General features: G+C 44.6%; 1 long non-coding RNA gene across 6 annotated transcripts; it reads right to left on the bottom strand.

Annotated features, from left to right (window-relative positions):
* Window positions 1–14,467: 14,467 nt before the first annotated feature.
* On the bottom strand, window positions 14,468–59,806 carry LOC310838207. Of its 6 annotated transcripts, none has more exons than XR_014560801.1 (5): window positions 57,880–58,134; window positions 56,171–56,243; window positions 53,537–53,709; window positions 48,909–49,112; window positions 14,468–14,635 (listed from the first exon to the last, which is right to left on the bottom strand). It is a non-coding gene; the product is annotated as an uncharacterized lncRNA (long non-coding RNA). The 6 variants fall into 6 exon arrangements; XR_014560802.1 differs by lacking the exon at window positions 14,468–14,635 and adding an exon at window positions 44,526–44,718; XR_014560803.1 differs by lacking the exon at window positions 14,468–14,635 and adding an exon at window positions 47,989–48,052.
* Between the last annotated feature and the right edge of the window lie 12,283 nt (window positions 59,807–72,089).

Below are 72,089 nucleotides of genomic sequence, written 5' to 3'. Positions count from 1 at the left end.
CAGCAAGTTATAGATTCTTGAAAGTACCTTAGTCTTAGGTTCTAACAGTTCTGTTTCCAACTTCGATTTCTCCACCTGGAACCCTAACTTTTTGTCGTTTTTAAAGACTTCTTTAATCTGAGCATAATGTAACCAGTCTCGCACTTTATCCTTCATTTTCTCCAAACTCTGCAATTTCCAATTGTCACCATCTTTTTCTAATATTTCCCAATATTTTGGCCATTTGGCCTCCATATTGGGTCTTTTTCGGGCCTTAGCTTCCAGAGGTGAAAGCCACCTCGGAGTTTTGTTTTCCAATAAGTCTTTGTATTTTGTCCAGACATTAAATACTGCTTTCCTGACAATATGGTTCTTAAAGGCCTTATTGATCTTAACCTTGTCATACCATAAGTATGCATGCCAACCAAAAGCATTGTTAAAGCCTTCCAGGTCCAGTACGTCAGTGTCTTCCAAAAGTAGCCAGTCTTTTAGCCAGCAGAAAGCTGCGGCTTCATAGTACAGTTTTAAGTCTGGCAGGGCGAAGCCCCCTCTTTCTTTCGCATCAGTTAATATCTTAAACTTAATTCTGGGCTTTTTGCCCTGCCAGACAAATTTAGAGATATCTCTCTGCCACTTCCGGAAGCACTCCGTTTTGTCCACAATCTGTAATGTTTGAAACAAAAACAACATCTTTGGCAATACATTCATCTTAATAGCAGCAATTCGGCCTAACAAAGAAAGCTTCAGTTTTGTCCAACTGTCCAAGTCTCTCTTAATTTCAGACCCACATTTTTCATAGTTATCCTTAAATAGACTCAGGTTTTTTGCTGTTATATTTACCCCTAGGTACTTTACTTTTTTAACCACAGTTAGTTCTGTTTCTCTCTGAAACCGTTCTGACTCTGTATCTGTCAAGTTTTTTCCCAACACCTTAGTTTTCTGTTTGTTTAGTTTAAATCCCGCCACCCGACCAAAGTCTTGAATCAGTTGTAATACTCTTTTTGTACTAGATTCTGGCTTCTGCAATATCAAAACTAGGTCATCTGCAAAGGCTTTAAGTTTGTATTGTTTCGCTCCGACCTGAATCCCTTCCACCAACCGGTCCCCTCTAATCATATGCTCTTAACTACCGGTCATTCTTAAACCATTAATATTCCCTTCAATCTCTTAAGCTCCTGCTTTAGAGGAAAGGAAAGATCTGCTGGGCAAGGTGTCATTCAGCAGCATATTATAACAGACATAGGGGAAATAAATAACTTGCACTATGGGAGATAGCCAATTTCAATGAATGAAATGACACATTTAGTGGAGAGCCAACGGAAGCTTTCCTTCTCCTCTGGGGTCCCATCAAGACTTTCTCCCCTTAATTTCAGCAGGTGATATGCAGGTAACTGAGAATGAAGGAGAACGTTGTGCGATGTTCTCAACGGGGCCTGAGCACAAAGAGATGAATGAGAATGTTATGCAGAGAACTCAGGTGGAAGACAGACACTATCAATGTAGCCGATGTGGAAAAAGCTTCAAAAACAAGTCAAACTTTTATGCACACCAAAGAGTTCACACAGGAGAGGCCCCCTATTTGTGTATGTGGTGTGGGAAAATCTTTAAGACCAGCTCATCCCTTATGAGGCATGAAAGAAGTCACACGGGAGAGAAGCCCTATAAATGTGAGGAATGTGGAAGAAGCTTCAGTCATAGATCAAACCTTGCCACGCACCAAGTAACCCACACTAAAGAGAAGCCTTATAAATGCTCAGAATGCGGGCAGAGCTTCAGTCACAAGTGCAACTTGAAAGTACACCAGAGAACTCACAAACGGGACAGGCCACACAAATGCTCAGAATGTGGCAAGTGTTACATTACCCGATCCAACCTTACAGTTCATCAAAGAATCCACACCGAAGAGAGGCCTTATCAATGCTCAGAATGCGGGCAGAGCTTCAGTCACAAGTGCAACTTCAACGTACACCAGAGAACCCACACAGGGGAGAGGCCATACAAATGCTCAGAATGTGGCAAGAGTTACATTACCCGATCCAACCTTAGGAAGCATGAAAGAATCCACACAAAAGAGAAGCCTTAAGAATGCTCAAAATGTGGTCAGAGCTTCGATCATAGCACACATCTCAACACACACCAGAGAACCCATGAAGTGGAGAAAACATACAAACACTCAAAATGCGACAAGGACTTTACTTCTCCATTTGATCTCATTAAACATAACAGGATGCACATTGAAGAAGGACCTCACAAATGCTCAGAATGCGGAGAGAGCTTCAGGTGCAGCACCTCCCTTATGGAACACCAGAGAATTCATAGAGGAGAGGAGCCAGATTTTGGCCTCAGCCATGCTTCTGAACCAAGTCTTGTTGAACAAAATGTAACCCGCCCTGAAAAGAAATATTTTGTATGTTCCATTTGTTCCAGAACATTTGGGTGCAGCGGAACCTTTGGGTTACATCAACTGAAGCATAAATAGGAGACATCACAGAGCTGCTCAGGCTGCAGCAAAACCCTTTTTTAAATATTCAATTAATCAGCACAAGACAATTCCCACGAAATAGCCCACAAGTGTGGGGACAGCTTTTATGATAGCGCACTCATTTCACGTCAGTTTAATCGGCACAAGACAGCAATGGAGAGGCAGAGAAATGTTGCAAATGCTTCTGTTTCTCCATTCTTCTACTTCAGTGTATTACTCCAATAAGCATTACTTCTTTTTATATGCATGTTTTACTTGGCACTTGCTTCTATAAGTATTTTAATGTGTTTGCTGGATTCACGAATAAATATTGTAGTTTTATACCCCTTTTATTTCTTTCTTTATTACTCTTGCCCCCTGTCGAGGTTGCAGTTTTAAACATACTGCTGTGATTATGAAATAATTTGTTTAATAAACAGCTTTCCTCATTGCTCATGGTTGTGGAACCTCTGGCTTGTAATGCAATCTGTCTTCCCCAAGCCATTCCTTCTTTTCTTTTTTTAAAAAAAGTTCATATGTGGAAAATATATAAAAATTAAATTTAAATGTTAAAAAACAACAGGTAAAGGTAAAGGGACCCCTGACCATTAGGTCCAGTCGTGGCCGACTCTGGGGATGTGGCACTCATCTTGCTTTATTGGCCAAGGGAGCAGGCGTACAGCTTCTGGTTCATGTGGCCAGCATGACTAAGCCGCTTCTGGCGAACCAGAGCAGCACACAGAAACGCCTTCCCACCGGAGCGGTACCTATTTATCTACTTGAACTTTGACGTGCTTTTGAACTGCTAGGTTGGCAGGAGCAGGGACCGAACAACGGGAGCTCACCCCGTTGCGGGGATTCAAACCACCAACCTTCTGATCAGCAAGTCCTAGGCTCTGTGGTTTAACCCACAGCGCCACCCGTGTCCCTTTAAAAAAACAAACAAACCAGGAAGTCTATAAATCAAAATGCAGGAGGGGAAAGACGGAATCTTTGACTCTCAGCTGCCTGGTTGTTGGTCTTGGCTCAGTTTTCCTCCTTGTGAACTTCATTTCCCAGCAGTCTTTGCAAAACTTTCTGAAATTACCAGCAGCTGGCCCTATTTACCTGAGCATGTGCACAGCTGGGGGAGAATAAGTCTGGGATGCAGCAGGCGAGTCATAATGCAGCACCACCTGTGTAAAGCTCAAGAGAAAATGTCATGGGATCCTGTAGGAGAAGCTTATCGTAGATTTCCCATTTCTGCTCTGCTTCGGGAGCTGACATCCTAGTTTTTAGTATTTCAGCCCTGCAGTGGTGTTTTGGGGCTGAATTGTAGACCTACCTTCCTGGGTGAGCTAAAGGAATTCTTTCATTTCTCCAGAGAAAAAGAGAAGCTGAACAAGTGAGTTGCCTGATGGTGGGGATGCAAATTGGTGAGGAAAGGGTTGTTGCAGCAGGCAACAGACTTTAGTTCATACGCACTATACTGAAAGGAAAAAGCCACAAAGGGGGTGAATGTATCCGGGAATGTGAGATCAGTAGTGAGAAGGGGTTTTCCAATTGAGTTTGAGTTTCCTTTTCTTCTTGCTCGATCATTTTCAGAAAAGGAGCTTTGGCACTCAATGTTACCATCACTAGATGTGCCCTTGAAGCAGGAATATTCCTAATTTTTTTAGGCTGCCCTTTGGGGGGAGCTGGAGCTCGAAGTCCCTGCCAGGAAATAGGGCCATCCTTTGGAGTAGTTGTGCTTTGCTGGTGTAAAAAATGACCACATTCATGCCATCCTTTAAAAGGTACCTCTTTAAACAGTCCTGGCTTCCTCCAAAGAATACTGGGAGCTGTTCCCTGATAAAAGTACAGGAGACTTCTGCAATTCCTTTCACAGAACGTCAGGTAATTCTTTATCTCTTTGACATCTGATGGGAGGGTGTTCCACAGGGCGGACGCCACTACCGAGAAGGCCCTCTGTCTGGTTCCCTGTAGCCTCACTTCTCGCAATGGGGGAACCGCCAGAAGGCCCTCAGCGCTGGATCTCAGTGTCCGGGCTGAACGATGGGTGTGGAGACGCTCCTTCAGATATACAGGACCGAGGCCGTTTAGGGCTTTAAAGGTCAGCACCAACACTTTGAATCGTGCTCGGAAACGTACTGGGAGCCAATGCAGATCTCTCAGATCTCTCAGTGTTATGTGGTCCCGGCGGCCACTCCCAGTCACCAGTCTAGCTGCCGCATTCTGGATTAATTGCAGTTTTAGGCTGCCCTTTGGGGGGAGCTGGAGCTCAAAGTCCCTGCCAAGAAGTAGGGCCATGCTTTGGAGTAGGTGTGCTTTGCTGGTGTAAAAAATGACCACATTCATGCCATCCTTTAAAAGGTACCTCTTTAAACAGTCCTGGCTTCCTCCAAAGAATACTGGGAGCTGTTCCCTGATAAAAGTACAGGAGACTTCCGCAATTCCTTTCACAGAACTGCAGTTTCCAGCGTGGTTTAACAATCAGTCCCACTTTCCAGGGAACTCTGTGCATTGTAGTGTTGTAAACCAAAAATGCCCTTTTCCCTTATCCAAGAGCCCATATAGAGTCCTTACATAGGTTCCTTATTGGTAGGAGAAAATAACAGGCCAACCAGATAATATTGAGAAGCAAAACAGCTAGTAAGCTTGATCTTTATTAATCTGTTGCAACAGGGTGCTCCCCTTACCCGCAGGAGAGAGGAGGGACCCAGAAAAATGGCGTGCATAACCTTATAAAAACTTTTGAAATTGCTACCTTGTAGATCAAGACCACCCCCAGAAACATCATACATACATCACAGAAGGGGTGATGTAAGACAACCCCTCAGATACATCACACCTACATCACAGAAAAGAAGGTCTGAAACAGAAATTTGAATATTGTTTTTCTCCTGTTGTTGTTTATCTCCTGTCTGGCAGGTTACTTGATTGGATTGCCTGGAAAGCCTGGCTAGTCTTTTGTAATGATAAATTCTTAGTTCCTGGGCCAGGTCACAGGCTCACACCCATGTCATATCTTAAATGTGTCCTTAAGGCAGGATTTGTGAGGAAAGAGACAATGGGGAAGTTTCCCACTTTGACCTTGCAGAGAAAACATTTGGTCAGTTTAGGAATCAAAATGGTTCCAGGTTGGCCTTCCTGTATGTGCTTCGCTGGTACACTTATGAACATTACCATATATCTAAGACCATAAAATTCCTATCACAGTAGCTGTGTGAGGAGAATAGTAGGAGTCTCTTCACAACCCTCCGCACTTTTACCAAACTACAGCTCCCCGAGTTCTTTGGGGAAAACCAGGACTGTTTAAAGTGGTATTGTACTGTTTTAAGATGGATGGTGGGAATGTGGCCAAACAGGAACCATTCTTTGCAAGCTAACGTGATCCAAGACTCGCCCGCACTACTTCTCCTATGTCTTCCACTTGTCTCATGCTTAAATGCTTGGGTCAGAGGAGTTTTTTGTTTCACTTTTCTTGGGGAAACCCATTAAGGTAAAGGTAAAGGGACCCCTGACCATTAGGTCCAGTCGTGACCGACTCTGGGGTTGCGACACTCATCTCACTTTATTGGCCAAGGGAGCCGCTTCTGGCGAACCAGAGCATCACACGGAAATGCCGTTTACCTTCCCTCCAGAGCGGTACCTATTTATCTACTTGCACTTTGACGTGCTTTCGAATTGCTGGGTTGGCAGGAGCAGGGACCGAGCAACAGGAGCTCACCCCCTCACAGAGATTCAAACCGCCGACCTTCTGATCAGCAAGTCCTAGGCTCTGTGGTTTAACCCACAGTGCCACCCGTGTCTCTTATTTACCACTGCATCAGAATGAATGGGGTTTGTTGCGATTCACTGTTAAACAGCCAGGTTTACCCAGGAAAAACAGGAGGGTAAATGAAAACCCTTCCACGCTGATGCCCAGAAAAGAAAGGTCCATCAGAAGTGTGTAAGAGCCCTTATTTGGAGCTGAAGTTTTGATGGACTAGAGAAGCCCCTTCATCATTTACAGGGACGGCAGGGATATGCAGACAGAGGGTGTATTGAAGCTTTGGTCCTCTGGATGTTACTGAATTACAACTCCCATCAGCCCCAGTGGGTGTTGTAGTCCAGCACCATCCAGGGGGCCCCAAACTTCCACCGCACCCAGCGTTTATTTCATTCGTTCATTTTAATAACTTATATACCACTTGTTGTTTATTCGTTTAGTCATGTCCGCCTCTTCGTGACCCCCTGGACCAGAGCACGCCAGGCACTCCTGTCTTCCACTGCCTCCCGCAGTTTAGTCAAACTCATGCTGGTAGCTTCGAGAACACTGTCCAACCATCTCGTCCTCTATCGCCCCTTCTCCTGTGCCCTCCATCTTTCCCAACATCAGGGTTTTTTCCAGGGAGTCTTCTCTTCTCATGAGGTGGCCAAAGTATTGGAGCCTCAGCTTCATGATCTGTCCTTCCAGTGAGCACACAGGGCTGATTTCCTTCAGAATGGATAGGTTGGATCTTCTTGCAGTCCATGGGACTCTCAAGAGTCTCCTCCAGCAACATAATTCAAAAGCATCCATTCTTCGGCAATCAGCCTTCTTTATGGTCCAGCTCTCACTTCCATACATCACTACTGGGAAAACTGTAGCTTTAACTATACGGGCCTATCTTGGCCAGGTGATGTCTCTGCTTTTTAAGATGCTGTCTAGGTTTATCATTACTTTTGTCCCAAAAAGCAGGCGTCTTTTAATTTTGTGGCTGCTGTCACCATCTGCAGTGATCATGGAGCCCAAGAAAGTGAAATCTCTCACTGCCTCCATTTCTTCCCCATCTCTTTGCCAGGAGGTGATGGGCCCAGTGGCCATGATGTTAGTTTTTTTGATGTTGAGCTTCAAACCATATTTTGCGCTCTCCTCTTTCACCCTCATTAAAAGGTTCTTTAATTCCTCCTCACTTTCTGCCATCAAGGTTGTGTCATCTGCATATCTGAGGTCGTTGATATTTCTTCCGGCAATCTTAATTCCGTCTAGGGATTCATCCAGCCCAGCCTTTCACATTATGAATTCTGCATATAAGTTAAATAAGCAAGAAGACAATATACAGCCTACTCATACTCCTTTCCCAATTTTGAACCAATCAGTTGTTCCATATCCAGTTCTAACTTTAGCTTCTTGTCCCAAATAGAGATTTCTCAGGAGACAGATGAGGTGATCAGGCACTCCCATTTCTTTAAGAACTTGCCAAAGTTTGCTGTGGTCGACACAGTCAAAGGCATTTTCATAGTCAACGAAGGAGAAGTAGATGTCTTTCTGGAACTCTCTAGCTTTCTCCGTAATCCAGCGCACTGCCTTGCCGTGGCAAAGGAGCTTAAATAACTCAGAGAAGCTATGAGCTATGCCATGCAGGGCCATGGTCTGATAGACAAGTCACAGTGGAGAGTTTTGACCAAACGTGATCCAGGAACTGGCAAGCCACTCCAGTATCCCTGCCAAGAAAACTCCATGGACAAAGACAACAGGCATATACAGTGATACCTTGGGTTACATACGCTTCTGGTTACATACGCTTCACGTTAGACTCCGCTAACCCAGAAATAGTACCGTGCCTCAGGATGAGAACAGAAATCGTGCTCTGGTGGCGCGGCAGCAGCAGGAGGCCCCATTAGCTAAAGTGGTGCTTCAGGTTAAGAACAGTTTCAGGTTAAGAACGGACCTCCGGAACGAATTAAGTACGTAACCAGAGGTCCAACTGTTCCACTTAGTACAACAAAATATCGAAGTGGTTCACACAATGTACAATGATGCCATCACACAAAAAGGAACGGCAGAGCATCAAAATGCAATTAGAACCCATTAAGCAAAACATTAATACATTCATAGGGAAATAATGCCCGTGGTCTATTACAATGCTTCTATAAAAAAAGGCCTAGTGCCCATGTTTAAACCCTAAACTGTGTTTAATCTTAACTGCAGCTTGTTTCTTGCAAACAGTATAGAAAAAAATACAACCATATATAGATGGGGGTTATGTTATAGTGTATGGAGGAAGCCTGTTTAACGTGAGGCCCTTCCTCATAGCTCTCTGGGTGTGGGAATCTTCCTAATATCTCGGGGTGTCTCTGCTACATATCCTATATTCTCTTACAGAGTTGGGAAACCTGTATCTGTGAACCATGGGGAACCAATGCCACAAGAAACCTGACTGGGAAGACCAGGAACTCGTTAATGAAGTGATACACTCTTTAGAGGTGAAATAATCAAGAACTAAAGGCCAATGGCCCATCTAGTCCAGCATCCTGGTCTCCCAGTGGCCAAACAGGGGTACTCCAAACAGGAGAGGGCTCTCCTCTTCTGTGGTCTCCCCACACTCGTATTAAGAAAAAAATACCAGCTCTAAGTGTGGAAGCAGGGGACAGCCATCATGGCTAGTAGTCATTGATAGACTTCTCCTCCATGAATATGTCCAAGAATATTTTCAAGCCATCCAAGTTGGTGGCCATTTAGTTCCCATTTGCTAGTGTGCTGCCAGGGGGTGGGAGTGGGGCCAGGGGCTGAGTTATTTGTCCCTCTAATGCTTGAGAAGGAGATGTGCAGGCCACAATAGATTAGATAAGGTTGCCTCTTCCATATGGTCTGTCTAGTCTTCAGCCTATTCTTCAGCAAGGGACTCCACATGTGATGTATTCAGGGCCTGGCGGTCCTGGGGAGCCCTGGGGGCACCCGTCTCAAAACAGCTACTATGGTGGGTGGGACAAGCAAGAACTTTTAGGGGGTGTTAATATTGTGAGCCCCTCCATCAGAGGCACAGGTTGAATAGATGTGTAAATAAACTACCGATCATTAAGATACCACACTCTCAGCTGTCCCTCATTTTGAGGAAACCGAACCCTCTGTAAGCTCCTGGAAACCTGGTATACCACACTATTTGGAGATTGGGTGTGTGTGCAATAAATGGGTATACTTTAAATGTGTCGTATGTAAACAAGCACATCCCTGATTTCTCACTTGTGGAACGTGAGTGAAAGATAGAGCTGATGGGGGCAGTTGCTCCAGCTTGAACAATAGGCTCCTATTGAAATTATTCCTTTCTTCTGTTTCAGGGGATATTGGAGGAGGAAGAGGCGGCTGCAAATTTCTTCACTGCAGGCCAGGCTCCATCTTCAGTTGAGCAGAGGCAGCTGCAGAATGAAACCCAGGAGGAAGGTGATGATGATGATTGGGAGGTGGCTGCAAATTTCTTCAATGCAGGCCAGGCTCCATCTTCAGTTGAGCAGAGGCAGCTGCAGAATGAAACCCAGGAGGAAGGTGATGATGATGATTGGGAGGTGGCTGCAAATTTCTTCAATGCAGGCCAGGCTCCATCTTCAGTTGAGCAGAGGCAGCTGCAGAATGAAATCCAGGAGGAAGGTGATGATGATGATTGGGAGGTGGCTGCAAATTTCCTCACTGCAGGCCATGCTCCATCTTCAGTTGAGCAGAGGCACCTGCAGAATGAAACCCAGGAAGAACAGGATGATGGGGAGGGTAGGATTTGGGGTAAGTTCAGACTCCCCCTATCCTGCTATATGTGCCAAACCCACTCACCCCTTTGCCCTTTCCCCACACCTGACTAAAGGCCTCCTTTGATTTCTCACCCCCTTGCATATGCTTCCCCAGCTCACCTGGGCTGGCCAGCTGTTCCACATGCTTCGGTTGGCATGGCCACCTACTGGTCACCACATGAACTGCAGAGCGTGACAATACCTTACATTCTTATTTATCTAGGAAGGGGAGAAAACCAGGAATTGTGCCAATGCATTCACAATAAGTGATTTTGTTTCATAAGAAAATAAATCCCTGTCCCAGGTTATACAAGGTCTGGTGTCCTAATTGTTCTGCCAGAGCATGCAAACCAGCAAACATCAAATTTCAGCAGTATACTGTTGTTTAATTCCAGTAAACTAATTCTGAAGCCATTAATATTCCCTTCACTCTCTTAAACTCCTGCTTTACGGGAAAAAGAAAAATCTGCTGGTCAAGGTGTCTTTCGGCAGCATATTCTAACAGACAAAGGGGAAATAAATAAGTCGCACTATGGGAACAATTTTAATGAATTCAATGACACCACAACACATTTAGGGGAGAGCCAAAGGATGGCTTGCTTCTCCTTTGCTGACCCATAAAGTATTTCTCGCCTTTATTTCAGCAGGTGATACACAGGTAACTGAGAAAGGAGGACAATGTTGTGTGATATCTTCAATGGGGCCTGAGCACAAAGAGGTAAACGGGAAGGGTATACAGGAAACTCAGGTGGAAGAGAGACCCTACCAATGCAGCCAATGTGGAAAAAGCTTCAAATACAAGTCAAAACTTCATCGACACCAAATAGTTCACACAGGAGAGGCCCCCTATATATGTAAGCAGTGTGGGAAAAGCTATAAGAACAAGGCGTCCCTTGTTCTGCATGAAAGAAGTCACACGGGAGAGAAGCCCTATAAATGTGAGGTGTGTGATAAAAGCTTCAGGTACAAGCCAAACCTTGCCCTACACCAACTCGAGACCCATGGACGACATAGGGTTGCCTCTTCCATATTGTTTCATCTCAACAAGGGATTCCACATGTCTTCAGGGTCTGGAGGTCCTGGAGAGCGCTGGGGGCGCCCGCCTCAAAATAGCTGCTATGGCGGGTTGGAGAAGCAAGGCCCTTTGGGGGGCATTAATGCTGTGAGCCCCTCCATCGGAGCTCAGGTTGCTTAGATGTGTAAATAAACCATTTATTATCGAGATACCACAGTCTCAGTTATCCCTCATTCTGAGAAAACTGAGCCTTCGGTAAGGGCATGGAACCCCTGGGAATACCGCACCACTTGGCTATTGGGTGTGGGTGCAATAAATGGGCAGACCTTAAATGTGTGGTGTGAACAAACACAGCCCTAATTTCTCACTTGCAGCGGGTGAGTGAAAAAGATGGTGTGGACTGTTGCTCCAGCTGTTGAAAGGATTCCTTTCTGCTGTTTCAGTTGATACCGGAGGAGAAGGAAGAGGAGCCTGCAAATCTCCCTGATGCAGGCCAGGCTCCAGTTTTAGTTGAGCAGAGGCAGCTGCAGAAGGAAAACAAGGAGAACGAGGAGGGCAGGATTGTAGGCAAGTTCCGTCCTCCCCTACCCCTTTGCCCTCCCCCCCCCCACTTGACTAAAGCCCCTCCCTTTAGTATCTTACCTCCTTGCATATTCCCCCCACCCCCCCGCAGTTCACCTGGGTCAGCCACCTGTTCCTCATGCTTCGGTTGGCATGGCCACCTACTGGTCACCACATGAACTGCAGAGCGTGAAAATACCTTCCATTCTTATGTACGGTATCTAGGACGGCAAGATAATCTGGAATTGTGCCAATGCATTCAGAATACCTGATTACCTTCCATAAGAAAATAAAGCCCTGTCTTGGGTTAGACAAGGACGTGGATCCTAATTGTTCCACCAGAGCACACAAACCAACAAACACATCAAACTTCAGTAGTATAAAAACGTTAAAGGGACCCCTGACCATTAGGTCCAGTCGTGACCGACTCTGGGGTTGCGGCGCTCATCTCGCTTTATTGGCCGAGGGAGCCGGCGTACAGCTTCCAGGTCATGGGGCCAGCTTGACTAAGCCACTTCTGGCAAACCAGAGCAGCGCACGGAAACGCCGTTTACCTTCCCGCCAGAGTGGTACCTATTTATCTACTTGCACTTTGGCGTGCTTTCGAACTAGTAGGTTGGCAGGAGCAGGGACTGAACAACAGGAGCTCACCACATCGTGGGGATTCGAACCGCTGACCTTCTGATCGGCAAGGTCTAGGCTCTGTGGTTTAACCCACAGTGCCACCCTCATATACTGTTGTTTAATTCCAGTAAACTACCGGTCATTCTTTTTTTTATATATATATAAATATTTATTGAGATTTTTTGAGTACAATGCATAAATAATAAACAACATTACTTATATCATGACAAAGTTTCATCACTTCTTTGGACTCCCTCACGTCTCCCGCTCCCACTTACATCGTTATAAAAATTTTTCAAGCAAATTATCATCTTGTTTACAACCTTATATCCGCTCATTTAAATAGAATCTAGCAGTTCTCCAGAAAATTCATATTTTCCTTAGTCTCACTTATCATCAAGTTCAAATCTAATTCAGTGGTAGGCAGTTATTTATGATCTAGCATCCTTCTTATCATTCAACCAGATTACAATGTTTTTGTAAGTAAATCTTAAATTTCTTCCAGTCTTCTTCAACCCTCTCTTCCCCCAGGTCTCGGATTCTGCCAGTCATCTCGGCCAGTTCCATGTAGTCCATCAGCTGCATCTGCCACTCTTCCAGTGTGGGTAGATCTTGAGTTTTCCAGTTCTTAGCAATGAGTATCCTTGCTGCCGTTGTTGCATACATAAAAAATGTTCGGTCCTTCTTTAGCACCTTCTGGCCGACAATACCCAGAAGGAAGGCCTCTGGTTTCTTAGTGAAGGTATACTTAAATACCTTTTTCAACTCATTATATATCATTTCCCAGAAGGCCTTCACTTTAGGGCAAGTCCACCAGAGGTGAAAGAATGTTCCTTCATTTTCTTTACATTTCCAACATTTATTATCAGACGAATGGTATATTTTGGCAAGTTTAACTGGGGTCATGTACCATCTATATATCATTTTCATTACATTTTCCTTCAGAGCATTACATGCAGTGAAGTTCAGCCCAGTGGTCCACAACCTTTCCCAGTCCTCAAACATAATGTTATGCCCAATGTCCTGTGCCCACTTTATCATAGCCGCTTTAACCATTTCGTCTTGTGTGTTCCATTTCAACAGCAAGTTATAGATTCTTGAAAGTACCTTAGTCTTAGGTTCTAACAGTTCTGTTTCCAACTTCGATTTCTCCACCTGGAACCCTAACTTTTTGTCGTTTTTAAAGACTTCTTTAATCTGAGCATAATGTAACCAGTCTCGCACTTTATCCTTCATTTTCTCCAAACTCTGCAATTTCCAATTGTCACCATCTTTTTCTAATATTTCCCAATATTTTGGCCATTTGGCCTCCATATTGGGTCTTTTTTGGGCCTTAGCTTCCAGAGGTGAAAGCCACCTCGGAGTTTTGTTTTCCAATAAGTCTTTGTATTTTGTCCAGACATTAAATACTGCTTTCCTGACAATATGGTTCTTAAAGGCCTTATTGATCTTAACCTTGTCATACCATAAGTATGCATGCCAACCAAAAGCATTGTTAAAGCCTTCCAGGTCCAGTACGTCAGTGTCTTCCAAAAGTAGCCAGTCTTTTAGCCAGCAGAAAGCTGCGGCTTCATAGTACAGTTTTAAGTCTGGCAGGGCGAAGCCCCCTCTTTCTTTCGCATCAGTTAATATCTTAAACTTAATTCTGGGCTTTTTGCCCTGCCAGACAAATTTAGAGATATCTCTCTGCCACTTCCGGAAGCACTCCGTTTTGTCCACAATCTGTAATGTTTGAAACAAAAACAACATCTTTGGCAATACATTCATCTTAATAGCAGCAATTCGGCCTAACAAAGAAAGCTTCAGTTTTGTCCAACTGTCCAAGTCTCTCTTAATTTCAGACCCACATTTTTCATAGTTATCCTTAAATAGACTCAGGTTTTTTGCTGTTATATTTACCCCTAGGTACTTTACTTTTTTAACCACAGTTAGTTCTGTTTCTCTCTGAAACCGTTCTGACTCTGTATCTGTCAAGTTTTTTCCCAACACCTTAGTTTTCTGTTTGTTTAGTTTAAATCCCGCCACCCGACCAAAGTCTTGAATCAGTTGTAATACTCTTTTTGTACTAGATTCTGGCTTCTGCAATATCAAAACTAGGTCATCTGCAAAGGCTTTAAGTTTGTATTGTTTCGCTCCGACCTGAATCCCTTCCACCAACCGGTCCCCTCTAATCATATGCTCTTAACTACCGGTCATTCTTAAACCATTAATATTCCCTTCAATCTCTTAAGCTCCTGCTTTAGAGGAAAGGAAAGATCTGCTGGGCAAGGTGTCATTCAGCAGCATATTATAACAGACATAGGGGAAATAAATAACTTGCACTATGGGAGATAGCCAATTTCAATGAATGAAATGACACATTTAGTGGAGAGCCAACGGAAGCTTTCCTTCTCCTCTGGGGTCCCATCAAGACTTTCTCCCCTTAATTTCAGCAGGTGATATGCAGGTAACTGAGAATGAAGGAGAACGTTGTGCGATGTTCTCAATGGGGCCTGAGCACAAAGAGATGAATGAGAATGTTATGCAGAGAACTCAGGTGGAAGACAGACACTATCAATGTAGCCGATGTGGAAAAAGCTTCAAAAACAAGTCAAACTTTTATGCACACCAAAGAGTTCACACAGGAGAGGCCCCCTATTTGTGTATGTGGTGTGGGAAAATCTTTAAGACCAGCTCATCCCTTATGAGGCATGAAAGAAGTCACACGGGAGAGAAGCCCTATAAATGTGAGGAATGTGGAAGAAGCTTCAGTCATAGATCAAACCTTGCCACGCACCAAGTAACCCACACTAAAGAGAAGCCTTATAAATGCTCAGAATGCGGGCAGAGCTTCAGTCACAAGTGCAACTTGAAAGTACACCAGAGAACTCACAAACGGGACAGGCCACACAAATGCTCAGAATGTGGCAAGTGTTACATTACCCGATCCAACCTTACAGTTCATCAAAGAATCCACACCGAAGAGAGGCCTTATCAATGCTCAGAATGCGGGCAGAGCTTCAGTCACAAGTGCAACTTCAACGTACACCAGAGAACCCACACAGGGGAGAGGCCATACAAATGCTCAGAATGTGGCAAGAGTTACATTACCCGATCCAACCTTAGGAAGCATGAAAGAATCCACACAAAAGAGAAGCCTTAAGAATGCTCAAAATGTGGTCAGAGCTTCGATCATAGCACACATCTCAACACACACCAGAGAACCCATGAAGTGGAGAAAACATACAAACACTCAAAATGCGACAAGGACTTTACTTCTCCATTTGATCTCATTAAACATAACAGGATGCACATTGAAGAAGGACCTCACAAATGCTCAGAATGCGGAGAGAGCTTCAGGTGCAGCACCTCCCTTATGGAACACCAGAGAATTCATAGAGGAGAGGAGCCAGATTTTGGCCTCAGCCATGCTTCTGAACCAAGTCTTGTTGAACAAAATGTAACCCGCCCTGAAAAGAAATATTTTGTATGTTCCATTTGTTCCAGAACATTTGGGTGCAGCGGAACCTTTGGGTTACATCAACTGAAGCATAAATAGGAGACATCACAGAGCTGCTCAGGCTGCAGCAAAACCCTTTTTTAAATATTCAATTAATCAGCACAAGACAATTCCCACGAAATAGCCCACAAGTGTGGGGACAGCTTTTATGATAGCGCACTCATTTCACGTCAGTTTAATCGGCACAAGACAGCAATGGAGAGGCAGAGAAATGTTGCAAATGCTTCTGTTTCTCCATTCTTCTACTTCAGTGTATTACTCCAATAAGCATTACTTCTTTTTATATGCATGTTTTACTTGGCACTTGCTTCTATAAGTATTTTAATGTGTTTGCTGGATTCACGAATAAATATTGTAGTTTTATACCCCTTTTATTTCTTTCTTTATTACTCTTGCCCCCTGTCGAGGTTGCAGTTTTAAACATACTGCTGTGATTATGAAATAATTTGTTTAATAAACAGCTTTCCTCATTGCTCATGGTTGTGGAACCTCTGGCTTGTAATGCAATCTGTCTTCCCCAAGCCATTCCTTCTTTTCTTTTTTTAAAAAAAGTTCATATGTGGAAAATATATAAAAATTAAATTTAAATGTTAAAAAACAACAGGTAAAGGTAAAGGGACCCCTGACCATTAGGTCCAGTCGTGGCCGACTCTGGGGATGTGGCACTCATCTTGCTTTATTGGCCAAGGGAGCAGGCGTACAGCTTCTGGTTCATGTGGCCAGCATGACTAAGCCGCTTCTGGCGAACCAGAGCAGCACACAGAAACGCCTTCCCACCGGAGCGGTACCTATTTATCTACTTGAACTTTGACGTGCTTTTGAACTGCTAGGTTGGCAGGAGCAGGGACCGAACAACGGGAGCTCACCCCGTTGCGGGGATTCAAACCACCAACCTTCTGATCAGCAAGTCCTAGGCTCTGTGGTTTAACCCACAGCGCCACCCGTGTCCCTTTAAAAAAACAAACAAACCAGGAAGTCTATAAATCAAAATGCAGGAGGGGAAAGACGGAATCTTTGACTCTCAGCTGCCTGGTTGTTGGTCTTGGCTCAGTTTTCCTCCTTGTGAACTTCATTTCCCAGCAGTCTTTGCAAAACTTTCTGAAATTACCAGCAGCTGGCCCTATTTACCTGAGCATGTGCACAGCTGGGGGAGAATAAGTCTGGGATGCAGCAGGCGAGTCATAATGCAGCACCACCTGTGTAAAGCTCAAGAGAAAATGTCATGGGATCCTGTAGGAGAAGCTTATCGTAGATTTCCCATTTCTGCTCTGCTTCGGGAGCTGACATCCTAGTTTTTAGTATTTCAGCCCTGCAGTGGTGTTTTGGGGCTGAATTGTAGACCTACCTTCCTGGGTGAGCTAAAGGAATTCTTTCATTTCTCCAGAGAAAAAGAGAAGCTGAACAAGTGAGTTGCCTGATGGTGGGGATGCAAATTGGTGAGGAAAGGGTTGTTGCAGCAGGCAACAGACTTTAGTTCATACGCACTATACTGAAAGGAAAAAGCCACAAAGGGGGTGAATGTATCCGGGAATGTGAGATCAGTAGTGAGAAGGGGTTTTCCAATTGAGTTTGAGTTTCCTTTTCTTCTTGCTCGATCATTTTCAGAAAAGGAGCTTTGGCACTCAATGTTACCATCACTAGATGTGCCCTTGAAGCAGGAATATTCCTAATTTTTTTAGGCTGCCCTTTGGGGGGAGCTGGAGCTCGAAGTCCCTGCCAGGAAATAGGGCCATCCTTTGGAGTAGTTGTGCTTTGCTGGTGTAAAAAATGACCACATTCATGCCATCCTTTAAAAGGTACCTCTTTAAACAGTCCTGGCTTCCTCCAAAGAATACTGGGAGCTGTTCCCTGATAAAAGTACAGGAGACTTCTGCAATTCCTTTCACAGAACGTCAGGTAATTCTTTATCTCTTTGACATCTGATGGGAGGGCGTTCCACAGGGCGGACGCCACTACCGAGAAGGCCCTCTGTCTGGTTCCCTGTAGCCTCACTTCTCGCAATGGGGGAACCGCCAGAAGGCCCTCAGCGCTGGATCTCAGTGTCCGGGCTGAACGATGGGTGTGGAGACGCTCCTTCAGATATACAGGACCGAGGCCGTTTAGGGCTTTAAAGGTCAGCACCAACACTTTGAATCGTGCTCGGAAACGTACTGGGAGCCAATGCAGATCTCTCAGATCTCTCAGTGTTATGTGGTCCCGGCGGCCACTCCCAGTCACCAGTCTAGCTGCCGCATTCTGGATTAATTGCAGTTTTAGGCTGCCCTTTGGGGGGAGCTGGAGCTCAAAGTCCCTGCCAAGAAGTAGGGCCATGCTTTGGAGTAGGTGTGCTTTGCTGGTGTAAAAAATGACCACATTCATGCCATCCTTTAAAAGGTACCTCTTTAAACAGTCCTGGCTTCCTCCAAAGAATACTGGGAGCTGTTCCCTGATAAAAGTACAGGAGACTTCCGCAATTCCTTTCACAGAACTGCAGTTTCCAGCGTGGTTTAACAATCAGTCCCACTTTCCAGGGAACTCTGTGCATTGTAGTGTTGTAAACCAAAAATGCCCTTTTCCCTTATCCAAGAGCCCATATAGAGTCCTTACATAGGTTCCTTATTGGTAGGAGAAAATAACAGGCCAACCAGATAATATTGAGAAGCAAAACAGCTAGTAAGCTTGATCTTTATTAATCTGTTGCAACAGGGTGCTCCCCTTACCCGCAGGAGAGAGGAGGGACCCAGAAAAATGGCGTGCATAACCTTATAAAAACTTTTGAAATTGCTACCTTGTAGATCAAGACCACCCCCAGAAACATCATACATACATCACAGAAGGGGTGATGTAAGACAACCCCTCAGATACATCACACCTACATCACAGAAAAGAAGGTCTGAAACAGAAATTTGAATATTGTTTTTCTCCTGTTGTTGTTTATCTCCTGTCTGGCAGGTTACTTGATTGGATTGCCTGGAAAGCCTGGCTAGTCTTTTGTAATGATAAATTCTTAGTTCCTGGGCCAGGTCACAGGCTCACACCCATGTCATATCTTAAATGTGTCCTTAAGGCAGGATTTGTGAGGAAAGAGACAATGGGGAAGTTTCCCACTTTGACCTTGCAGAGAAAACATTTGGTCAGTTTAGGAATCAAAATGGTTCCAGGTTGGCCTTCCTGTGTTGATCTATGTATGTGCTTCGCTGGTACACTTATGAACATTACCATATATCTAAGACCATAAAATTCCTATCACAGTAGCTGTGTGAGGAGAATAGTAGGAGTCTCTTCACAGCCCTCCGCACTTTTACCAAACTACAGCTCCCCGAGTTCTTTGGGGAAAACCAGGACTGTTTAAAGTGGTATTGTACTGTTTTAAGATGGATGGTGGGAATGTGGCCAAACAGGAACCATTCTTTGCAAGCTAACATGATCCAAGACTCGCCCACACTACTTCTCCTATGTCTTCCACTTGTCTCATGCTTAAATGCTTGGGTCAGAGGAGTTTTTTGTTTCACTTTTCTTGGGGAAACCCATTAAGGTAAAGGTAAAGGGACCCCTGACCATTAGGTCCAGTTGTGACCGACTCTGGGGTTGCGACACTCATCTCACTTTATTGGCCAAGGGAGCCGCTTCTGGCGAACCAGAGCATCACACGGAAATGCCGTTTACCTTTCCTCCAGAGCGGTACCTATTTATATACTTGCACTTTGACGTGCTTTCGAATTGCTGGGTTGGCAGGAGCAGGGACCGAGCAACAGGAGCTCACCCCCTCACAGAGATTCAAACCGCCGACCTTCTGATCAGCAAGTCCTAGGCTCTGTGGTTTAACCCTCAGTGCCACCCGTGTCTCTTATTTACCACTGCATCAGAATGAATGGGGTTTGTTGCGATTCACTGTTAAACAGCCAGGTTTACCCAGGAAAAACAGGAGGGTAAATGAAAACCCTTCCACGCTGATGCCCAGAAAAGAAAGGTCCATCAGAAGTGTGTAAGAGCCCTTATTTGGAGCTGAAGTTTTGATGGACTAGAGAAGCCCCTTCATCATTTACAGGGACTGCAGGGATATGCAGACAGAGGGTGTATTGAAGCTTTGGTCCTCTGGATGTTACTGAATTACAACTCCCATCAGCCCCAGCCAGGGATGGTGGGTGTTGTAGTCCAGCACCATCCAGGGGGCCCCAAACTTCCACCGCACCCAGCGTTTATTTCATTCGTTCATTTTAATAACTTATATACCACTTGTTGTTTATTCGTTTAGTCATGTCCGCCTCTTCGTGACCCCCTGGACCAGAGCACGCCAGGCACTCCTGTCTTCCACTGCCTCCCGCAGTTTAGTCAAACTCATGCTGGTAGCTTCGAGAACACTGTCCAACCATCTCGTCCTCTATCGCCCCTTCTCCTGTGCCCTCCATCTTTCCCAACATCAGGGTTTTTTCCAGGGAGTCTTCTCTTCTCATGAGGTGGCCAAAGTATTGGAGCCTCAGCTTCATGATCTGTCCTTCCAGTGAGCACACAGGGCTGATTTCCTTCAGAATGGATAGGTTGGATCTTCTTGCAGTCCATGGGACTCTCAAGAGTCTCCTCCAGCAACATAATTCAAAAGCATCCATTCTTCGGCAATCAGCCTTCTTTATGGTCCAGCTCTCACTTCCATACATCACTACTGGGAAAACTGTAGCTTTAACTATACGGGCCTATCTTGGCCAGGTGATGTCTCTGCTTTTTAAGATGCTGTCTAGGTTTATCATTACTTTTGTCCCAAAAAGCAGGCGTCTTTTAATTTTGTGGCTGCTGTCACCATCTGCAGTGATCATGGAGCCCAAGAAAGTGAAATCTCTCACTGCCTCCATTTCTTCCCCATCTCTTTGCCAGGAGGTGATGGGCCCAGTGGCCATGATGTTAGTTTTTTTGATGTTGAGCTTCAAACCATATTTTGCGCTCTCCTCTTTCACCCTCATTAAAAGGTTCTTTAATTCCTCCTCACTTTCTGCCATCAAGGTTGTGTCATCTGCATATCTGAGGTCGTTGATATTTCTTCCGGCAATCTTAATTCCGTCTAGGGATTCATCCAGCCCAGCCTTTCACATTATGAATTCTGCATATAAGTTAAATAAGCAAGAAGACAATATACAGCCTACTCATACTCCTTTCCCAATTTTGAACCAATCAGTTGTTCCATATCCAGTTCTAACTTTAGCTTCTTGTCCCAAATAGAGATTTCTCAGGAGACAGATGAGGTGATCAGGCACTCCCATTTCTTTAAGAACTTGCCAAAGTTTGCTGTGGTCGACACAGTCAAAGGCATTTTCATAGTCAATGAAGGAGAAGTAGATGTCTTTCTGGAACTCTCTAGCTTTCTCCGTAATCCAGCGCACTGCCTTGCCGTGGCAAAGGAGCTTAAATAACTCAGAGAAGCTATGAGCTATGCCATGCAGGGCCATGGTCTGATAGACAAGTCACAGTGGAGAGTTTTGACCAAACGTGATCCACTTGGAGCAGGAACTGGCAAGCCACTCCAGTATCCCTGCCAAGAAAACTCCATGGACAAAGACAACAGGCATATACAGTGATACCTTGGGTTACATACGCTTCTGGTTACATACGCTTCACGTTAGACTCCGCTAACCCAGAAATAGTACCGTGCCTCAGGATGAGAACAGAAATCGTGCTCTGGTGGCGCGGCAGCAGCAGGAGGCCCCATTAGCTAAAGTGGTGCTTCAGGTTAAGAACAGTTTCAGGTTAAGAACGGACCTCCGGAACGAATTAAGTACATAACCAGAGGTCCAACTGTTCCACTTAGTACAACAAAATATCGAAGTGGTTCACACAGTGTACAATGATGCCATCACACAAAAAGGAACGGCAGAGCATCAAAATGCAATTAGAACCCATTAAGCAAAACATTAATACATTCATAGGGAAATAATACCCGTGGTCTATTACAATGCTTCTATAAAAAAAGGCATAGTGCCCATGTTTAAACCCTAAACTGTGTTTAATCTTAACTGCAGCTTGTTTCTTGCAAACAGTATAGAAAAAAATACAACCATATATAGATGGGGGTTATGTTATAGTGTATGGAGGAAGCCTGTTTAACGTGAGGCCCTTCCTCATAGCTCTCTGGGTGTGGGAATCTTCCTAATATCTCGGGGTGTCTCTGCTACATATCCTGTATTCTCTTACAGAGTTGGGAAACCTGTATCTGTGAGCCATGGGGAACCAATGCCACAAGAAACCTGACTGGGAAGACCAGGAACTCGTTAATGAAGTGATACACTCTTTAGAGGTGAAATAATCAAGAACTAAAGGCCAATGGCCCATCTAGTCCAGCATCCTGGTCTCCCAGTGGCCAAACAGGGGAACAAGAGCCCTCTCCTCTTCTGTGGTCTCCCCACACTCGTATTAAGAAAATAATACCAGCTCTAAGTGTGGAAGCAGGGGACAGCCATCATGGCTAGTAGTCATTGATAGACTTCTCCTCCATGAATATGTCCAAGAATATTTTCAAGCCATCCAAGTTGGTGGCCATTTAGTTCCCATTTGCTAGTGTGCTGCCAGGGGGTGGGAGTGGGGCCAGGGGCTGAGTTATTTGTCCCTCTAATGCTTGAGAAGGAGATGTGCAGGCCACAATAGATTAGATAAGGTTGCCTCTTCCATATGGTCTGTCTAGTCTTCAGCCTATTCTTCAGCAAGGGACTCCACATGTGATGTATTCAGGGCCTGGCGGTCCTGGGGAGCCCTGGGGGCACCCGTCTCAAAACAGCTACTATGGTGGGTGGGACAAGCAAGAACTTTTAGGGGGTGTTAATATTGTGAGCCCCTCCATCAGAGGCACAGGTTGAATAGATGTGTAAATAAACTACCGATCATTAAGATACCACACTCTCAGCTGTCCCTCATTTTGAGGAAACCGAACCCTCTGTAAGCTCCTGGAAACCTGGTATACCACACTATTTGGAGATTGGGTGTGTGTGCAATAAATGGGTATACTTTAAATGTGTCGTATGTAAACAAGCACATCCCTGATTTCTCACTTGTGGAATGTGAGTGAAAGATAGAGCTGATGGGGGCAGTTGCTCCAGCTTGAACAATAGGCTCCTATTGAAATTATTCCTTTCTTCCGTTTCAGGGGATATTGGAGGAGGAAGAGGCGGCTGCAAATTTCTTCACTGCAGGCCAGGCTCCATCTTCAGTTGAGCAGAGGCAGCTGCAGAATGAAACCCAGGAGGAAGGTGATGATGATGATTGGGAGGTGGCTGCAAATTTCTTCAATGCAGGCCAGGCTCCATCTTCAGTTGAGCAGAGGCAGCTGCAGAATGAAACCCAGGAGGAAGGTGGTGATGATGATTGGGAGGTGGCTGCAAATTTCTTCAATGCAGGCCAGGCTCCATCTTCAGTTGAGCAGAGGCAGCTGCAGAATGAAACCCAGGAGGAAGGTGGTGATGATGATTGGGAGGTGGCTGCAAATTTCTTCAATGCAGGCCAGGCTCCATCTTCAGTTGAGCAGAGGCAGCCGCAGAATGAAATCCAGGAGGAAGGTGATGATGATGATTGGGAGGTGGCTGCAAATTTCTTCAATGCAGGCCAGGCTCCATCTTCAGTTGAGCAGAGGCAGCCGCAGAATGAAATCCAGGAGGAAGGTGATGATGATGATTGGGAGGTGGCTGCAAATTTCCTCACTGCAGGCAATGCTCCATCTTCAGTTGAGCAGAGGCACCTGCAGAATGAAACCCAGGAAGAACAGGATGATGGGGAGGGCAGGATTTGGGGTAAGTTCAGACTCCCCCTATCCTGCTATATGTGCCAAACCCACTCACCCCTTTGCCCTTTCTCCACACCTGACTAAAGGCCTCCTTTTATTTCTCACCCCCTTGCATATGCTTCCCCAGCTCACCTGGGCTGGCCAGCTGTTCCACATGCTTCGGTTGGCATGGCCACCTACTGGTTACCACATGAACTGCAGAGCATGACAATACCTTACATTCTTATTTATCTAGAAAGGGAAGAAAACCAGCAATTTTGCCAATGCATTCACAATAAGTGATTTTGTTTCATAAGAAAATAAATCCCTGTCCCAGGTTATACAAGGACTTGTGTCCTAATTGTTCTGCCAGAGCATGCAAACCAGCAAACATCAAATTTCAGCAGTATACTGTTGTTTAATTCCAGTAAACTAATTCTGAAGCTGTTAATATTCCCTTCACTCTCTAAAACTCCTGCTTTAGGGGAAAAGAAAAATCTGCTGGTCAAGGTGTCTTTCAGCAGCATATTCTAACAGACAAAGGGGAAATAAATAAGTCGCACTATGGGAACAATTTTAATGAATTCAATGACACCACAACACATTTAGGGGAGAGCCAAAGGACGGCTTGCTTCTCCTTTGCTGACCCATAAAGTATTTCTCGCCTTTATTTCAGCAGGTGATACACAGGTAACTGAGAAAGAAGGACAATGTGGTGCGATATCTTCAATGGGGCCTGAGCACAAAGAGGTAAACGGGAAGGGTATACAGGAAACTCAGGTGGAAGAGAGACCCTACCAATGCAGCCAATGTGGAAAAAGCTTCAAATACAAGTCAAAACTTCATCGACACCAAATAGTTCACACAGGAGAGGCCCCCTATATATGTAAGCAGTGTGGGAAAAGCTGTAAGAACAAGACGTCCCTTGTTCTGCATGAAAGAAGTCACACGGGAGAGAAGCCCTATAAATGTGAGGTGTGTGATAAAAGCTTCAGGTACAAGCCAAACCTTGCCCTACACCAACTCGATACCCATGGACGACATAGGGTAGCCTCTTCCATATTGTTTCATCTCAACAAGGGATTCCACATGTCTTCAGGGTCTGGAGGTCCTGGAGAGTGCTGGGGGCGCCCGCCTCAAAATAGCTGCTATGGCGGGTTGGAGAAGCAAGGCCCTTTGGGGGGGCATTAATGCTGTGAGCCCCTCCATCGGAGCTCAGGTTGCTTAGATGTGTAAATAAACCATTTATTATCGAGATACCACAGTCTCAGTTATCCCTCATTCTGAGAAAACTGAGCCTTCGGTAAGGGCATGGAACCCCTGGGAATACCGCACCACTTGGCTATTGGGTGTGGGTGCAATAAATGGGCAGACCTTAAATGTGTGGTGTGAACAAACACAGCCCTAATTTCTCACTTGCAGCGGGTGAGTGAAAAAGATGGTGTGGACTGTTGCTCCAGCTGTTGAAAGGATTCCTTTCTGCTGTTTCAGTTGATACCGGAGGAGAAGGAAGAGGAGCCTGCAAATCTCCCTGATGCAGGCCAGGCTCCAGTTTTAGTTGAGCAGAGGCAGCTGCAGAAGGAAAACAAGGAGAACGAGGAGGGCAGGATTGTAGGCAAGTTCCGTCCTCCCCTACCCCTTTGCCCTCCCCCCCTTTGACTAAAGCCCTACCGTTTATATCTCACCTCTTTGCATAGCCCCTCCCCCCGCAGTTCCCCTGGGCCAGCCACCTGTTCCTCATGCTTCGGTTGGCATGGCCACCTACTGGTCACCACATGAACTGCAGAGCGTGAAAATACCTTCCATTCTTATGTACGGTATCTAGGACGGCAAGATAATCTGGAATTGTGCCAATGCATTCAGAATACCTGATTACCTTCCATAAGAAAATAAAGCCCTGTCTTGGCTTAGACAAGGACGTGGATCCTAATTGTTCCACCAGAGCACGCAAACCAACGAACACATCAAACTTCAGCAGTATAAAAAAGATAAAGGGACCCCTGACCATTAGGTCCAGTCGTGACCGACTCTGGGGTTGCGGCGCTCATCTCGCTTTATTGGCCGAGGGAGCTGGCGTACAGCTTCCAGGTCATGGGGCCAGCTTGACTAAGCCACTTCTGGCAAACCAGAGCAGCGCACGGAAACGCCGTTTACCTTCCCGCCAGAGTGGTACCTATTTATCTACTTGCACTTTGGCGTGCTTTCGAACTAGTAGGTTGGCAGGAGCAGGGACTGAACAACAGGAGCTCACCACATCGCGGGGATTCGAACCGCTGACCTTCTGATCGGCAAGGTCTAGGCTCTGTGGTTTAACCCACAGTGCCTCCCTCATATACTGTTGTTTAATTCCAGTAAACTACCGGTCATTCTTTTTTATATATATATATAAATATTTATTGAGATTTTTTGAGTACAATGCATAAATAATAAACAACATTACTTATATCATGACATAGTTTCATCACTTCTTTGGACTCCCTCACGTCTCCCGCTCCCACTTACATCGTTATAAAAATTTTTCAAGCAAATTATCATCTTGTTTACAACCTTATATCCGCTCATTTAAATAGAATCTAGCAGTTCTCCAGAAAATTCATATTTTCCTTAGTCTCACTTATCATCAAGTTCAAATCTAATTCAGTGGTAGGCAGTTATTTATGATCTAGCATCCTTCTTATCATTCAACCAGATTACAATGTTTTTGTAAGTAAATCTTAAATTTCTTCCAGTCTTCTTCAACCCTCTCTTCCCCCAGGTCTCGGATTCTGCCAGTCATCTCGGCCAGTTCCATGTAGTCCATCAGCTGCATCTGCCACTCTTCCAGTGTGGGTAGATCTTGAGTTTTCCAGTTCTTAGCAATGAGTATCCTTGCTGCCGTTGTTGCATACATAAAAAATGTTCGGTCCTTCTTTAGCACCTTCTGGCCGACAATACCCAGAAGGAAGGCCTCTGGTTTCTTAGTGAAGGTATACTTAAATACCTTTTTCAACTCATTATATATCATTTCCCAGAAGGCCTTCACTTTAGGGCAAGTCCACCAGAGGTGAAAGAATGTTCCTTCATTTTCTTTACATTTCCAACATTTATTATCAGACGAATGGTATATTTTGGCAAGTTTAACTGGGGTCATGTACCATCTATATATCATTTTCATTACATTTTCCTTCAGAGCATTACATGCAGTGAAGTTCAGCCCAGTGGTCCACAACCTTTCCCAGTCCTCAAACATAATGTTATGCCCAATGTCCTGTGCCCACTTTATCATAGCCGCTTTAACCATTTCGTCTTGTGTGTTCCATTTCAACAGCAAGTTATAGATTCTTGAAAGTACCTTAGTCTTAGGTTCTAACAGTTCTGTTTCCAACTTCGATTTCTCCACCTGGAACCCTAACTTTTTGTCGTTTTTAAAGACTTCTTTAATCTGAGCATAATGTAACCAGTCTCGCACTTTATCCTTCATTTTCTCCAAACTCTGCAATTTCCAATTGTCACCATCTTTTTCTAATATTTCCCAATATTTTGGCCATTTGGCCTCCATATTGGGTCTTTTTTGGGCCTTAGCTTCCAGAGGTGAAAGCCACCTCGGAGTTTTGTTTTCCAATAAGTCTTTGTATTTTGTCCAGACATTAAATACTGCTTTCCTGACAATATGGTTCTTAAAGGCCTTATTGATCTTAACCTTGTCATACCATAAGTATGCATGCCAACCAAAAGCATTGTTAAAGCCTTCCAGGTCCAGTACGTCAGTGTCTTCCAAAAGTAGCCAGTCTTTTAGCCAGCAGAAAGCTGCGGCTTCATAGTACAGTTTTAAGTCTGGCAGGGCGAAGCCCCCTCTTTCTTTCGCATCAGTTAATATCTTAAACTTAATTCTGGGCTTTTTGCCCTGCCAGACAAATTTAGAGATATCTCTCTGCCACTTCCGGAAGCACTCCGTTTTGTCCACAATCTGTAATGTTTGAAACAAAAACAACATCTTTGGCAATACATTCATCTTAATAGCAGCAATTCGGCCTAACAAAGAAAGCTTCAGTTTTGTCCAACTGTCCAAGTCTCTCTTAATTTCAGACCCACATTTTTCATAGTTATCCTTAAATAGACTCAGGTTTTTTGCTGTTATATTTACCCCTAGGTACTTTACTTTTTTAACCACAGTTAGTTCTGTTTCTCTCTGAAACCGTTCTGACTCTGTATCTGTCAAGTTTTTTCCCAACACCTTAGTTTTCTGTTTGTTTAGTTTAAATCCCGCCACCCGACCAAAGTCTTGAATCAGTTGTAATACTCTTTTTGTACTAGATTCTGGCTCCTGCAATGTCAAAACTAGGTCATCTGCAAAGGCTTTAAGTTTGTATTGTTTCGCTCCGACCTGAATCCCTTCCACCAACCGGTCCCCTCTAATCATATGCTCTTAACTACCGGTCATTCTTAAACCATTAATATTCCCTTCAATCTCTTAAGCTCCTGCTTTAGAGGAAAGGAAAGATCTGCTGGGCAAGGTGTCATTCAGCAGCATATTATAACAGACATAGGGGAAATAAATAACTTGCACTATGGGAGATAGCCAATTTCAATGAATGAAATGACACATTTAGTGGAGAGCCAACGGAAGCTTTCCTTCTCCTCTGGGGTCCCATCAAGACTTTCTCCCCTTAATTTCAGCAGGTGATATGCAGGTAACTGAGAATGAAGGAGAACGTTGTGCGATGTTCTCAACGGGGCCTGAGCACAAAGAGATGAATGAGAATGTTATGCAGAGAACTCAGGTGGAAGACAGACACTATCAATGTAGCCGATGTGGAAAAAGCTTCAAAAACAAGTCAAACTTTTATGCACACCAAAGAGTTCACACAGGAGAGGCCCCCTATTTGTGTATGTGGTGTGGGAAAATCTTTAAGACCAGCTCATCCCTTATGAGGCATGAAAGAAGTCACACGGGAGAGAAGCCCTATAAATGTGAGGAATGTGGAAGAAGCTTCAGTCATAGATCAAACCTTGCCACGCACCAAGTAACCCACACTAAAGAGAAGCCTTATAAATGCTCAGAATGCGGGCAGAGCTTCAGTCACAAGTGCAACTTGAACGTACACCAGAGAACTCACAAACGGGACAGGCCACACAAATGCTCAGAATGTGGCAAGTGTTACATTACCCGATCCAACCTTACAGTTCATCAAAGAATCCACACCGAAGAGAGGCCTTATCAATGCTCAGAATGCGGGCAGAGCTTCAGTCACAAGTGCAACTTCAACGTACACCAGAGAACCCACACAGGGGAGAGGCCATACAAATGCTCAGAATGTGACAAGAGTTACATTACCCGATCCAACCTTAGGAAGCATGAAAGAATCCACACAAAAGAGAAGCCTTAAGAATGCTCAAAATGTGGTCAGAGCTTCGATCATAGCACACATCTCAACACACACCAGAGAACCCATGAAGTGGAGAAAACATACAAACACTCAAAATGCGACAAGGACTTTACTTCTCCATTTGATCTCATTAAACATAACAGGATGCACATTGAAGAAGGACCTTACAAATGCTCAGAATGCGGAGAGAGCTTCAGGTGCAGCACCTCCCTTATGGAACACCAGAGAATTCATAGAGGAGAGGAGCCAGATTTTGGCCTCAGCCATGCTTCTGAACCAAGTCTTGTTGAACAAAATGTAACCCGCCCTGAAAAGAAATATTTTGTATGTTCCATTTGTTCCAGAATATTTGGGTGCAGCGGAAGCCTTGGGTTACATCAACTGAAGCATAAATAGGAGACATCACAGAGCTTCTCAGGCTGCAGCAAAACCCTTTTTAAAATATTCAATTAATCAGCACAAGACAATTCCCACGAAATAGCCGACAAGTGTGGGGACAGCTTTTATGATAGCGCACTCATTTCACGTCAGTTTAATCGGCACAAGACAGCAATGGAGAGGCAGAGAAATGTTGCAAATGCTTCTGTTTCTCCATTCTTCTACTTCAGTGTATTACTCCAATAAGCATTACTTCTTTTTAAATGCATGTTTTACTTGGCACTTGCTTCTATAAGTATTTTAATGTGTTTGCTGGATTCACGAATAAATTTTGTAGTTTTTTACCCCTTTTATTTCTTTCTTTATTACTCTTGCCCCCTGTCGAGGTTGCAGTTTTAAACATACTGCTGTGATTATGAAATAATTTGTTTAATAAACAGCTTTCCTCATTGCTCATGGTTGTGGAACCTCTGGCTTGTAATGCAATCTGTCTTCCCCAAGCCATTCCTTCTTTTCTTTTTTTAAAAAAAGTTCATATGTGGACAATATATAAAAATTAAATTTAAATGTTAAAAAACAACAGGTAAAGGTAAAGGGACCCCTGACCATTAGGTCCAGTCGTGGCCGACTCTGGGGATGTGGCACTCATCTTGCTTTATTGGCCGAGGGAGCAGGCGTACAGCTTCTGGTTCATGTGGCCAGCATGACTAAGCTGCTTCTGGCAAACCAGAGCAGCACACAGAAACGCCTTCCCACCGGAGCGGTACCTATTTATCTACTTGAACTTTGACGTGCTTTTGAACTGCTAGGTGGGCAGGAGCAGGGACCGAACAACGGGAGCTCACCCCGTTGCGGGGATTCAAACCGCCAACCTTCTGATCAGCAAGTCCTAGGCTCTGTGGTTTAACCCACAGCGCCACCCGTGTCCCTTTAAAAAACAATCAAACCAGGAAGTCTATAAATCAAAGTGCAAGAGGGGAAAGACAGAATCTTTGACTCTCAGCTGCCTGGTTGTTGGTCTTGGGTCAGTTTCCCTGTGAACTTCATTTCCCAGCAGTCTTTGCAAAACTTTCTGAAATTACCAGCAGCTGGCCCTACTTACCTGAGCATGTGCACAGCTGGGGGAGAATAAGTCTGGGATGCAGCAGGCGAGTCATAATGCAGCACCACCTGTGTAAAGCTCAAGAGAAAATGTCATGGGATCCTGTAGGAGAAGCTTATCGTAGATTTCCCATTTCTGCTCTGCTTCGGGAGCTGACATCCTAGTTTTTAGTATTTCAGCCCTGCAGTGGTGTTTTGGGGCTGAATTGTAGACCTACCTTCCTGGGTGAGCTAAAGGAATTCTTTCATTTCTCCAGAGAAAAAGAGAAGCTGAACAAGTGAGTTGCCTGATGGTGGGGATGCAAATTGGTGAGGAAAGGGTTGTTGCAGCAGGCAACAGACTTTAGTTCATACGCACTATACTGAAAAGAAAAAGCCACAAAGGGGGTGAATGTATCCGGGAATGTGAGATCAGTAGTGAGGAGGGGTTTTCCAATTGAGTTTGAGTTTCCTTTTCTTCTTGCTCGATCATTTTCAGAAAAGGAGCTTTGGCACTCAATGTTACCATCACTAGATGTGCCCTTGAAGCAGGAATATTCCTAATTTTTTTAGGCTGCCCTTTGGGGGGAGCTGGAGCTCGAAGTCCCTGCCAGGAAATAGGGCCATCCTTTGGAGTAGTTGTGCTTTGCTGGTGTAAAAAATGACCACATTCATGCCATCCTTTAAAAGGTACCTCTTTAAACAGTCCTGGCTTCCTCCAAAGAATACTGGGAGCTGTTCCCTGATAAAAGTACAGGAGACTTCTGCAATTCCTTTCACAGAACGTCAGGTAATTCTTTATCTCTTTGACATCTGATGGGAGGGCGTTCCACAGGGCGGACGCCACTACCGAGAAGGCCCTCTGTCTGGTTCCCTGTAGCCTCACTTCTCGCAATGAGGGAACCGCCAGAAGGCCCTCAGCGCTGGATCTCAGTGTCCGGGCTGAACGATGGGGGTGGAGACGCTCCTTCAGGTATACAGGACCGAGGCCGTTTAGGGCTTTAAAGGTCAGCACCAACACTTTGAATCGTGCTCGGAAACGTACTGGGAGCCAATGCAGATCTCTCAGATCTCTCAGTGTTATGTGGTCCCGGCGGCCACTCCCAGTCACCAGTCTAGCTGCCGCATTCTGGATTAATTGCAGTTTTAGGCTGCCCTTTGGGGGGAGCTGGAGCTCAAAGTCCCTGCCAAGAAGTAGGGCCATGCTTTGGAGTAGGTGTGCTTTGCTGGTGTAAAAAATGACCACATTCATGCCATCCTTTAAAAGGTACATCTTTAAACAGTCCTGGCTTCCTCCAAAGAATACTGGGAGCTGTTCCCTGATAAAAGTACAGGAGACTTCCGCAGTTCCTTTCACAGAACTGCAGTTTCCAGCGTGGTTTAACAATCAGTCCCACTTTCCAGGGAACTCTGTGCATTGTAGTGTTGTAAACAAAAAATGCCCTTTTCCCTTATCCAAGAGCCCATATAGAGTCCTTACATAGGTTCCTTATTGGTAGGAGAAAATAACAGGCCAACCAGATAATATTGAGAAGCAAAACAGCTAGTAAGCTTGATCTTTATTAATCTGTTGCAACAGGGTGCTCCCCTTACCCGCAGGAGAGAGGAGGGACCCAGAAAAATGGCGTGCAAGGCCTTATAAAAACTTTTGAAATTGCTACCTTGTAGATCAAGACCACCCCCAGAAACATCATACATACATCACAGAAGGGGTGATGTAAGACAACCCCTCAGATACATCACACCTACATCACAGAAAAGAAGGTCTGAAACAGAAATTTGAATATTGTTTTTCTCCTGTTGTTGTTTATCTCCTGTCTGGCAGGTTACTTGATTGGATTGCCTGGAAAGCCTGGCTAGTCTTTTGTAATGATAAATTCTTAGTTCCTGGGCCAGGTCACAGGCTCACACCCTATTCATATCTTAAATGTGTCCTTAAGGCAGGATTTGTGAGGAAAGAGACAATGGGGAAGTTTCCCACTTTGACCTTGCAGAGAAAACATTTGGTCAGCTTAGGAATCAAAATGGTTCCAGGTTGGCCTTCCTGTATGTGCTTCGCTGGTACACTTATGAACATTACCATATATCTAAGACCATAAAATTCCTATCACAGTAGCTGTGTGAGGAGAATAGTAGGAGTCTCTTCACAACCCTCCGCACTTTTACCAAACTACAGCTCCCCGAGTTCTTTGGGGAAAACCAGGACTGTTTAAAGTGGTATTGTACTGTTTTAAGATGGATGGTGGGAATGTGGCCAAACAGGAACCATTCTTTGCAAGCTAATGTGATAGGAATTTTATGGTCTTAGATATATGGCAACGTTCATAACCACACGTACATAGATCAGCACAGGAAAGCCAACCTGGAACCATTTTGATTCCTAAACTGAGCAAATGTTTCTCTGCATGGTCAAAATGGAAAAGTCTCCCCATTGTCTCTTTCCTCACAAATCCTGTCTTAAGGACACATTTAAGATACAAGGTGTGAGCCTGTGACCTGGCTCAGGAAATAAGTATTTTACCACTACAAAAGAATGGCCAGGCTCCCCAGGAAATCCAATCAAGTAACCTGCCAGACAGGAGATAAACAAGGACAAGAGAAAAACAACATTTTAATTTCTGTGATGTAGGTGGGATGTATCTGAGGGGTGGTCTTAGGTTACACCCCTTCTGTGATGTATGCATAATGTTTCTGGGGTTGGTCTTGATCTACATGGTGGCAATTTCAATAGTCTTTATAAGGCCTTGCAGGCCATTGTTCTGGGTCCTCTTCCTCTCCTGCGTGTGAGGGGAGTACCCTGTTGCAACAGATCAATAAAGATCAAGCTTACTAGCTGCTTTGCTTCTCAATATTCTCTGGTTGGCCTCTGTTATTTTCTCCTACCAATAGGGAACCTATGTAAGGACTCTATATGGGCTCTTGGATACCCCATAAGGGAAAAGGGCATATTTTTATTTACAACAGATGGCGACCACGCACGAAGGGACTTTTGGTTACCCGGATTCTGGAAGCGAGGAAGGACTGGTTATCCAGCGCGCACCAGGCAGTTTGCCAGGAGGAATAGCCAGTCTTCCATTGATCCCAGGGTCTGGAAATAACTGGAGGTTCAGCGGGGCTAACCAGAGGAAGCAACGCTTGATCAGGCCGGCCTTAAACAACCAGTCAAGAGATCGTGGGATCACCAGGAACAGTGCATGCGGAAGTGAGTATTAAGTAGGAAACACGGGTAGTGGGTTGGGTTCTCTAAACCACAGCAACCAAAATTCTTTAACTCTTCCTTTTCCCTTCAAATCTAAACTTTCTATTTTTTTCCTCATCTAAAAATTGCCTTCTCCTCCTTTCTGTCCCCTTAATTTCAACACCAGCCCTAGCCCTTCGGAGTATGCCCAGGCAAAAGTTGTGTGTGACTTCTTTCATTTCCCTTCTACAGTCTATATGCTGACCTATTCCTTCGGAGTTTTGCCCAGAAAAAAGGTCGTGCTTTTTCTTCTGTACTGAAAACTATAACTCCCAGGTGCAGCCGCACCTCTGCCATGGCGATCTTTGTTAGAGATGACCTGTGAGCAGAGAAAGCAAGGGCACCTGATTCCTTTCCTTCTTTGTCATTTCTGAGTCCCAATCTGGCAGTGCGCTACGCAAGCGTCCAGTAGGGAACTCTCAGGTTAGATTGTAAGAGGCAGGAGGTTGCTGTGGGCTCCCTGGCTGAGAAATGACCAAAGGGGGGGGTTGAGATCGCTGACCGCACTGTTAGCTTAGTAGCCAGGAAAGGCCAACAGCTGTACCAGCCTAGTAAGTCAGGCCAGACGAACGGCGGTGTGTCACAGTACTAATTCTCGGAGTTGTCCAAATTGAGTCTACTGTGGGTTATTTATTGTGTTTCCTGAAAAGTGGGGATAAAACCCCGGCTGCAGTATAAAAGTAAAAGCTAGCGCTATTAAAATTCTTAAAATGGGTGCACCTCAATCAAAAGAAATGAACCTGCAGACTCCTGATGGGAAAGAAGCCCAGTTGGTGCTTATTTCTGGCCTGGACTCTGACAGTCCCCTTCAATTTGTGTTTAAGAAACATTTTTCCTGTGTTTAAATTGTACTTAGGTAACATCCAGCAGCTGCTTATCTTAAATGTGCCATCTAAAATAAAAATGCAAGCTTGCTCCAAAATTTTAAATCGTAAGAAAGCCATGTTGGGCCTTATCAATCTTAAACAAGACAAAAATGAGAATGAAGTGTTTGTTATTTGTTATGTTTTATATATATATATAAATATAAATGTTATTTGAGAGAGGCTCAAAAGAGTCTTCCTCCTTGTATGTACTTCATTAAGCATATGCCTATGAAAGTATGGTCTTCCTTCTAAGAAAAATATCTGAGTCCAGTTTTAACTTTGATTTGGTTGGACAGAAGAGTTATTGTAAGGCTCCTGATATCAGTCTCTATAAGACTTCCTGGCCTCTTTTCTTAGAAAATGCCCCCCCTTATTTCATTCTGTCTCTTTCAGGGGTTTTTTCTTCTTACTTCTGTGCCAGGTAATTTTACACCCGAGTAAGCTTCCTTTAAAGGAAACTGCAAAGGGGGGGGGGCATAGATTAGGCTTACTATTCCTCTGCAAATTCAGGAAAAATTGTCACTTTTGTATTCCTTTTAAATCAAATCTATGGCTCTTTTAACTATGCTTTATAAGAGATCCTCTCCCTATCTTAGGAAAAATGTTCACTTCAATCTTCCTTTAAAGATCATTTGTCTAGGAACTTGCACTCTAAGGAACTTGCATGTCTAAGGAAGTAAACTCAAACTAGTCTCAAGATCTGCTAAAAGGGTTCTGTATAAAGTTGGGTACTTTTATTTTCCTCTTCCTTAGTACATGATAGGCGCATGGCTTGTGATAGGCGCATGGCTTGTGGTCTCTTCCCCAGTTGTGTCTGTGTACATAAGTATGTGCATGTTTCTGGTAGTACAAATCTTGCTATGAACCCTGTATTTTAGGGTTGGACTAGATGACCCCAGGTCCCTTTCAACTTTCCCAATTTTTGGCTGATGAGTTGAAATTTAGCCCAGATTTGCTCTTTGTTTTTTAAAGGTGAGAGGTGAAAGCCGTGATGTTTTGAAGCAGAACTGGTGATATCAGGCATTTAAGTGATTACAGTGTTTATCATTTTGTCTATTATTTACAAAAATCAGACTTAAAAGTCTACTCAAAGTTTAAGCACATACAAATTCATATAATCAAGTAGAATGAGCCTTGAAATATAATTGAGTAGCCTTGACCATCCTGTAAATAAAGGGCAGGAAAATTTTGTCTGCAAATGGTAAGGCTGAAATGACTGAGAATGTTAAAAATCTTATGAATTCTGACTCTCTGGCCATTTTTTCCCATATATAAGGGCGTGGCAGATTGTTCCGCGAATGGCCAGAGGGATATTAGCCCTTTCCTGTACATAAAGGAAGGAGTCCCTTTGCTTGGGTGAATACTTAAATTGCTAGCTTTGGTGAATACTTGAATTGCTGAGTTTCTCTTTTTTGTTTTAAAATCTAACCCTATTTTTAAAATCTACTCCTTACCCTTCACTTCCCTTATTCAAATTCTAATTTAGCCAAAAGATGCAACATTTTCAATAGTATAAAAGGTTTGCTAAGACATGAACTCTGCACATGCACAGAGGCTAGATCAGCTTAAAAAAGAGAGAGAGGGGGGGAAGGAGGGGGGAAAGAAGGGGGGAGAGGAGGTTTGCAGAGCGTGTGCTTGCTGGGAGAAACCTATCCAAATTTCCTTATGTAAAACTTGGAACCATTGAGGGAAATCACCCTTAATGTGTCTTTTGCTCCAAGGGCTACTTAATCAAGAGGTTGCCAAGTTTCAAATCTAACATGCCAAATTCTTTTCACAGGTAAATATCAAAGCACTCCCACTGTGAGTTCCTCTCTTGAGTAGTTTGCCTCCCCAATGGGATTTAAGTTTTATAACAGTTTGTGTGTGTGTGTGTGTGTGTGTGTGTGTGTGCCTATGCATTTTAGGAACAGCATTTCCTGACTGACTTCTCACATGAAATAATTTTCCCTTTTAACAGGATATGTGAACCCCATTAACAAAGTGTTTGTCCCTTCTTTTCTGCCACAGCACGAATGATAATGAGGGGATGCAAACAGTGATTTAAATACTCTATAAAAAGTAATTGCATTTGTATTTCTTTTCGTCTTTCTTCCCTTAAAGCCAAACAGTCACTTTCTTTCTGTTCAGCAAAACAAGTCTGAATCCCTGCTATATTAGTTTATTTCCCTCTATCTCTTTGTGGCTTTGACACTTTTTTAGGTTACAAATAATCTGTTCATTTATTAATCAGTTTTTCATTGGGTTGTTAGAATGCCAAAACAGATTACTTCAGGTTACTTCAGGTTTCTTAAAAAAATTGTATGTCTTAGCATTTATTTTTTGGTTCCTCATAGGTCATTGTGTGTGTGTGTGTGAGAGAGAGAGACTTTGGGGACATGTCCATCACATGTTGAAAGTCATTTTCATCAAGTTCTACTTATCAGATAGCACATGCTGAATTTTAAGCCTTTTTCCATTGTTTTCCCATTTTTTAGTCCAGTAGTAATCTGTGTTGTTTTGATAATATCTTTGTATTATTTAATAACAATTCTTTTCTGAATCTGATGCCTTTCTTGTATTGTTTATAGTTCTCTTTCTCTACATGTGGAGTAATTTTTTACTTTATATGAAATAAAAAACCTAAATGAAGGAAAGCAAACAAACTTAGCAGATAATAACAGTAATTATATGAAAATGTGATAATAATAAAATAAGTAAAATGCTTAACGTGCTAAGATAACTCAAGGAGATTTGGGGGGGCTTTTGCCTCTTCCTTTTCTAACTCTGTCTTAAGTCCCCCCCCCAAAAAAAACCCTGCCCCCTTACAGGATATCACTTCTACAGATGTGCAATGATGAAAAAGCAGCAACAACCCCTCAACTCAGTTCTTCGCCATCACAAGACCTGCTACAACAGTTTTTAAAATGCCCACAGCTATCTCTTTCAAAGTATATAGACTGACGGGGGAGTGGGGCTGACAAAGGGGGGAGGAGTTGAATTACAAGGACATTTTTTCACTTTTGAACCTCAAGAATGCGCTCCAGCATTGAGAATATACATGCGTAGAAGATCACAATTGTCTCAAGATATACAACTGATATTTAATTAGTTTTTTTTGTATTATGTATTATTATGTAGGAATGTTGAAATGTGTCTGACAGTGTGTTATTTCCACAAAGGGGGGGGCTATTTTTTCTGTGTAATTGTTTTTATGTTTAATGTCTTATTCCTTACACCCCAGTGGAGGATTCTCATACATTTTATGCGTTCTAATAGACCAGACTATTGTATAGTCCAATGTTTAGATTGTCCCACCTGGCACTATGCCAACCTTTCCTACCCATTTTAAAATGTGCTAAAACTCTCTTTACCAAGGAGAAGCTTCTAAGATACATGAAGGTGTATATTCTTTGGTTTAGCAGGAATGATCCCTTATAGAGTTAAATTGACTTATTTGGAGACGTGCCCTTTTAAAGAATGGTTTTCTTTTAACAGATTGGTTTGAAAAGTTGAGAACCATGGGGCAAGATAAATTCAAATTGGACTCAGTTTGAATTGGGCAAGTGTATCCAGGCTGCAATTAGCTTTTTGGTCCTTTAAGTGCAAGTGAGCAACTTCCCATGAGTGCAAGACCAACGCCAATAAAATAAAATCCCATAGAAAGGCCAAGGCAAAGACATCTCTCTCATGATATGTCCAAACCTGTGGCAGCTATGGTGAGTGCCAGGCGACATGGTTAAATGAAAGCCCCGAGGGGATTCAACAGACAGGATGTGTTGCTGTAGCACTATGCCGGTGTGAGACCACAGAAGAGCTACCTTGACACCTGAGAACACAAAAATGGCGGGGGGCAAAGCAAACTGCATTTTTCAGTCATTAGTGGACCTTCCTGCTAAATGTAAAGCATAGCCACTATTGAGAAAATGTTTCTCACAAGAGCTAGAATGCCACAAGTAATTTAGTAACAAAATGCAACATATGTTATTTTTATATGATATATTTATACAAAGGCATCCATTTACAACATACGATGTTATTATTTGTGGGGCAAAAATTTTTAAGAAAAATTCTAGCCCCAAAGGGGGGATAATGTGATAGGAATTTTATGGTCTTAGATATATGGCAACGTTCATAACCACACGTACATAGATCAGCACAGGAAAGCCAACCTGGAACCATTTTGATTCCTAAACTGAGCAAATGTTTCTCTGCATGGTCAAAATGGAAAAGTCTCCCCATTGTCTCTTTCCTCACAAATCCTGTCTTAAGGACACATTTAAGATACAAGGTGTGAGCCTGTGACCTGGCTCAGGAAATAAGTATTTTACCACTACAAAAGAATGGCCAGGCTCCCCAGGAAATCCAATCAAGTAACCTGCCAGACAGGAGATAAACAAGGACAAGAGAAAAACAACATTTTAATTTCTGTGATGTAGGTGGGATGTATCTGAGGGGTGGTCTTAGGTTACACCCCTTCTGTGATGTATGCATAATGTTTCTGGGGTTGGTCTTGATCTACATGGTGGCAATTTCAATAGTCTTTATAAGGCCTTGCAGGCCATTGTTCTGGGTCCTCTTCCTCTCCTGCGTGTGAGGGGAGTACCCTGTTGCAACAGATCAATAAAGATCAAGCTTACTAGCTGCTTTGCTTCTCAATATTCTCTGGTTGGCCTCTGTTATTTTCTCCTACCAATAGGGAACCTATGTAAGGACTCTATATGGGCTCTTGGATACCCCATAAGGGAAAAGGGCATATTTTTATTTACAACACTAACGTGATCCAAGACTCGCCCACACTACTTCTCCTATGTCTTCCACTTGTCTCATGCTTAAATCCTTGGGTCAGAGGAGTTTTTTGTTTCACTTTTCTTGGGGAAACCCATTAAGGTAAAGGTAAAGGGACCCCTGACCATTAGGTCCAGTCGTGACCGACTCTGGGGTTGCGACACTCATCTCACTTTATTGGCCAATGGAGCCGCTTCTGGCGAACCAGAGCATCACACGGAAATGCCGTTTACCTTCCCTCCAGAGCGGTACCTATTTATCTACTTGCACTTTGACGTGCTTTCGAATTGCTGGGTTGGCAGGAGCAGGGACCGAGCAACAGGAGCTCACCCCCTCACAGAGATTCAAACCGCCGACCTTCTGATCAGCAAGTCCTAGGCTCTGTGGTTTAACCCACAGTGCCACCCGCGTCTCTTATTTACCACTGCATCAGAATGAATGGGGTTTGTTGCGATTCACTGTTAAACAGCCAGGTTTACCCAGGAAAAACAGGAGGGTAAATGAAAACCCTTCCACGCTGATGCCCAGAAAAGAAAGGTCCATCAGAAGTGTGTAAGAGCCCTTATTTGGAGCTGAAGTTTTGATGGACTAGAGAAGCCCCTTCATCATTTACAGGGACTGCAGGGATATGCAGACAGAGGGTGTATTGAAGCTTTGGTCCTCTGGATGTTACTGAATTACAACTCCCATCAGCCCCAGCCAGGGATGGTGGGTGTTGTAGTCCAGCACCATCCAGGGGGCCCCAAACTTCCACCGCACCCAGCGTTTATTTCATTCGTTCATTTTAATAACTTATATACCACTTCTTGTTTATTCGTTTAGTCATGTCCGCCTCTTCGTGACCCCCTGGACCAGAGCACGCCAGGCACTCCTGTCTTCCACTGCCTCCCGCAGTTTAGTCAAACTCATGCTGGTAGCTTCGAGAACACTGTCCAACCATCTCGTCCTCTATCGCCCCTTCTCCTGTGCCCTCCATCTTTCCCAACATCAGGGTTTTTTCCAGGGAGTCTTCTCTTCTCATGAGGTGGCCAAAGTATTGGAGCCTCAGCTTCATGATCTGTCCTTCCAGTGAGCACACAGGGCTGATTTCCTTCAGAATGGATAGGTTGGATCTTCTTGCAGTCCATGGGACTCTCAAGAGTCTCCTCCAGCAACATAATTCAAAAGCATCCATTCTTCGGCAATCAGCCTTCTTTATGGTCCAGCTCTCACTTCCATACATCACTACTGGGAAAACTGTAGCTTTAACTATACGGGCCTATCTTGGCCAGGTGATGTCTCTGCTTTTTAAGATGCTGTCTAGGTTTATCATTACTTTTGTCCCAAAAAGCAGGCGTCTTTTAATTTTGTGGCTGCTGTCACCATCTGCAGTGATCATGGAGCCCAAGAAAGTGAAATCTCTCACTGCCTCCATTTCTTCCCCATCTCTTTGCCAGGAGGTGATGGGCCCAGTGGCCATGATGTTAGTTTTTTTGATGTTGAGCTTCAAACCATATTTTGCGCTCTCCTCTTTCACCCTCATTAAAAGGTTCTTTAATTCCTCCTCACTTTCTGCCATCAAGGTTGTGTCATCTGCATATCTGAGGTCGTTGATATTTCTTCCGGCAATCTTAATTCCGTCTAGGGATTCATCCAGCCCAGCCTTTCACATTATGAATTCTGCATATAAGTTAAATAAGCAAGAAGACAATATACAGCCTACTCATACTCCTTTCCCAATTTTGAACCAATCAGTTGTTCCATATCCAGTTCTAACTTTAGCTTCTTGTCCCAAATAGAGATTTCTCAGGAGACAGATGAGGTGATCAGGCACTCCCATTTCTTTAAGAACTTGCCAAAGTTTGCTGTGGTCGACACAGTCAAAGGCATTTTCATAGTCAACGAAGGAGAAGTAGATGTCTTTCTGGAACTCTCTAGCTTTCTCCGTAATCCAGCGCACTGCCTTGCTGTGGCAAAGGAGCTTAAATAACTCAGAGAAGCTATGAGCTATGCCATGCAGGGCCATGGTCTGATAGACAAGTCACAGTGGAGAGTTTTGACCAAACGTGATCCAGGAACTGGCAAGCCACTCCAGTATCCCTGCCAAGAAAACTCCATGGACAAAGACAACAGGCATATACAGTGATACCTTGGGTTACATACGCTTCTGGTTACATACGCTTCACGTTAGACTCCGCTAACCCAGAAATAGTACCGTGCCTCAGGATGAGAACAGAAATCGTGCTCTGGTGGCGCGGCAGCAGCAGGAGGCCCCATTAGCTAAAGTGGTGCTTCAGGTTAAGAACAGTTTCAGGTTAAGAACGGACCTCCGGAACGAATTAAGTACGTAACCAGAGGTCCAACTGTTCCACTTAGTACAACAAAATATCGAAGTGGTTCACACAATGTACAATGATGCCATCACACAAAAAGGAACGGCAGAGCATCAAAATGCAATTAGAACCCATTAAGCAAAACATTAATACATTCATAGGGAAATAATGCCCGTGGTCTATTACAATGCTTCTATAAAAAAAGGCCTAGTGCCCATGTTTAAACCCTAAACTGTGTTTAATCTTAACTGCAGCTTGTTTCTTGCAAACAGTATAGAAAAAAATACAACCATATATAGATGGGGGTTATGTTATAGTGTATGGAGGAAGCCTGTTTAACGTGAGGCCCTTCCTCATAGCTCTCTGGGTGTGGGAATCTTCCTAATATCTCGGGGTGTCTCTGCTACATATCCTATATTCTCTTACAGAGTTGGGAAACCTGTATCTGTGAACCATGGGGAACCAATGCCACAAGAAACCTGACTGGGAAGACCAGGAACTCGTTAATGAAGTGATACACTCTTTGGAGGTGAAGTAATCAAGAACTAAAGGCCAATGGCCCATCTAGTCCAGCATCCTGGTCTCCCAGTGGCCAAACAGGGGAACAAGAGCCCTCTCCTCTTCTGTGGTCTCCCCACACTCGTATTAAGAAAAAAATACCAGCTCTAAGTGTGGGAGCAGGGGACAGCCATCATGGCTAGTAGTCATTGATAGACTTCTCCTCCATGAATATGTCCAAGAATATTTTCAAGCCATCCAAGTTGGTGGCCATTTAGTTCCCATTTGCTAGTGTGCTGCCAGGGGGTGGGAGTGGGGCCAGGGGCTGAGTTATTTGTCCCTCTAATGCTTGAGAAGGAGATGTGCAGGCCACAATAGATTAGATAAGGTTGCCTCTTCCATATGGTCTGTCTAGTCTTCAGCCTATTCTTCAGCAAGGGACTCCACATGTGATGTATTCAGGGCCTGGCGGTCCTGGGGAGCCCTGGGGGCGCCCGTCTCAAAACAGCTACTATGGTGGGTGGGACAAGCAAGAACTTTTAGGGGGTGTTAATATTGTGAGCCCCTCCATCAGAGGCACAGGTTGAATAGATGTGTAAATAAACTACCGATCATTAAGATACCACACTCTCAGCTGTCCCTCATTTTGAGGAAACCGAACCCTCTGTAAGCTCCTGGAAACCTGGTATACCACACTATTTGGAGATTGGGTGTGTGTGCAATAAATGGGTATACTTTAAATGTGTCGTATGTAAACAAGCACATCCCTGATTTCTCACTTGTGGAACGTGAGTGAAAGATAGAGCTGATGGGGGCAGTTGCTCCAGCTTGAACAATAGGCTCCTATTGAAATTATTCCTTTCTTCTGTTTCAGGGGATATTGGAGGAGGAAGAGGCGGCTGCAAATTTCTTCACTGCAGGCCAGGCTCCATCTTCAGTTGAGCAGAGGCAGCTGCAGAATGAAACCCAGGAGGAAGGTGATGATGATGATTGGGAGGTGGCTGCAAATTTCTTCAATGCAGGCCAGGCTCCATCTTCAGTTGAGCAGAGGCAGCTGCAGAATGAAACCCAGGAGGAAGGTGATGATGATGATTGGGAGGTGGCTGCAAATTTCTTCAATGCAGGCCAGGCTCCATCTTCAGTTGAGCAGAGGCAGCTGCAGAATGAAATCCAGGAGGAAGGTGATGATGATGATTGGGAGGTGGCTGCAAATTTCCTCACTGCAGGCCATGCTCCATCTTCAGTTGAGCAGAGGCACCTGCAGAATGAAACCCAGGAAGAACAGGATGATGGGGAGGGTAGGATTTGGGGTAAGTTCAGACTCCCCCTATCCTGCTATATGTGCCAAACCCACTCACCCCTTTGCCCTTTCCCCACACCTGACTAAAGGCCTCCTTTGATTTCTCACCCCCTTGCATATGCTTCCCCAGCTCACCTGGGCTGGCCAGCTGTTCCACATGCTTCGGTTGGCATGGCCACCTACTGGTCACCACATGAACTGCAGAGCGTGACAATACCTTACATTCTTATTTATCTAGGAAGGGGAGAAAACCAGGAATTGTGCCAATGCATTCACAATAAGTGATTTTGTTTCATAAGAAAATAAATCCCTGTCCCAGGTTATACAAGGTCTGGTGTCCTAATTGTTCTGCCAGAGCATGCAAACCAGCAAACATCAAATTTCAGCAGTATACTGTTGTTTAATTCCAGTAAACTAATTCTGAAGCCATTAATATTCCCTTCACTCTCTTAAACTCCTGCTTTACGGGAAAAAGAAAAATCTGCTGGTCAAGGTGTCTTTCGGCAGCATATTCTAACAGACAAAGGGGAAATAAATAAGTCGCACTATGGGAACAATTTTAATGAATTCAATGACACCACAACACATTTAGGGGAGAGCCAAAGGATGGCTTGCTTCTCCTTTGCTGACCCATAAAGTATTTCTCGCCTTTATTTCAGCAGGTGATACACAGGTAACTGAGAAAGGAGGACAATGTTGTGTGATATCTTCAATGGGGCCTGAGCACAAAGAGGTAAACGGGAAGGGTATACAGGAAACTCAGGTGGAAGAGAGACCCTACCAATGCAGCCAATGTGGAAAAAGCTTCAAATACAAGTCAAAACTTCATCGACACCAAATAGTTCACACAGGAGAGGCCCCCTATATATGTAAGCAGTGTGGGAAAAGCTATAAGAACAAGGCGTCCCTTGTTCTGCATGAAAGAAGTCACACGGGAGAGAAGCCCTATAAATGTGAGGTGTGTGATAAAAGCTTCAGGTACAAGCCAAACCTTGCCCTACACCAACTCGAGACCCATGGACGACATAGGGTTGCCTCTTCCATATTGTTTCATCTCAACAAGGGATTCCACATGTCTTCAGGGTCTGGAGGTCCTGGAGAGCGCTGGGGGCGCCCGCCTCAAAATAGCTGCTATGGCGGGTTAGAGAAGCAAGGCCCTTTGGGGGGCATTAAAGCTGTGAGCCCCTCCATCGGAGCTCAGGTTGCTTAGATGTGTAAATAAACCATTTATCATCGAGATACCACAGTCTCAGCTGTCCCTCATTCTGAGAAAACTGAGCCCTCGGTAAGGGCATGGAACCCCTGGGAATACCGCACCACTTGGCGACTGGGTGTGTGTGCAATAAATGGGCACGCCTTAAATGTGTGGTGTGAACAAACGCAGCCCTAACTTCTCACTTGCAGAGGGTGAGTGAAAAAGATGGTGTGGACTGTTGCTCCAGCTGTTGAAAGGATTCCTTTCTGCTGTTTCAGTTGATACCGGAGGAGAAGGAAGAGGAGCCTGCAAATCTCCCTGATGCAGGCCAGGCTCCAGTTTTACTTGAGCAGAGGCAGCTGCAGAAGGAAAACGAGGAGAATGAGGAGGGCAGGATTGTAGGCAAGTTCCGTCCTCCCCTACCCCATTGCCCTCCCCCCCCACTTGACTAAAGCCCCACCCGTTGAAATCTCACCTCCTTGCATACCCCCCCCCCCGCAGTTCCCCTGGGCCAGCCACCTGTTCCTCATGCTTTGGTTGGCATGGCCACCTACTGGTCACCACATGAACTGCAGAGCGTGAAAATACCTTCCGTTCTTATGTACGGTATCTACGACGGCAAGATAATCTGGAATTGTGCCAATGCATTCAGAATACCTGATTACCTTCCATAAGAAAATAAAGCCCTGTCTTGGGTTAGACAAGGACGTGGATCCTAATTGTTCCACCAGAGCACACAAACCAACAAACACATCAAACTTCAGTAGTATAAAAACGTTAAAGGGACCCCTGACCATTAGGTCCAGTCGTGACCGACTCTGGGGTTGCGGCGCTCATCTCGCTTTATTGGCCGAGGGAGCCGGCGTGCTTTCGAACTAGTAGGTTGGCAGGAGCAGGGACTGAACAACAGGAGCTCACCACATCGCAGGGATTCGAACCACTGACCTTCTGATCGGCAAGGTCTGGGCTCTGTGGTTTAACCCACAGTGCCACCCGCATAGACTGTTGTTTAATTCCAGTAAACTACCGGTCATTCTTAAACCATTAATATTTCCTTCAATCTCTTAAGCTCCTGCTTAAGAGAAAGATCTGGGCAAGGTGTCTTTCAGAAACATATTCTAACAGACATAGGGGAAATAAATAACTTGCACTATAGGAGATAGCCAATTTCAATGAATGAAATGACACATTTAGTGGAGAGCCAACGGAAGCTTTCTTTCTCCTCTGGGGTCCCATCAAGAAATTTTCCCCCTTTATTTCAGCAGATGATGTGCAGGTAACTGAGAATGAAGGAGAACGTTGTGCGATGTTCTCAACGGGGCCTGAGCACAAAGAGATGAATGAGAATGTTATACAGGGAACTCAGGTGGAAGAGATCCTATCAATGCAGCCGATGTGGAAAAAGCTTCAAAAACAAGTCAAACTTTTATGCACACCAAAGAGTTCACACAGGAGAGGCCCCCTATTTATGTATGTGGTGTGGGAAAAGCTATAAGAACAAGACGTCCCTTGTTATGCATGAAAGAAGTCACACGGGAGAGAAGCCCTATAAATGTGAGGAATGTGGAAGAAGCTTCAGTCGTAAGTCAGTCCTTGCCATACACCAAGTAACCCACACTAAAGAGAAGCCTTATAAATGTCCAGAATGCGGGAAGAGCTTCAGTAAAAAGTTCAACTTGAACGTACACCAGAGAACCCACACAGGGGAGAGGCCATACAAATGCTCAGAATGTGGCAAGAGTTACCTTACTCAACCCAACCTTACAGTGCATCAAAGAATCCACACGGAAGAGAAGCCTTATAAATGCTCAGAATGTGGGCAGAGCTTCGGTCAAAAGAGCAATTTGAAAGTACACCAGAGAACCCACACCAAAGAGAAGCCTTATAAATGCTCAAAATGTGGGCAGAGCTTCGATAGTAGCATACATCTCAACGCACACCAGAGAACCCATGAAGTGGAGAAAACATACAAATGCTCGGAATGCGGAGAGAGCTTCAGGTGCAGCACCTCCCTTATGGAACATCAGAGAATTCATAGAGGAGAGGAGCCAGATTTTGACCTCAGCCATGCTTCTGAACCAAGTCTTGTTGAACAAAATGTAACCCACCCTGAAAAGAAATGTTTCGTATGTTCCATTTGTTCTAGAACATTTGGGTGCAGCGGAAGCCTTGGGTTACACCAACTGAAGCATAAAAAGGAGACATCGCAGAGCTTCTCAGGCTGAAGCAAGACCCTTTTTTAAAATATCTAATTAATCAGCACAAGACAATTTCCACTCATTAACCCACAAGTGTGGGGAAAGCTTTTATGATAGCGCACTCATTTCACGTCAGTTTAATCGGCACAAGACAGCAATGGAGAGGCAGAGAAATGTTGCACATGCTTCTGTTTCTCCATTCTTCTACTTCAGTGTATTACTCCAATAAGCATTACTTCTTTTTAAATGCATGTTTTACTTGACACTTGCTTCTATAAGTATTTTAATGTGTTTGCTGTATTCACGAATAAATTTTGTATGTTTTTACCCCTTTTGCTTCTCTTTTTATTACTTTCTCATCACACATGGCTGTAAAACCTCTGGCCTGTGGGCCAATCTGTCATCCCCAAGCCATGCCTTCTTATTTTTAATGTTCCTATGTGGAAAATATATATGAAAATAAATTTTGGATTTAAATTTTAAAAGAGAACAGGAAGGCTAGAAATCAAAATGCAAGAGGAGAGAGGGGGAATCTATCTCATCTGCCTCGTTGCTGGTCTTGGCTCAGTTTTCCTCCCTGTGAACTTCATTTCCCAGCAGCCTTTGCAAATCCCTCAGAAACAATCAGCAGCTGGCCCCATTTACCTGAGCATGAGCACAGCTGGGGGAGATGAAGTCTGGGATGCAAGAGGCGAGTCCTAAATTCAGCACCACCTGTCTAGAGCTCAAGAGAAAACATCATGGGATCTTGTAGGACAAGCTTAACATAGAGTTCCCAATTCTGCTCTGCTTCTTGGCGCTGACATCCTAGTTTTTAATCTTCCACCCCCAGAGTGAGTGCTGCATTGGGGCTGAATAGTAGACCCATTTTCCTTTCTACTTTCCTGGGTGAGTTGAAGGGATTCTTTCATTTCTCCAGAGGAGAATGGAAGATGAATCTGGGAGGTGCCTGGTGGTGGGACTGGAATTTTGTGAGGACAGTGTTGTTCCAACAGGCAACAGACTTTGGTTCAAACCCACAATATTAAGAAGAAAAGGGCTTTATTCTATAGGTTTCCAAACTTTGCATGTTGGTGACAACGCCTTTTATACATGCATCATTTTTCGACGCAGCAATTCAGTTTTTCTAGCAAACTGCAGGTTAAACTAACCCCTTTCCAGCCCCAGGAGGAGGATGGGGAGAATTCGCACCATATACCTACATACTTCAGCCAGCACATTATTGTGTGGCAACACAGAGTTTAGAAAGCTCTGGGTTAATGCATCTGGGAGTGGGAGGCGGAAGGAGGGGCTTTCCCAAGTTTACTTTCAGTTTCAGTTTCAGTTTCCCTTCTTTCTTCCTTGATTATCTTCCGTAAAGGAACTTTTGCATTCAATGTTTCTTTATTTGGAGGTGTCCTTGAAGCAGGAATATTAGGTTTGGAGACCACACTGCTGGGGAGCTGGACCTTAAAGTCCCTGCCAGGAAGCAGCAGCATCCTTAGGAGTAGGTGAACTTTGCCGGTGTAAAAAAAAAATGACCTCAATAATGCCATACTTTTAAAGGTATCTCTTTAAACAGTCCTGGCTCCCTCCAAGCATTCTTTCATTCATTCATTTTACTAACGTATATACCACTTGGTACAGCAAAATACTGAAGCAGTTCACACAAAGTACAATGATCGCATCACAAGACAAAAGCAAGTACAGAGTGTCAAAATACAGTAAGAACCAATCAATCAAAACATTAAGACTGGAATAATCCCTGTGGTCTATTACACAGCTTCTTTAGAAAAAGGCATAGGGCCCATATTTAAACCCGTATTTGCGGTTGATCTTAACTACTGCTTGTTGCTTGCAGACTGTATAGAAAAGAATACATTCACAAATAGATGGGGGTCACGGTGTAGTGTTTGGAGGAAATCTGCTTAATGCATGCATCCCCAAACTTGGCTCTCGAGATGTTTTTGGGACTACAATTCCCATCATCCCTGACCACTGGTCCTGTTAGCTAGGGGTGGTGGGAGTTGTAGTCCCAAAACATCTGGAGGGCCAAGTTTGGGGATGCAAGGCTTAACACGAGCCCTTCCTCATAGCTCTCTGGGTGTGGGAATATCCCTAATATCTTGGGTGTCTCCGTTACATATCCCGCATTCTCTTACAGAGTTGAGAGACCTGTATCTGTGACCCATGGAGGACAATGACTCTATGAATCCTCACTGGCAGTGCTTTTTTGCGGGGGACGCAGAGGTACGCATACCCCTAAACATTTTGTGAATCCAAGTCTGGCCTCATTACGGGGCAGTATTTCAATATGAGTAGGAAAATGAAAGTACCCCTAAACATTTTTCAAGGAAAAAAGCACTGCTTACTGGTATGAGGAACCAGTGGCCGTCGAAGTCATGCTCTCCTTCCAGGTGAAATAATTAGGAAGCAGAGGCCAATCGCCCATCTAGTCCAGCATCCTGTTTTCTCAGTGGCCAAACTGATGCCTGTGGGGAAACATACAAGCACAAGAGCTCTCTCCTCTTCTGTGGTCCCCCAAAACTCATATTCAGACACATTACCTCCTCTGACTGAGGAGACAGAACAGAGCCGTCATAGCTACTAGCTGTTGACAGCCTTCACTTCCATGAAAATAATGATGATGATGATGATGATGATGATGATGATAATTTATCTGGCTTGGGTTCCCCAGCCCCTCTTGGAGGCTTCCAACAAAGTTTAAAAATACATTACAATGTCACACATTAAAAACCTCCCTAAACAGGGCTGCCTTCAGATGTCTTCTAAATGTCAGGTACTTGTTTATCACTTTGACATCTGATGGGAGGGCGTTCCACAGGGCAGGCGCCACTACCGAGAAGGCCCTCTGCCTGCTTCCCTGTAGCTTTGCTTCTCGCAATGAGGGAACCGCCAGGAGGTCCTCAGCCTTGGACCTCAGTGTCCGGGCAGAACGATGGGGGTGGAGACGCTCCTTCAGGTATACTGGGCTGAGGCCAATCATATTTTAAAGGGATCTAAATTGGTGGGCATTTAGTTACCACTGGCTATTAGAGGGTTGGTTGTGGAGCCAAGGGTTGAGCTCTGCAGCAGACCCACCCACTTACTACCAATTAATAGTGGGGTGGACTCACCCCACTAACTTACCAGATGTCCCCATTTCCTGGGGACAGTCCCCAGATTTACAAATCAGTCCCCTGACAAAATCCTATCATTCCTATTGAAATTGATGCCCCCGGATTCATTGAAAAAAATCTGGCAATCTTATGCTAACTGCCCCCCATTAAATATAGCACACACTCTTCACTGAATGCCAATGGCACAAATTTCTACAATTAAGCAGAGTTTGTCTTGTGAGGGTCTAGTGTGAGGGAAAACGTAGTAGATTAGAGTCTCGGGCAGCACTTGCTCAAACACACATAAAAAGTTCTATTAAACTAAAAGAAGTTTGTGAAATAAAGCGGGTCAGGAAATCATAGAATCATAGAATCATAGAGTTGGAAGAGACCACAAGGGCCATCGAGTCCAACCCCCTGCCAAGCAGGAAACGCCATCAGAGTACTCCTGACATATGGTCGTCAAGCCTCTGCTTAAAGACCTCCAAAGAAGGAGACTCCACCACACTCCTTGGCAGCGAATTCCACTGTCGAACAGCTCTCACTGTCAGGAAGTTCCTCCTAATGTTTAGGTTGAATCTTTTTTCTTGTAGTTTGGAACCATTGCTCCGTGTCCGCTTCTCTGGAGCAGCAGAAAACAACCTTTCTCCCTCCTCTATGTGACATCCTTTTATATATTTGAACATGGCTATCATCTCACCCCTTAACCTCCTCTTCTCCAGGCTAAACATGCCCAGCTCCTTTAGCCGTTCCTCATAAGGCATCGTTTCCAGGCCTTTGACCATTTTGGTTGCCCTCCTCTGGACACGTTCCAGTCTGTCAGTGTCCTTCTTGAACTGTGGTGCCCAGAACTGGACACAGTACTCCAGGTGAGGTCTGACCAGAGCAGAATATAGTGGCACTATTACTTCCCTTGATCTAGATGCTATACTCCTATTGATGCAGCCCAGAATTGCATTGCCTTTTTTAGCTGCCGCGTCACACTGTTGGTTCATGTCAAGTTTGTGGTCAACCAAGACTCCTAGATCCTTTTCACATGTACTGCTCTCAAGCCAGGTGTCACCCATCTTGTATTTGTGCCTCTCATTTTTTTTGCCCAAGTGCAAACTTTACATTTCTCCCTGTTAAAATTCATCTTGTTTGTTTTGGCCCAGTTCTCTAATCTGTCAAGGTCGTTTTGAAGTGTGATCCTGTCCTCTGGGGTGTTAGCCACCCCTCCCAGTTTGGTGTCATCTGCAAATTTGATCAGGATGCCCTTGAGTCCATCATCCAAGTCGTTGATAAAGATGTTGAATAAGACCAGGCCCAAGACAGAACCCTGTGGCACCCCACTAGTCACTCTTCTCCAGGATGAAGAGGAACCATTGATGAGCACCCTTTGGGTTCGGTCAGTCAGCCAGTTACAAATCCACTGAGTGGTAGCATAGTCAAGTCCGCATTTTACCAGCTTCTTTACAAGAATATCATGGGGCACCTTGTCAAATGCCTTGCTGAAATCAAGGTAGAATACATCCACTGCGTTCCCTTCATCTACCAGGCTTGTAATTCTGTCAAAAAACGAGATCAGGTTCGTCTGACATGACTTATTTTTCAGAAATCCATGCTGACTATTGGTGATCACAGCATTCCTTTCTAGGTGCTCACAGACTGTTTGCTTAATGATCTGCTCCAGAATCTTCCCTGGTATTGATGTCAGACTGACTGGGCGGTAATTATTTGGGTCCTCTCTTTTCCCCTTTTTGAAAATAGGGACAACATTTGCCCTCCTCCAGTCTGCCGGGACTTCGCCTGTTCTCCAGGAATTCTCAAAGATGACTGCCAGTGGTTCTGAGATCACATCTGCCAGTTCTTTTAATACTCTTGGATGCAGTTCATCTGGCCCTGGAGACTTGAATACATCTAAACTAGCCAAGTATTCTTGTACTATCTCCTTAGTTATTCTGGACTGTGTTTCCTCTGCTGAATCATTTGCTCCAAATTCTTCAGGTCGGGCATTGTTTTCTTTATCGGAGAAGACTGAGGCAAAGAAGGCATTGAGGAGTTCAGCCCTTTCTGTGTCCCCTGTTTGCATCTCACCATCTTCTCCTCTGAGCGACCCCAATGTTTCTTTGTTCTTCCTTTTGCTACGAACATACCCATAAAAGCCTTTTTTGTTGCTTTTAACCTCTCTAGCAAGCCTGAGTTCATTCTGTGCTTTAGCTTTTCTGACTTTGTGTCTACACGTGCTGGCTATTTGTTTGAATTCCTCTTTGGTGGTTTCCCCCCTTTTCCATTTTTTGTACATATCCTTTTTTAATCTTAACTCAGTTAAAAGTTCTTTAGATAGCCACCCTGGCTTCTTTAGGCACCTTCCATGTTTCTGTCTCATTGGTATTGCCTGAAGTTGTGCTTTTACTATCTCCCTCTTAACAAACTCCCAACCTTCATGAACTCCCTTTCCTTTTAGTATTACCGTCCATGGGATCTCACCCAGCACTTCCCTAAGTTTTATGAAGTCGGCTTTCTTAAAGTCAAGAAATTGAGTCCTAGTATGCTTGGCTGCTCCTTTCTGCTGTATAGTAAACTTCAGAAGAGCATGATCACTCGCGCCTAATGATCCTTCCACTTCTACCCCACTAACCAGGTCATCAACATTGGTTAGGACCAGATCTAAAATGTCTGTTCCTTTTGTTGCTTCTCCCACTTTCTGGACAATGAAGTTGTCTGCAAGGCCAGTGAGGAATCTGTTTGACCTTATGCTCTTGGCTGAGTTTGACATCCAGCAAATATCCGGGTAATTGAAGTCCCCCATTACTACTATCTCCCTTCCTTTTGCATGCTTGGCCATCTGTTCCAGGAAGGCATCATCTAGGTCCTCCGTTTGGCTTGGGGATCTATAGTAAACTCCCACAATGAGGTCCCTGTTATTCTTCTCTCCCTTAATTTTGACCCAAATGCTCTCACTTTGGCTTTGAGGTTCTAAATCTTGGATCTCTTCACAGGTATACACATCCCTGACATATCCCTGATTCTTTCAATGCATTCTTTCAAGTAAAAGTTAACTTTTATAAAGATGCCACAGGCTTAAACATAAAGCTCTAGGCACCGCTCTTCTTAAACTTTGGTACACTTCAGTTAGATGTTTAGGTTGTAGAAGAGGTGGTAAAATGCTCGGTTCAGTTTCTGCTACTTAGTTATGACAGGTGGTTCAGTTAAATACATTTAATACAGCACAGCTTCCTTTGCAGATTAATACTTTGGTCCGTGAGTGAGGGGCACTTTTCTTCAGTTACATACTCATTCCTGAGGTATTCCAAATGGAATAATAGACCCAGGGGATTCCCTCAGCCCTTGTGACTAGTTAAGAAGTCTTCTTTACCTAGAAGAACTCGAGACCCATGGAGTCTGTATTCCCACAGCTTTTCCCTCTCCTGGCTCAGTCTCAGCCCTTCGAGAACATTCCTGTCTGTATACATTTCCCAGACCCACAACACTTTCTCCCTATATGTAAAGCAATGAGGCTCTGTCCTCTTGCTAACTAGATAGGGTTGCCTCTTCCATATTGTTTTATCTAGACCTCAACAAAGGATTACACATTTCTTCAGGGCGCTGGGGGCACCTGCCTCAAAATAGCTGCTATGGCAGGTTGGAGAAGCAAGACCCTTTTGGGGGCATTAATACTGTGAGCCCCTCCATCGGAGCTCAGGTTGCTTAGATGTGTAAATAAACCATCTATCATCAACATACCACAGTCTCAACTGTCCTCATTCTGAGGAAATCAAGCCCTCGGTAGGCGCATGGAACCCCTGGGAATACCGCACCACTTGGAGATTAGGTGTGTGTGCAATAAATGGGCACGCCTTAAATGTGTGGTGTGAACAAACACAGCCCTAACTTCTCACTTGCAGAGGGTGAGTGAAAAAGATGGAGTGGACTGTTGCTCCAGCTTGAACAAAAGGGTTGTTATTGAAAGGATTCCTTTCTGCTGTTTCAGTTGATACCGGAGGAGAAGGAAGAGGAGCCTGCAAATCTCCCTGATGCAGGCCAGGCTCCAGTTTTAGTTGAGCAGAGGCAGCTGCAGAAGGAAAACGAGGAGAACGAGGAGGGCAGGATTGTAGGCAAGTTCCATCCTCCCCTACCCCTTTGCCCCCCCCACTTGACTAAAGCTCCTCCCTTTTATATCTCACCTCTTTGTATACCCCCCCCCCCGCAGTTCACCTGGGTCATCCACCTGTTCCTCATGCAGCATTTGGCATGGCCACTTACTGGTCACCACATGAACTGTAGAGCGTGATAATATCTTACATTCTTATTTATCTAGGAAGGCAAGAAAATCAGGAATTGTGCCAATGCATTCACAATAAGTGATTTTGTTTCATAAGAAAATAAATCCCTGTCCCAGGTTATACAAGCACTTGTGTCCTAAATGTTCCCCCAGAGCATGCAAACCAACAAACACATCAAATTGCAGCTGGGCAAGGTGTCATTCAGCAGCATATTCTAACAGACATAGGGGAAATAAATAACTCGCACTATGGGAGATAGCCAATTTCAATGAATGAAATGACACATTTAGTGGAGAGCCAACGGAAGCTTTCCTTCTCCTCTGGGGTCCCATCAAGACTTTCTCCCCTTTATTTCAACAGATGATATGCAGGTAACTGAGAATGAAGGAGAACGTTGTGCGATGTTGTCAGCAGAGCCTGAGCACAAAGAGATGAACGAGAATGTTATACAGGGAACTCAGGTGGAAGAGAGACCCTATCAATGTAGTCAATGTAGAAAAAGCTTCAAACACAGGTCAAACCTTTATCGACACCAAAGAGGTCACACAGGAAAGACCCCCTATATATGTAAGCAGTGTGGGAAAAGCTTTAAGCACAGCTCGTCCCTTGTTCTGCATGAAAGAAGTCACACGGGAGAGAAGCCCTATAAATGTGAGGAATGTGGAAGAAGCTTCAGTCATAGATCAAACCTTGCCTCGCACCAAATAACCCACACTAAAGAGAAGCCTTATAAATGCTCAGAATGCGGGCAGAGCTTCAGTCAAAAGTGCAACTTGAAAGTACACCAGAGAACCCACACAGGGGAGAGGCCATACAAATGCTCAGAATGTGGCAAGAGTTACCTTACTCAACCCAACCTTACAGTGCATCAAAGAATCCACACGAAAGAGAAGCCTTATCAATGTGAAAAATGTGGGAAGAGCTTCAATCAAAAGAGCACTCTGAACGTACACCAGAGAACCCACACAGGGGAGAGGCCATACAAATGCTCAGAATGTGGGCAGAGCTTCAATCAAAAGAGTACCTTAAAAGTACATCAGAGAATCCACTCAGGGGAGAGGCCATACAAATGCTCAGAATGTGGCAAGAATTTCATTACCCAATCCAACCTTAGGCTGCATCAAAGAATCCACATGAAAGAGAAGCCCTATAAATGCTCAGAATGTGGGCAGAGCTTCGATGGTAGAACACATCTCAACGCACATCAGAGAACCCATGAAGTGGAGAAAACATACAAACACTCAAAATGCGACAAGGACTTTACTTCTCCGTTTGATCTCATTAAACATAACAGGATGCACATTGAAGAAGGACGTCACAAATGCTCAGAATGCGGAGAGAGCTTCAGGTGCAGCACCTCCCTTATGGCACATCAGAGAATTCATAGAGGAGAGGAGCCAGATTTTGGCCTCAGCCATGCTTCTGCACCAAGTCTTGTTGAGCATAACGTAACGCGCCCTGAAAAGAAATGTTTTGTATGTTCCATTTGTTCCAGAACATTTGGGTGCAGCGGAAGCCTTGGGTTACACCAACTGAAGCATAAAAAGGAGACATCGCAGAGCTTCTCAGGCTGAAGCAAGACCCTTATTTAAAATATCCAATTAATCAGCACAAGACAATTTCCACTCATTAACCCACAAGTGTGGGGAAAGCTTTTATGATAGCGCACTCATTTCACGTCAGTTTAATCGGCACAAGACAGCAATGGAGAGGCAGAGAAATGTTGCAAATGCTTCTCTTTCTCCATTCTTCTACTTCAGTGTACCAATCAATGGTACTTCTTTTTAAATGCATGTTTTACTTGGCACTTGCTTCTATAAGTATTTTAATGTGTTTGCTGTATTCACGAATAAATTTTGTACATTTTACCCCTTTTGCTTCTCTTTTTATTACTCTCGCTCCCTGTCAAGGTTGCAGTTTTAAACATACTGTTGCAACGTTTATTAAACAGCTTTTCTCATCACACATGGCTGTAAAACCTCTGGCCTGTGGGCCAATCTGTCATCCCCAAGCCATGCCTTCATATTTTTAATGTTCCTATGTGGAAAATATATATGAAAATAAATTTTGGATTTAAATTTTAAAAGAGAACAGGAAGGCTAGAAATCAAAATGCAACAGGAGAGAGAGGGAATCTTTCTCTCTCAGCTGCCTGGCTGCTGGTCTTGGCTCAGTTTTCCTCCCTGTGAACTTCATTTCCCAGCAGCCTTTGCAAATCCCTCAGAAACAATCAGCAGCTGGCCCCATTTACCTGAGCATGTGCACAGCTGGGGGAGAATAAGTCTGGGATGCAAGAGGCGAGTCCTAAATTCAGCACCACCTGTCTAGAGCTCAAGAGAAAACATCATGGGATCTTGTAGGACAAGCTTAACATAGAGTTCCCAATTCTGCTCTGCTTCTTGGCGCTGACATCCTAGTTTTTAATCTTCCACCCCCAGAGTGAGTGCTGCATTGGGGCTGAATAGTAGACCCATTTTCCTTTCTACTTTCCTTGGTGAGTTGAAGGGATTCTTTCATTTCTTCAGAGGAGAATGGAAGCTGAAACTGGGAGGTGCCTGGTGGTGGGACTGGAATTTTGTGAGGACAGTGTTGTTCCAACAGGCAACAGACTTTGGTTCAAACCCACAATATTAAGAAGAAAAGGGCTTTATTCTATAGGTTTCCAAACTTTGCATGTTGGTGACAACGCCTTTTATACATGCATCATTTTTCGACGCAGCAATTCAGTTTTTCTAGCAAACTGCAGGTTAAACTAACCCCTTTCCAGCCCCAGGAGGAGGATGGGGAGAATTCGCACCATATACCTACATACTTCAGCCAGCACGTTATTGTGTGGCAACACAGAGTTTAGAAAGCTCTGGGTTAATGCATCTGGGAGTGGGAGGCGGAAGGAGGGGCTTTCCCAAGTTTACTTTCAGTTTCAGTTTCAGTTTCAGTTTCCCTTCTTTCTTCCTTGATCATCTTCCGTAAAGGAGCTTTTGCATTCAATGTTTCCTTATTTGGAGGTGTCCTTGAAGCAGGAATATTAGGTTTGGAGACCACACTGCTGGGGAGCTGGACCTCAAAGTCCCTGCCAGGAAGCAGCAGCATCCTTAGGAGTAGGTGAATTTTGCCGGTGTAAAAAAAAATGACCACATTAATGCCATACTTTTAAAGATACCTCTTTAAACAGTCATGGCTCCCTCCAAGTATTCATTTCATTCATTCAGTTTACTAACGTATATACCACTTGGTACAGCAAAATACTGAAGCAGTTCACACAAAGTACAATGATCGCATCACAAGACAAAAGCAAGTACAGAGTGTCAAAATACAGTAAGAACAAATCAATCAAAACATTAAGACTGGAATAATCCCTGTGGTCTATTACACAGCTTCTTTAGAAAAGGGCATAGGGCCCATATTTAAACCCGTATTTGCGGTTGATCTTAACTACTTGTTGCTTGCAGACTGTATAGAAAAGAATACATTCACAAATAGATGGGGGTCACGGTGTAGTGTTTGGAGGAAATCTGCTTAACGCAGGCATCCCCAAACTCGGCCCTCCAGATGTTTTTGGGACTACAATTCCCATCATCCCTGACCACTGGTCCTGTTAGCTAGGGGTGGTGGGAGTTGTAGTCCCAAAACATCTGGAGGGCCAAGTTTGGGGATGCAAGGCTTAACACAAGCCCTTCCTCATAGCTCTCTGGGTGTGGGAATATCCCTAATATCTTGGGTGTCTCCGTTACATATCCCGCATTCTCTTACAGAGTTGAGAGACCTGTATCTGTGACCCATGGAGGACAATGACTCTATGAATCCTCACTGGCAGTGCTTTTTTGCGGGGGACGCAGAGGTACGCATACCCCTAAACATTTTGTGAATCCAAGTCTGGCCTCATTACGGGGCAGTATTTCAATATGAGTAGGAAAATGAAAGTACCCCTAAACATTTTTAAAGGAAAAAAGCACTGCTTACTGGTATGAGGAACCGGTGGCCGTCGAAGTCATGCTCTCCTTCCAGGTGAAATAATTAGGAAGCAGAGGCCAATCGCCCATCTAGTCTAGCATCCTGTTTTCTCAGTGGCCAAACTGATGCCTGTGGGGAAACATACAAGCACAAGAGCTCTCTCCTCTTCTGTGGTCCCCCAAAACTCATATTCAGACACATTACCTCCTCTGACTGGGGAGATAGAACAGAGCCGTCATGGCTACTAGCTGTTGACAGCCTTCACTTCCATGAATATAATAATAATAATAATAATAATAATAATAATAATAATAATAATAATTTATTTGTACCCACCCATCTGGCTTGGGTTCCCCAGCCCCTCTGGGAGGCTTCCAACAAAGATTAAAAAAAACATTCAAATGTCACACATTAAAAACTTCCCTAAACAGGGCTGCCTTCAGATGTCTTCTAAATGTCAGGTAATTGTTTATCTCCTTGACATCTGGTAGGAGGGCGTTCCACAGGGCGGGTGCCACTACCGAGAATGCCCTCTGCCTGGTTCCCTGTAGCTTTCCTTCTCACAATGAGGGAATCGCCAGAAGGCCCTCAGCGCTGGACCTCAGCGTCCAGGCAGAACGATGGGGGGGGGGACACTCCTTCAGGTATACTGGGCTGAGGCCAATCATATTTTAAAGGGATCTAAATTGGTGGGCATTTAGTTACCACTGGCTGTTAGAGGGTTGGTTGTGGGGCCAAGGGTTGAGCTCTGCAGCAGACCCACGCACTTACTACCAATTAATAGTGGGGTGGACTCACCCCACTAACTTACCAGACGTCCCTGTTTCCCGGGGACAGTCCCCGGATTTACAAATCAGTCCCCTGACTAAATCCTATCATTCCTATTGAAATTGAAAAGTGTCCCCGGATTCATTGAAAAGAATCTGGCAATCTTACGCGAACTGCCCCCCATTAAATATAGCACACACTCTTCACTGTACGCCAGTTGCACAGATTTCTATAATTAACCACAGTTTGTCCTGTGAAGGAAAACATAGTAGATTAGAGTCTCGGGCAGCACTTGCTCAAACACGCATGAAAAGTTTTATTAAACTAAAAGAAGTTTGTGAAATAAAGCAGATCAGGAAATGCATTCTTTCAAGTAAAAGTTAACTTTCATAAAGATGCCACAGGCTTAAACATAATGCTCCGGGCACCGCTCTTCTTAAACTTTGGTTGTTAAAAATAAGTTGGTACACTTCAGTTAGATGTTTAGGTTGTAGAAGAGGTGGTAAAATGCTCGGTTCAGTTTCTGCTACTTAGTTATGACAGGTGGTTCAGTTAAATACATTTAATACAGCACAGCTTCCTTTGCAGATTAATACTTTGGTCCGTGAGTGAGGGGCACTTTTCTTCAGTTACATACTCATTCCTGAGGTATTCCAAATGGAATAATAGACCCAGGGGATTCCCTCAGCCCTTGTGACTAGTTAAGAAGTCTTCTTTACCTAGAAGAACTCGAGACCCATGGAGTCTGTATTCCCACAGCTTTTCCCTCTCCTGGCTCAGTCTCAGCCCTTCCAGAACATTCCTGCTTGTATACATTTCCCAGACCCTCAACACTTTCTCCTTATATGTAAAGCTGTGAGGCTCTGTCCTCTTGCTATCATCCTCACTGTGGATATTTACCTCAAATATGAACCAGTTCTCCATCAAATCCTATCCTGAACCCTATCCCTCAACCTGAACCCACTCTAACATCTCCAATCAAATCCTGTCCATCTTCTCAAATCCGGCCCTATCTAACTCTCTCCCTCAGAAATGGCTCCTTTTCTTTTCCCTCCAAAAGTGCTGCTCCTCCCCCCTCGGTGTCTAGTTGACTCTGCAGCCAATCAGCGACAGGCTCCAGCCCTCTGGTGGAATTTCTTGGGAACTGCACCACCAGACTCTAGTCTGGCTCTGCCTGTCCCTCTTGTGGTTAGGAAGGCCATGTGCAGGCCACAGTAGACTAGATGAAGAAGAAGAAGAGTTTGGATTTGATATCCCGCCTTTCACTCCCTTTAAGGAGTCTCAAAGCGGCTAACCTTCTCCTTTCCCTTCCTCCCCCACAACAAACACTCTGTGAGGTGAGTGGGGCTGAGAGACTTCAAAGAAGTGTGACTGGCCCAAGGTCACCCAGCAGCTGCATGTGGAGGAGCGGAGACGCGAACCCAGTTCCCCAGATTATGAGACTACTGCTCTTAACCACTACACCACACTGGCCTCTTCCATATTGTTTTATCTAGCCCTCAACAAGGGATTCCACATGTCTTCAGGGTCTGAAGGTCCTGAAGAGCGCTGGAGGCGCCCACCTCAAAATAACTGTGATGGCGGGTTGGAGAAGCAAGACCCTTTGGGGGGCATTAATGCTGTGAGCCCCTCCATCGGAGCTCAGGTGGCTTAGATGTGTAAATAAACCATTTATTATCAAGATACCACAGTCTCAGCTGTCCCTCATTCTGAGGAAACCGAGCCCTCGGTAAGCGCATGGAACCCCTGGGAATACCGCACCACTTGGAGATTGGGTGTGTGTGCAATAAATGGGCACACCTTAAATTTGTGGTGTGAAGAAACGCAGCCCTAACTTCTCACTTGCAGAGGGTGAGTGAAAAAGATGGTGTGGACTGTTGCTCCAGCTATTGAAAAGATTCCTTTCTGCTGTTTCAGTTGATACCGGAGGAGAAGGAAGAGGAGCCTGCAAATCTCCCCGATGCAGGCCAGGCTCCAGTTTTACTTGAGCAGAGGCAGCTGCAGAAGGAAAACAAGGAGAACAAGGAGGGCAGGATTGTAGGCAAGTTCCGTCTTCCCCTACCCATTTGTCCTCCCCTCCCACCTACTGGTCACCATATGAACTGCAGAGAGTGATAATGCCTTACATTCCTATTTATCTAGGGAGGCAAGAAAATCAGGAATTGTGCCCATGCATTCACAATAAGTGATTTTGTTTCATAAGAAAATAAAACCCTGTCCCAGGTTATACAAGCACTTGTATCCTAATTGTTCCGCCAGAGCATGCAAACCAACAAACACATCAAATTTCAGCAGTATACTGTTGTTTAATTCCGGTAAAGGGATGTGGGTGGCGCTGTGGGTTAAACCACAGAGTCTAGGACTTGCTGATCCGAAGGTTGTTTGGTCCCTGCTCCTGCCAACCTAGCAGTTCGAAAGCATGTCAAAGTGCAAGTAAATAAATAGGTAAAGCGGGAAGGTAAACGGCGTTTCTGTGCGCTGCTCTGGTTTGCCAGAAGCAGCTTAAGTCATGCTGGCCACATAACCCAGAAGCTGTATGTCAGCTCCCTCGGCCAATAAAGCCAAATGAGTGCCACAACCCCAGAGTTGGTTAGGACTGGACCTAATGGTCAGGGGTCCCTTTACCTTTACCTAATTCCAGTAAGCTACCGGTAATTCTTAAGCCATTAAATTCCCTTCAATCTCTTAAGCTCCTGCTTTAGAGGAAAGGAAAGATCTGCTGGGCAAGGTGTCATTCAGCAGCATATTCTAGCAGACATAGGGGGAAATAAATAACTCTCACTATGGGAAATAGCCAAGTTCAATGAATCAAATGACACATTTAGTAATAATAAGAATAATATTTTTTTATTTATACCCCGCCCTCCCCAGCCAAGGCCGGGCTCAGAGGGGCTTACAAGCAATAATAAAAACAAGATGAATGATTACAACTTAAAAACAAAAATAAAATACAACATTAAAATAATGGAACATGTTAAATATTAAAATGTAGCCTCATCGCAGGAGGAGAAGGAAAAGAAAGAAAAGAAGAAGAAAAAAAGAGAGAGAGGGAGGGAATCAAATTGGCTCCAAGCCAAAGGCCAGGTGGAACAACTCTGTCTTACAGGCCCTGCGGAAAGAAATCAGATCCTGCAGGGCCCTGGTCTCATGAGGCAGAGCGTTCCACCAGGCTGGAGCCAGAGTTGAAAAGGCCCTGGCTCTGGTTGAAGCCAATCTAACTTCTTTAGGCCCTGGGACGACTAGGGTGTTGTTATTTATGGACCTTGAGGCTCTCCGTGGGGCATACCAGGAGAGGCGATCCCGTAGGTACGAGGGTCCTAGGCCGTGAAGGGCTTTAAAGGTCAAAAGCAGCACCTTAAATCTGACCCTGTACTCCACCGGGAGCCAGTGCAGCTTGAAAAGCACTGGGTGAATATGCTCCCATGGCAGAGACCCCGTAAGGAGCCTCGCTGCAGCATTCTGTACCCGCTGGAGTTTCTGGGACAGCTTCAAGGGCAGCCCCGCGTAGAGCGAATTACAGTAGTCAAGCCTGGAGATGACCGTCGCATGGATCACTGTGGCCAGGTCGGGGCGGGAAAGGTAAGGGACCAACTGCTTGATGCGGCGAAGGTGGAAAAATGTCGCTAGTAGAGAGCCAACGGAAGTTTTCCTTCTCCTCTGGGGTCCCATCAAGACTTTCTCCCCTTTATTTCAACAGATGATATGCAGGTAACTGAGAATGAAGGAGAACGTTGTGCGATGTTCTCAACGGGGCCTGAGCACAAAGAGATGAACGAGAATGTTATGCAGAGAACTCAAGTGGAAGAGAGACCCTATCAATGCAGCCGATGTGGAAAAAGCTTCAAACACAAGTGGAACGTTTATCGACACCAAAGATTTCACACAGGAGAGGCCCCCTATTTATGTATGTGGTGTGGGAAAAGCTATAAGTACAAGACGTCCCTTGTTCTGCATGAAAGAAGTCACACGGGAGAGAAGCCCTATAAATGTGAGGAATGTGGAAAAAGCTTCAGTCATAGATCAAACCTTGCCTCGCACCAAGTAACCCACACTAAAGAGAAGCCTTATAAATGCTCAGAATGCGGGCAGAGCTTCAATCACAAGTCCAACTTGAACGTACACCGGAGAACCCACACAGAGGAGAGGCCACACAAATGCTCAGAATGTGGCAAGAGTTACCTTACTCAACCCAACCTTAGGGTGCATCAAAGAATCCACACGAAAGAGAAGCCTTATCAATGCTCAGAATGTGGGCACAGCTTCAATCAAAAGAGCACCTTGAAAGTACATCAGAGAATCCACTCAGGGGAGAGGCCATACAAATGCTCAGAATGTGGCAAGAGTTACATTACCCGATCCAACCTTAGGCAGCATCAAAGAATCCACACGAAAGAGAAGCCTTATAAATGCTCAAAATGTGGGCAGAGCTTCGATCGTAGCATAGATCTCAACGCACACCAGAGAACCCATGAAGTGGAGAAAACATACAAATGCTCAAAATGCAACAAGGACTTTTCTTCTCCATTTGATCTCATTAAACATAACAGGGTGCACGTTGAAGAAGGACCTCACAAATGCTCAGAATGCGGAGAGAGCTTCAGGTGCAGCACCTCTCTTATGGAACATCAGAGAATTCATAGAGGAGAGGAACCAGATTTTGGCCTGAGCCATGCTTCTGAACCAAGTCTTGTTGAACAAAATGTAACCCGCCCTGAAAAGAAATGTTTTGTATGTTCCATTTGTTCCAGAACATTTGGGTGCAGCGGAAGCCTTGGGTTACACCAACTGAAGCATAAAAAGGAGACATCGCAGAGCTTCTCAGGCTGAAGCAAGACCCTTTTTTAAAATATCCAATTAATCAGCACAAGACATTTCCCACTAAATAACCCACAAATGCGGGGAAAGCTTTTATGATAGCGCACTCATTTCACGTCAGTTTAATCGGCACAAGACAGCAATGGAGAGGCAGAGAAATGTTGCAAATGCTTCTGTTTCTCCATTCTTTTACTGCAGTGTATTACTCCAATCACTGGTACTTACTTTTTAAATGCATGTTTTACTTGGCACTTGCTTCTATAAGTATTTTAATGTGTTTGCTCTATTCATCAATAAATTTTGTATGTTTTTTATTCCTTTTGCTTCTCTTTTTATTACTCTTGCCTCCTGTCAAGGTTGTAGTTTTAAATATGCTACTGCAGCGTTTATTAAATTGTTTGGGGGTTTTGGTACGGCTTTTCTCATAGCACACGGCTGCACAACCTCTGGGCCAATCTGTATTCCCCAAGCGATGGCTGCCCAGCGATGGAGGAAGGCTAACCGGGAACCAGGGAGGGGCAAATCGCCGGTGACACATGCGTAGCATCGCTATGTATGGCGCATGTGAGTGGCGCCACGCATGTGCTGTATGCAGCGGTTTCCCGCCACTGGCGCTTGAACACCATATGAATGGTGGCAGGATCCTCCGCTTGCAGCTGTAGCGGTGGCGAAGGGATCCCACCGCCATCCGTATGGCTCTTGAGCGGCGCCTGTGGCAAACCGCTATGTACGGCACATGCGTGGCATTGCGCACATGCCCTGTACGTAGAGACGCTGTGCATGCCCTGTACATGCCGTGTATGCCTCTTTACACAGAGGCCACCCTGATGTCCTGGGGGAAAACCTTCAAGCAGGACCTCAGCCCAAGAGGATTCTGGTACAGTCAAACCTTGGTTGACGAACGCAATCCATTCTGGAAGCCCATTCAGCTTCCGAAACGTTCAACAACCGAGGGGTAACTTCTGGGTGGTTGCAAGAGCTTCTTGCACACAAGCAGAAGTCACACCAGACGTTGGGGTTCTGAAAAATGTTCGAAAACCAGAACTCTTCTGGGTTTTCGGCATTCAGCAGCCTAAACATACAATAATGGAGGGGCTCAGGAACTGAGGTTGGGCTGTATTTGAAAGCATTACTGCCTCCAACCGTGGGGCAGGGCATAGCTATCTTGAATAGTAGCCATCAATAGTTTCATCTGTCATAAATGGGTGCAATCCTCTTGGAAAGCCATTGCGTGACTGAGCACATATTCTACCAGTTAATCTAGGCTTCCTACTTGGAGAAGATGCCTAAGGGTTGTTCTCCTGCTTCTTCCAGCCCCTCTGGAAGTACAATGTGAAAATGCTCATCATCTATTTCCCACCCAAACTACACATTATGTTTTAGTTTCTTTGCTGCATAAACAAACAACCAAGCTGACATTAACAGTTAAGTACCACTATCTACATGTCCAATGAGATGGCTGAAAGCTGCATCTTCCTAAGATGGAGGACAATAGCCCAGGCAACAACAAATTCAAAACAAAACAAAACAAAACAAAAAGAAAGCAATAAATCAAAGTGCACAGGAAAAAGAGGATCTCTCTCAACTATCTATCATCTATCATCTATCTATATCTATCTATCTATCTATCTATCTATCTATCTATCTATCTATCTATCTATCTATCATCTCTCTATCTATCTATCTATCTATCTATCATCTATCTATATCTATCATCTATCCATTGCTCTATCTATCTATCTATCTATCTATCTATCTATCTATCTATCTATCATCTATCTATCATCTATCTATCTATCTATCTATCATCTATCTATCTATCATCTATCTATCTATCTATCATCTATCCATTGCTCTATCTATCTATCTCTGCTGTCTGAGTTCTCTTTTCAGGTCATGCTTCCTCACTCCAACAGTTTGTTTTTCTGTGAACTCCAATTCCCAGCAACCTTTGCACTTCCCACATAAACGATTAACACCTGACCTCATTTAGCTGAGCAAACACCCAAGTGGGTCAGTGAAGGGGCTTGAGATGAAGAAGGAAAGTCTGTGAATTCACCAGTGTCTACCAGGAGGGGTGAGCTGGAGCCTACCAAGAACTAAAGATAAGACATGCTGGGATTGGGTAGAAATTTCTGAACTGGGGGTCCCTGTTTTCCCCCTCTTTCTACCCCTTTGTGGCATTTGAAATGCAGACTTGATCTCACAAGGGGCTGCTGCTCTGAGTCTCAAATGTAGACCTGCCTTAGTCCTAAGATGACCCGTGTGAGTCAAAGGAGGCTGGCATTCCTCTGGAGGAATGAGAAAGTGACAACAAGGGGCTCCCCAGTTTTGTGGGAGGAGGAATATGGTCAGCAAGGAAAAATGCAAGAGAGGGAATTCTTCCCGTGGATGGGTAAACAGGGGTGGGGTCTTGGCTTTTGCATTAATTAAATATTTCACTAAGGGGCAGTGTCCATGTAGGAGCATGATTTCTTAAGGGAGAGTCCTTGGGGAGCTGCAACCCAGAGTCAATATTAGAAGGGAAAAGAGGGACAGGGTGTGTATAAGGGCTTCTGTAGATGGAGGATGCTACATTTAAGGAGCAAAAATGCTGCATTTCATAGAGCAAAGATCAACAAGGTCTTAGAGGGAAGGAATGCAGTTCAGTGGGAGAGCACCTGCTTTGCCTTGCAGATGGTTGCAGGTTCAATCCAGTCCATGCAGATAGTCCTAAACTAAGTGGCCAACATTCCTATCCTCTTGTGTAGGATCATGATGGAAATATTATATTGTGAGCTATTTTCATAAAACAATAACATGCAGAATGTCAGAAATCTAGTGTACATATGCAGCACTCACCAAGAACTCAAGATAAGACATGCTGAGATTGGGCAGAAAATTCTGAACTGGGGGTCCCTGTTTTCCCCCTCTTTCTTCTTTGTGGAATTTGAAATGCAGACTTGATCTCACACCTCTGCAAGGGGCAGCTTCTCTGGGCCTCGATTGCCGAAGGGAGAGTCCTTGCGGGGCTGCAACCCAGAGTCAATAACAGAAGGGGAAAGAGGGACAGGATGTGTTTTGGGGCTTCTGCAGGTAAAGGATGCTACATTTCTGGAGCAAATATCAACAGAGTCTTAGGCGGAAGGAATAAAGGTCAGCGATAGGCGGGGATCATGAAGGAAAGGTTGGCGTGCTTGTGTGTTGATCATGTTCAATATCCAGGCTATTTATATTCCAAATAGCTTTACTTTCAGAAACATAACTGAGAAGAGCTACAATCTCATGTTTATTCACTTTGTCCCTTTTAGAAAGCACAGATTTCTCCCTATTAACAATTAGGGATCTTCCTCTGTCTGTTACACTTCAGACAGATCACACGGACACAACACTCCCCTCGGCAGCATCCTGGGTGAGTCAAAGGATGACAGCCCTTTGGAAGAATGAGAAAGTGAAAGCAAGGGATTTCTCATTGTGCAGGAGGAGGAATGTGGGTAGCAAGGAAGGGTGCAAGAGAGATTTCTTCCCATGGGAGGTTAAGATAGGGTGGGGTCCAGAAGCCATTTGTGTTTTGCGTTATTTATATTTTTCACTAAGAAGGGGGATCTTGCTTAAGACAGAGGAAAAGAGGGACAGGATGTGTATTAGGGCTTCTGCAGGTGGAGGTTGCTACATTTCCTGGAGCAAAGATCAAAAGAGTCTTAGGGGGAAGGAACGCAGCTCAGTGGTAGAGTGCCTGCCTTGCATTGCAGAAGGTGGCGAGTTCAGTCCCCAGTATCTCCATGTAGGGCTTGGGAGAGGCTTCCCATATGAAACCCTGGGGGCTGCTGCCTGTCAGTGTAGACAGTACTGAGCTAAGTGGCCAAAGTTAGTATTCTCTTGTGTACATGAGGATCATGAAGGAAAAGATTCATTTCTGAGCAGTTTTCCTAAACCAGTAACAGGAGAGTGTCCAGTGTGCATACAGGGATACTCCTGTGCTCCTAATTCTCTGTATTTCCTGTTTCTCAAGATGCCTTGTTTCAAACAATCTACTTTCCTAAACAGGCAAAGGGAAAGCGGCAGCCAGTAGACGAAGCAGAAGACGCCTGTGGCTAAGAAGAAGGTTGCAAGGAGCCCAGTTGGACCACAGCCAGGATAATGATGTTTGATACTTGCAAGAAGCCAGACCTGTGCAATGTCTATGGGGAACCCATCAGACAAAAGCCCATCTTCCATAAGAGAAGGGAGGGTCAGCAGGAAGCCCACCCAGTTGATGAGGAGGATGAACCCCTTTTTCATGGAGGAAGTTGCAGGGCCTCCTGGGAAATCACAGTACAGACAATTCCTGGTGCTGCTAAGGAGCAGGATGTGTGCATTGTAGGTGAGGAAAACATCTGGCAGTACCCCAACACCTGCGAGAGAAAGGTGGGTTTGCAGGAAACCCACTCAGTAGAGGGTCCAGTTGATAGCAAAGGAGACTCCAGTGTCCCAAGTAAAACTCCAGTCCAGACCGTTGTTGATGCCACAGCCAGGATGATGATGCTTGATACTTGCAAGAAGCCAGACCTGTGCATTGTCTATGGGGAACCCATCAGGGCAAAGCCCATCAACCACAAAAGAACAAAGGGTCAGCAGAAAGCCCACCTGGTCGAGGAGGAGGAGGATGTACACCTTCTTCGTGGAGGAAGTTGCAGATCCCCCTGGGAAATCACAGTACAGACAATTCCTGGCACTGCTAAGGAGCAGGACGTGTGCATTGTGGGTGAGGAAAACATCTGGCAGAACCCCAACATCTGTGGGAGAAAAGCGTGTTTGCAGAAAACCCTCTCAGTAGAGAGTCCCGTTCACAGCAAACTAGACTCCAGGCTCCGCAGTGAATTTCCAGTCCAGACTGTTGTCGATGCTACTAGGGGACAAGACATCTGCATTGTGTATGAGCAAGGTGTCCTACAGAAGCCCACCATTCATATCAGAATTGGGTATCCTGAGGAAACACACCCAGGGAAGGATGTAGTTAAGCCTGTTGCTGGCGGAGAAGATTGGAAAGGCCCCAGTGAATCTACTTTCCAAGCTGTTCTTAATGCCACCAAGGAACAAGACTCCCACGTTGGGTACGAGGAAATGGTTAGTCAGAAGGCCATTTTTCAAGGAAGAGCACCCAGTGAAGCCACAGCTCAGAGAGGTATGGATACTGGTAAGTAATGGGACTCCCGGGTAATGCATAGAACATAGAACCCACTCTATGTAGGTACTCTTTGCTGGGGAAACAATACTACTCTTGAGGGGTGTGTGGATGTGGGGGGGGGGGTTGTTAGGATATTTCCGTTCCACCTTAAAAGGGAGCAGGCTTGTGAGTCACAGAGTCTGCGTATTTCCTGTTCACAGGATGTTTATGTTTGCTATTGCTTTCGTTTTCTCTCTCGGTGCCTGAACACGCTAGCAGGCGGTCATGTTTTTCTTTGTTCTGACCAACGCTGAATAAACATGTAAATATGCTCTCCTGCTGTGCAACTTTCGCTGTGTGAATTCTGCTGATAGACTGTGCATCAGCCCAGGAATGCGGCAATCTATTTCTGGAGTTCATGCCGCTAATTGCTGATACTGTATCTACGGGAGATCGATGGACGTCCAGAGACGACGTGGAGGCAGTGATGGCCTTTGTCTCCCTGGCAGTATGTGTGTGTGTGTGACTTGTGCAGAAATTTTAAACAAGAAATTATACACAGTGGTAGCACAGGTTAAGTACTTAATTTATTCCAGAGGTCCGTTCTTAACCTGAAACTGTTCTTAACCTGAAGCACCACTTTAGCTAATGGGGCCTCCTGCTGCCACTGCACCACCGCACCACAATTTCTGTTCTCATCCTGAAGCAAAGTTCTTAACCCGTTGTACTATTTCTGGGTTAGCGGAGTCTGTAATCTGAAGCTCTATTTAGGTTCTGCTTGCTGGGGAAACAGCAGGACTGTTTGCTGGGGAAACTGTACTGTTCCTGAGTTGTACAGTGTACACACACACACACACACACACCGTATTTTTCGCTCTATAAGACGCACCAGACCTTAAGACACACCTAGATTTTGGAAGAGGAAAACAAGAAAAAATAATCTGAATCCCAGAAGCCAGGACAGCAAGTGGGATCACTGTGCAGCACTGGCTTATGAGGTAGCCATGCACAGCCTCTGCCCGAGAGAGGTTGTGCGCGGCTAAGCAAGAAGCCAAGACAGCCAGCAGGATCGCAGTGCTTTTCCTCCTCAGGGAAAAGCCCCCAAGAGCCGCACACAGCTCCACACGGCTCTTTAAGGGGAGCGCTGAGCGGAGCCTCCCACCTGCATTCGCTCCATAAGAGGCACACACACTTCCCCTTACTTTTTAGGAGGGGGAAAGGGCGTCTTATAGAGCGAAAAATACGGTAAGCCTTGTAGGCTAATTTTTCAATTTAGCTGGGTACTTTTTGATTTTTTGTTATTTCTTCACAACTACTTTCCCTATGTTTGTAGACTGCTACATTGGTTGTATTGTCTGCTCTTGAGCACTAGAAAAGTTTCAAAGCACCAAGAATTGGAAATCTTGATCTAACCTCATGATGGACAAAAAACATAGCTATGCTTCCTAAAGCCAATGTAAGCTTCCACCTGCAGACAGAGAAAATATTTGCTCTCAAGATTAGGAACTTGCTGGTGAATCTGACGCAATGGCAAAACCAGACTCAGGATATTGAGCAGAGTGGAAAGAAAGGTCACCCATGATGGCAGTCATTGCCCACTTTGGCAGCAATGGCCCCAAAAGTGTAACAAAATACAAAATATATTAGATTGAATCACTCTGTTTCCATCTCTCTATGACATCCATGTTTTCCTTCTCTCATTATCCAGAAGGTGTTGTGCAATGGAGAGAGAACAGAAGGAAATCTTCAAAAAAAGCACAGGATGAGATGGTGGAGCGGAACCTCCTGAGTCACGATGGACCAAGGAGGGAAGAGAGAAGCCACAGAAAACGGAAGACAGACAAATCCATTGTTTCTCAAAGTAGCTTCTTCACTGAGCAAGGAGAACAACCAGAAAACAGAGACTCTTTGAGAGCGTCCACAGAGGAGAAAACAATTCAAATGGCAGAATCTGGAGAAATAAGCAGTGGGAGCAGAAACAATGGAAACAGCCCCACATGCCCTACAGAGGTGAAGCGATTTACTTGTTTGGAGTGTGGCAGGAGCTTCAGGAATCAGAAGCAGTTTGCTGCCCATCAGATGATTCACACAGGACAGAAATCACATAAATGTGCAGACTGTGGAAAGAGCTTCCCCAATAAATGGAACCTTAAAGTACATAAAAGAACCCACACAGGGGAGAAGCCTTTCAAATGTACAGTGTGCAAGAAAAGCTTTAATGTGAGATCAAACCTTAATGCACATCAAATAATTCACACAGGGGTGAAGCCCTACAAATGTTCTGTGTGTGGGAAACGTTTCGCACGCAGCTCATACCTTAATGCACATCAAAGAACTCACACAAAGAAGAAGCCCTACAAATGTTCTCAGTGTGAGAAAAGTTTCGCACACAGCTCATACCTTACAGTACATAAGAGAACTCACACAGGGGAGAAACCTTTCAAATGTTCAGTCTGTAATAAATGTTTTGCTAGGGTGTCAACCCTTACTAGTCATCAGAGCATTCACAAAGGGCAGAGACCCCATGAATGCTCAATATGTGGAAAGAGCTTCACCCGTAAATCAAACCTCAAGAGGCATCAAAAGCACCACACAAGGGAGACGCCCAACCAGGGTTCAAATCTCAGTCAGAGTTTAGATGATGAATCGAGACCTTATGTAGGTGAGAACACACAGCGGATTTAAACCATGTAACTTCAACTATGGTAAGAAGGTCGCATCCACACAATACTTTTAAAGCTTCCCCCAAGGAATCCTGGGAAATTCAGTTCTTAAGAGAGCTGGCAATTGTAGGTCTATGAAGTACAAACTACTGTTTCCAGAATTCTTTTAACAAACCATAGAAAAGCTATAAATGTGCTTTAAAGGGGTGGCGCAAATGTGATCTCAGCCTCGGTTTCCATCTTTTGGGTGTCGCAGGAGCCACCCAGAGGCTTGTCCCCACCTGAACTTCCCAATACACACACATAATACATGCTTTGGGCAGGTTCTTGAGTCTTTTAAGTGACTAAAACTCATTGCCTCAACTGGGTTGTTGTTTATTGTTTGTGTGGATTCCATGTGATAGTTGAAAAGTTTTTTTACATATAATAAAGTGCCTTCATTTTAATACGTTATGCTATGAAAATTGCTCTTGGGAGAATCTAGAGAAAACTCAGCTCTTTCCTTGGCCAGAGCACAGTCAACCAGCACCTTTCTCTCTTGACACTGGGAATTTCTCCCCAATAAATTCATCCGGCTGAATTAACCATGTTGGGGATAATCTACGTGATTCTTTAGGCTTTTGAAACCAAAGAGAAGGATTGACCCAAGGAAGGAAGGGAAGGTTGAAGGCTTCAGAGGCTTCCCTGTTGGAAATGTAAAATTGACACAGTAGCTGCTTCTGCTTTTTAGATTTGTTTAGACACTACTAGCAATCCTGAATAATAAAGTTGTATAAATATTACATTTTGTACTCTTCTGTTTTCTCTGGCTCCTCAACAAAAATGGATGCAACTTTCCAATTTAGGTT

Source organism: Podarcis gaigeae (assembly GCF_964106915.1).
Source record: "Podarcis gaigeae genome assembly, chromosome: 2".
Lineage (NCBI taxonomy): Eukaryota > Metazoa > Chordata > Lepidosauria > Squamata > Lacertidae > Podarcis > Podarcis gaigeae.
This window is presented reverse-complemented; position numbering and strand designations above follow the sequence as displayed.